Source organism: Cyprinus carpio, chromosome A24, assembly GCF_018340385.1.
Source record: "Cyprinus carpio isolate SPL01 chromosome A24, ASM1834038v1, whole genome shotgun sequence".
Taxonomy (NCBI): Eukaryota; Metazoa; Chordata; class Actinopteri; order Cypriniformes; family Cyprinidae; genus Cyprinus; species Cyprinus carpio.
In genome coordinates this window covers 5,803,963-5,876,051 of record NC_056595.1, presented here as the reverse complement: position 1 = coordinate 5,876,051, position 72,089 = coordinate 5,803,963, and the positions used below count along the sequence as shown (strand labels likewise).

Here is a 72,089-nt window from a genome sequence, read left to right as displayed (position 1 = left end):
AGTCTGAAATACATATATATATATATATATATATATATTTTTTTTCTTCCCCTCCTCTCATTTCGTTTTATTATTATTATTATTATTATTATTTCTTTCTTCTCATTTCAAAACCGGATTATAATATTATCAAACCTGGATCATCTCGAAGAATATATCGACGCGCACTACAGCACATTCTGCAGCACCATGAACAAGGACAAACCAGATCAAAACAAAAAAAGTAAAGGTAACCCGACTCCAAAAACTCCAAGAGGCCTCGTCCCGATTCACCTTTTAGCCCAAGCACAACACCATCCACATCACCAAAACCACCGTGCTGCACTGAGGTAAGCGACATCTTGCTCTCAATCGAAAATAAACTTACCGGACTTGATACCAGGATTGCACTAATAGAAGTCATACACAAGGAATTTCAGGAATTGCGGCACAGCTTAGAATTCAGCCAAGAACAGATAGACACTCTCACTAAAGAAAATAACTTCTTAAAGGACTCCGTCCATGCACTGACCATTCAACTCACTTCCGTTGTCGCCGAAAATAAAACCATGAAAGAAAACATGTTGGACTTACAATCGCGCAGTATTAGGGACAATTTAGTTTTCACAGGCATCCCGGAACAAACTCCAGACGCCCCCGAAAAATCAGTCAAGTACTTCATGATAAAACAACTGAAATTACCAGCGGAAACAGTACAGAACATCACACTTTCACCGTGTTCACCGTATCAGATCCAAAAACAACAACAACCGACCACGAGCAATCATCGCAAAATTCGAACACTATAAACATAAAGAACTGGTTCAGAGACAAGGCAGACAACTCAAAGGCACAAACTATGGACTCAATGAACAATATCCTAGGGACATTCTCGAACGCCGGAAACAACTCTTCCCAATCCGAAAACACAGAAAAATAAATGAAGGAAGAACCGGAAAAGCAGTCATTACAGTGGACAAATTATACATAGATGGACAACTATATCGCGATAAGGACATTACCCCCTGGCTTTTCTGAACACTTCACTTCCATTCCTAAGTTAATAACTGCCATAATCATAAATTGACTAAACACTCATTTTCTGAACTAAACACAAATTTTTTTTTTTTTTTCTCTCTCCTCCCCTCCTTTAATCTATTAGATGGTTCCTCTTTTGCACCTAGGTCTCGTGTCCCCCTTCCTATGTTCCATCATATGTTTGTATCTAATGGTTTTTGTTTTGTTGTTGCTGTTCTGCTGTGTATATTCTGTCAATTGTGTTTATGTATTTTTGTTAGTCTACCAACAACATTGCATCACTATGCACACACACATAAACACTTCTACACCCACTTAAATACATGCACTCACATGTATACATATATAGTACTAACAGGCCCATACATTAATATACATTTATGTCTATTTTTCTCTAAAACATGTCATCTATCACTTTTGTAACCTGGAATGTTCGTGGATTTGGTTCTCAGACAAAGAAGGTCAAAGTTTTTAATCATTTAAATAAACTACAAGCCGACATATGTCTCCTACAAGAAACACATCTATCCGAATCAGATTATAACAAAATTAAATTATCAAATTACAGTCATTTATTCTCAGCTCACTACAACTCAAAACAAAGAGGAGTATGCATTCTAATAAATAAAAAAATCTCTTTTGTTCATAATACCACCATTACAGACCCTGAAGGACGTTTCATTATCATAAACATCTCCATTAATAATAGCCCAGTCACAACTGGCAGCTTGTATGGCCCAAACACAGATGACCCATCCCTTTTCCAGACCTTTTTCTCCTCAATTTCAAATTTTTCTAATTGTCCAGTCATAATTGCAGGTGATTTCAATACAGTTCTAGATCCAACAATAGATAGATGTAATAGTTTAGGCAATAAACGCATTTGGAAATCTGCAGAAACCATAAAACAGTTCATGAGTGATTTTGGTCTTGGCGATAGTTGGCGTCTATAGCATCCTAACAGTAAGGAATACACATTTTTCTCACCGGTACACCACTCATATTCCCGCATTGACTTCTTTCTTACCAGTAATTCTATTATATCAAATATTTCTAAATCAAAGATCCATCCAATAGCCATTAGTGATCATGCTCCGGTAACATTACAATGGAACACAACTAGTCAACATAAACCCACTACCAGATGGCGATTTAACACATCTCTTCTGAAAGACCATGATTTTGACAGTTATCTCAAAAGAGAATGGGCATGCTTTCTGGAGTTGAATGACTCCCCAGAAACATCTCCATCTCTTCTGTGGGAAACCAGGGAAAACAGTATTAAGAGGAAAAATAATTTCATTCTCAGTTTACAAAAAAAAGAAAAGAAAAAGATCAACAAGCAGAATTGGAACAAAAGATCAAATTACTAGAAGACATTAACATAAATAACCCAACAGAAGAAACACAGAATTCATTAAGGAAATATAAACTCAAATTGAACGAATTAATCAATAAACATACACAATTCCTAATTCTTAGGCTAAGACAAGAAAACTTCCATCATAGTAAACAAATCTAGTAAATATTTGGCAAATCAAATCAAACAAAATAAAGAAAAAGCTACAATACCAGTGATTATAGACACAGCAGGGAAATCCACCAACTCACCAGAAGAAATAAATCAGACCTTTGAAAAATTTTACAGTAAATTATATTCCTCTGAAAAAGACCCAGATCAGAAAGACATTGATTCATTTCTCAATAATATCAACCTACCACAACTCAGTAAACATCAAATAAATACTCTTGAATCTCCCTTATCAGAACATGAAACTTTTTAATGCCCTCAAACTTATGCCAAACAATAAAGCACCAGGCCCCGATGGATTCCCTGCTGAATTCTACAAACATTTTTGGTCCATTTATCGCCACTTTTCATCCATATGATTACTGAATCAAAACAAAAATCAAAACTCCCCAGATAATATGAACAGAGCCACTATTTTCGTCACTCCTTCTTAAACCAAATAAAGACCCAACATCACCGTCAAGTTATCGTCCGATTTCCCTAATCAATGTAGACATTAAAATCATTGCCAAAGTACTAGCACATAGAATAGAAAAAGTCACACCATCTATAATCCATCCAGATCAAACCGGTTTCATCAAAGGTAGACTTTCATCCAATAACACACGCAGAAACCTTTTAACCTAATGCATTATTCATCAACTCAAAAAACCAAAAACCATCATAGTTACTCTCGATGCAGAAAAAGCTTTTGATAGGGTCAATTGGAAATTCCTGTTTTCCACATTAGAGAGGTTTGGTTTTGGGGAGTCATTCATTAATTGGATCAAAATTCTGTATACATCACCTCCAGCCACTGTCATCACCAATGGACTAACATCACATATCTTCACACTACAACGGGGGACTAGACAAGGATGCCCACTCTCCCCTTCATTATTTACCATTTTCATTGAGCCATTAGCAGCAGCCATCCGACAAAAACAGCTACATTAAAGGAATTCAAACACTAAACATGCACCACAAAATTAGTCTTTACGCTGATGATATATTACTATATTTACAAGACCCCCCATCATCATTACAAGAAACAATTAAACTCATTGATTCATTCTCAAATATCTCTGAATACTCCATCAACTGGAGTAAATCGGCCATACTTTCATTACATTCCAACAGCATGGATGTGACATCCCAAACCACCACCTATTCCTTTGTGCACCAACTATATCACATACTTAGGCATTAATGTTTCCCCCAGGCTGTCTGAGCTTTTTGGACTTAACTTTTCTCCATTACTTAAAACAATAAATGATGACCTTCATCGCTGGATGAATTTACCACTATCCATTATGGGCAGAATATCAGTAATTAAAATGACTATACTCCCTAAATTAAACTATTTATTTACAATGATTCCAGCATTACCCACCCTCACCTGGTTTAAATCGCTAGATTCAATCATCACTAAATTCTACTGGAAAAAATAAGACCCCAAGAATTCAATTATCTACACTACAGAAACCAAAAAACACAAGGAGGACTTGAAGCTCCACATTTATACCACTACTTTTTGGGGCCAATCAGCTCCAAAATATATATAAATGGATTCATCATAACCCCACAGAAAGCCACATGGCTAGATGTGGAACAGTCAGTTTGTAAGAACATTAACATTTCAGATTTACCCTTCTATAATCAGACAATCAAAAAGCATAACTGTTTTAAAACACCAACAATAGCCGCAGCTCTGACAGCCTGGTGGAAATTTCATCAAATCACAAACACACCTCTTGCACCATCTAAATACACCCCGATTTGGAATAACCCAGATTTCATAGTTAAACAATCAAGAAGCCACTCAACTTGCGCACATGGGTAGATAAGGGCATCACACAACTTCAACACATCCTCCTTAATAATAACTTGGCACCATTTTCCCACTTGGTCCAGAAATACGGCATTGGGAGTAATTGTTTTTTTTGGAATACTTACAAATCAAATCATCTATTCAATCAAAAATCGACACTCAGACAATTAATCTAGACCTTCCCCCTCCAATCTCAGAGTTAATTAATATAACCTCCCCCAAAAAAACTACTCTCCAAAATATATAAAATAATATCCAAATCAGACAATACATTAAGCTTACCCAGTGCTAAATGGGAATCGGACTTATCCCTTGCTCCCAATGCCGCTTTCTGGACACAAATCTGTAAAAATATCACCTTCATGACAAAAAACGCCAACTTACAACTTATACAGTATAAAGTACTTCATAGATCTCACCTTACTGGGCAGAAATTATTTAAAATGGGTTTTTACTGCAGAAACCATGCTCACATTGCACACAAAACACTCCAGACACCTATTTACAACGCTATTGGGATTGCACCTCAGTTAAAAAATTCTGGGAAATGTTACTAACTCACTATCCAAATTTATGGGATTTCACATCCCGCTGTCCCCCTCCCTTTGTATATTAGGTGACATATCCATAATCAATCTAAACAGTACAAAACAGTCAATTACTCCTAGTAGCTCTAACTATCGCCAAGAAAACTATCACCTCATGAACTGGAAATCAAGGAACACCATACACATTACAACTTGGAAAAAAAATTTATTAATAGAGTACATATCCATGGAAAACTTGTCTACCTCCACTCAAAAAAGTATACTAGAACCTACACCCTTCTTGGTTATCTCTCCTTATCTCCTAACAGTCATGAATCCACTGCCCTTCTTTGTCTGGAGCCATCTTCAATTATACACCATCAATATTCACACATGATTGGGGGGAGCAGGTTCAGCAAGAGGTCACGCAACCAAGAGGTATATATATACATATTATATATCTATAATATATATATATATATATATATATATAAATATATATATATATATATATAAATCAAATATATAAAAAATCATAAGTTATATTGAAATTTTCTCTGTCTCTCGCTCTCTCTCTCTCTCTCTCTATCTCTCTCTCGCTCCCTCGCTCTCTCTCTCTTGCTGCTTCTGGACCGGGCTGGCTGTAGCATACTGGTCCCTACCATGTATGGTTTTGATTAGCTGTGGGTGGGTGTGTTGTGGGGCCGGGGGGGTCCTTGGGCTTTGCGCCCTCCAGCTTGTACTTTTTAACCTGGGATCTCTCGTCTCCGGCTGGATCAGCACTTGCCTCGCTGTTTTAATACATCACATGTTAGATGAAGTTTGCACACACAGTCATTTGGACCATAAAACAAGCCAAAAAAAAAAAAACACATAGGGTAAGTGTGGTGTGGGCGTGGCAGCTTGGGCTTGTACTGGGCGGCTCCATGGTTACACGCCATACTTTTTTAAAATGCATCACCACTAGTTGACAAACATATCATGAGTATAACAATGAAAACAAGCCATATTTATTCAAAAAAAAAAAAAAAACACATAGGGTAAGTGTGGTGTGGGCGTGGCACTTGGGCCTTTGTACTGGGCTGTCTCCATGTTCACACCGCCATACTTTTTTTTAAATGCATTACACACTAGTTGACAAACATATCATGAGTAGAACAATGGCATGACAGTAGCTGGGATGTCGTGGGACGGATGGGAATGAGTTTGGATTTGGTGACCCGGGGCCCGAAGCACCTCACCTTGATAACCCCTTTGCAACTTGATGCTGGCGGGGGTCTATCATATGCCATGGCCATGAGGATGTCAGAGGCAGCTTTACAATTGTATCTTATCATTATTATTAGTTATTATTATTATTATATTATTATTATTATTATTGCAACTACTACTATTATCATTACTTTCAATGGCTGTGTCAATATTTATTATTATTATTATTATTATTATTATTATTATTATTAAAAATAAACTACTACTACTATTATTTGTCCTTTTCCTGATCTTTTAACCTCCCCCTCATTCTGGAAGAAAATATTTGTTAATATATGTTTATCATTACTACGACTGCTAATACTATTATTACCATTTGTCTTTTCTTATTAATTGTATTCATCATTATTATTATTATTATTATTATTATTATATTATTATTATCATCATTAGTACTATGGCTATTGTTATGTGTGTATATATATGTATGTGTGTTTATAAGTTTTTTTTTTTTTTTCCTCTCTGGTTAAGTCTGTTGTACTTCCCTACAGCCCCCCTTTATTCACTATATTTCTACTCCCTCATCCAGTTACCACTACACCACACGCACACTACCTACACACACAACACACAAATCGTACTGATATGTATGATAAGCTAATGCAAACATCCCTACATATGTTTCGTGTTATGGGTCGAAACCCCTAACGCTAAGTTTTAAACTTCGTGTTACCTTGTGCTGCACCATTTCTGCTGTTCCTTGAATATTATTGCTTATTGAATAGATGTGTGCTATTGTTTTTAAGATCAGACCATGTCTCTAAAAAAATCTCATATACATAACACTGAAGGATGACCCATATGGTACCAAGCCCTGAATTATCAGAATGGTGGTCGGTACCTTTGAAAGAATGAGGCTTCCACCCAAATATGAAAATTACTGAACATTCTCTCAACGTCAGGCAGTCCTAACTGATTGTTTGATGAGTTTGTTTGTGCCTTGATGTTGGTTTGTACATCGTAACAGATTTTGGAGAAATGGAGCAGTGCATCACTGTGCTCTCCAGTGGAGTCCTTCTGCAGTGAATGGGTGCCAGCAGAATGAGAGTCGCATCTTATCCAACAAACATCACAACTGTAATCCCAAGTAATTTCCACCATAACCCCAGTTAAGCAATTATCATCATATCAATTGAAATTATCTGTGTTGTGAATAACAGTTTTAACTTTAACCATTGGCTGAATTACAAGTCCTCTCTCCATTGCTTTGTCTGGTGATGGACTGACAGGTCCATACATACGTCTTGAGGTGCCATAAAAATATTGTCACAGCTAAATGACAATACCATGAATTACAGCCATTCTGAAGTCTTCTCCTCTCACTCAGTTGTTTGGCCTGCCACATCCTCTCTTTTCCCCCTCTTATCGTCAATCAGAGTAATTGTAATTTGTTGGTCTTGGTTGTGCAATTTTGACGAGGTGCCCTTTGTTGGTCCTGTTTTTTTCTATTCTGGTTGACAGTTTGTCAGATATATCAGAGTTATAGAGAAAGCTTGTATTTTCACAAGAAGGATGAACCACTTCAATGGTACACTAAGCCCCCAAAAAGGACTAATGTCCTTTAATACTTATTATGTTGCATTTTCTCTTTTTTCAGGCCTTGGCAACTATATGGGACCGGTGGCTGGTAAATCTGCAAAAAGTATGAAGATGTTTTATTCAGTTATAAATGTCTTGAAGCGTTTCATACGCACGAAGCTATAATCAGATAGGTTCAGAAGAATATTAGAATACTTTAAGTCTTGCACAGATGTGGTAGGTGACACTTTTTGTTATCATTTTGGAGCTTGACAGCTCCGTCCCATTCTTGGGTTTTTTTTAATCAGGAAAAGAGAAGTTAGACATGGTAATGTAATCTCTTATTCTTGTTTCGCTGAAAAAAGAAATATAAGAAAGGAAAAAAAAAGGTAATGACATGGAGGCCATTATATGAGACAACATTTAAATTTCTTCTGGGATGAATTGGTCCCCCTGCAAACTGTTCCTGTCGTACCTGGTACCAACCACAGATATTACTTGCTACGGAGCCCCTAAAGGGTACCTGGTGGGTGAAAAAAAAGCAAAGTGAGTGAAAAAAAATTCAGGGTGGGAGAAAAAACATTTCAATTTCTTGCGCACAAACTTTGTGCATTCCCTCGTACGAAACTTTGTGTTCCCTCGAAAAACATTTTGCGTCTCTTACAAAACTTTTTGCGGTGTCTCGCAAAACCAGTTGAGTTCGGACAAACACTTCCTGTTACTTTATAGATGTGTTCTTCATTACAGCTCCATACATTTACAATAGAGCGGTTTCATAGAGTTTTGTTTTGAAACTGGGACGAAATAGTCAGGTGCATGCTTATCAAGGCAATGTTTTTGGGACATTCTAAAACGTGAAGGATGTACTGTAAACCACTGGATGAACTAAATTCAGTACATGCCTCATTACTAATGCATACAGACAAGCAGATAGCCCAGAATATTGAACGTAACCCGTGGTAAATTGAATTGCACTTTACGCTTGGCTATCCCTCATAGAAAGAAACGCTTATTAATGGACGAGGACAGTAGGAGAAAAAGGCTGAATCCGGGGTATACACTTTATGATAGAATCGTACATGAAAGCAGGTAAGCCCTCAAAGCATACAGAAATGTTTTCCCCCTCCCATAAAGAAAACGCGGCTTAATGAAGATGTAAAAAACCATAGAACTTGATTAAAATACATTCTGTGTACCTGAAAGCATGTGAGCCCATATGAGCTGAATGAATAAGCCGTTTTCTTCCCCAAAGAAAACCCGCGCTTAACGTGGCTTAATATAAAAGACAGTGATATAAAAGCCCAAATTTTATATTTTATTAAAGAATATACTACTAGGCATCAATACAGTAATTCCATTACGCCAATGGTTCTCAAATCTGTTACAAATGATGAACCCCTAGTGCATGTCAGCCTACTATTCTTCTTAGTTTCCCCCAATTAGACCGCAGTCACACCTTTTCCATGAAGGGGAAATATTTTTGGCCCCCTAAATTGATTTACAGGTGAATTTTTACTGTTATAATATAGAGGCAAAGTTTTTTTCTAGCCTTATATTAATTTTATTTCATGTTTATTATGTCATATTCTTGAAATTTCAGATAAGTGTAACTTATTAATATAGATAATATAAAGCAATAAATGATGGCAAAACTTATTTCTTATTCAAAACTAAAATCGCCAGTAGGTGCGGCAATTCACTATCTAATGAGCAAGGCAAAGCATTCATTCATTCATTCTATCCGTGTCCCGTCATTCATTCATGTCAGGAATGAAGCAAATGTTGTATGTTCTGCTTGGGGTTATGACTGACTCTCCGAATCATTCAAAGCTGTAGATTCATTCACTTACAAATCACTGCTGTTGCTTGGAGACGCACACCAGTTCTGTTGCGGATTTCGTTGGAACATGATTTCCTTTCCTTGTAAAATATAACAAACATATTAGCAATATTGTGTTTATAATGTAGGCTACATTAAAATTTAAATGTGCACTTACTATTGCCTTTATTGTTGAACTGTTATATAACCTCAATGTCACATCTGCAGTTCTTTTGGATATTCTGGGAAATTGCATTCCTCGTATTTTCAGAAGCGAAATAATACAGTAACAGTGCTCGGTTTATAAAAATTTCTAATAACCTCTTATATGATTGAATCGTCAAACTGCTCGAATTATGCCCTACTGTAACTGATGGAGTATTTTATGTTTTTTAAAGCGATTTCATGCCGGGAACCTCATGCACACATATTCATTGCAGACCGTCCCGTTCATTATTAAATAGATCATAGAATCCACCAATACAGATAAAATGTTACACAGTCAATTTAAATAATCTGTATTAGTAGTCTGTGCCGTACAGCGTGAGCCTCGGTCTACTCCAGTGTGGCACATTTTTGTTTTCCCGATTGCTATTGCAACGTACAAACCCAGTTAATGTTAATAAATAATGCTTTAGCTTCACATACATTGCGAATATGGAGACATTTGGATTTGTGCTGAATGATAGTGGTACGTGAGCCTATACTTTCAGTTTCGCTTTAAATTAGGTTTTGGCTTGTTTTATAGCTATTCTGGGCTTGTCTGCTTTCCGTGCCATATAGCTACACATTTATTATTGTAATAAACTGTGTACCATATTTTTTGGTTTTAGTATCCTATAATACCCCAAATTAGGTCCTTTGTCCATTAGCCCTCCCTTACGCATTTTCTATCATATTTATAACGTTGTAAATTGGGGAGGAAACGTTGCATTATGGCTATCTGCTTTACTGATAGTAATGCTATTAATAAGTCATTAATATTACAATTGTTTATTTCTTTAGCGGCTTATAGTATTTATTATGGCCTTATATCACATTGGGCCTCCAGTGTCACTGGTTATAGTACATTAAGACCACATTTAAGCCATTTTAGAATGTCCCAAAACTGTGCCTTAATCTATAAACAAAGCTGACTGTATTTGAACTTGAGTGCAAAGTTTCTAGAGGGGACACAAAAGTTTTGTGAGATAATGCAAATAAATAAATAAATTCACTTCCACCCCTAATTTTTTCCACCCACTCTGAAAATTTTTTTCCACTACCATGACCCTTTAGGGGCTCCGTACTCTTCTCTCTTTGAAATTGACTTTTATTTTTCCCTTATTCAAGGTAGCTATATTAAACACACAGTAAAAGAACTTATTCAAAGGCTTTGGTCTCCATGTATCAGACACAAGCAGTCTGGAATCCATTAGATGTGGAGCTCTGCACTGGAGAGCTTTATATGTGTTCTCATTAGAGTCAGTCAAGGAAATGCTTCAAGGTCTACAGTCACTTGCTTGCAGAAATAGATTCTCCTGTTAATGGCACTTGAGGTCCTTTTTTTTTCAAATGCAGAAATTATATAGAGAGAAATCCCTGTAGGGTGTAATTTCAGTGTAATGTCTTTGTAATATTAAATATAGTAATGCGGAGAAAATATTTAAATGGTAACACAGAAGAAGTCTTGGGGTTTTTCTCATTTATTTATTTATTCTATGTTTTTGGAAGAAGTCTCTTATGATTACCCGAAGACCTGCATTTATTTGATTAAAAATCACAGTGAAACCAATATGTACTGTTTTTAGAAATAATATTGGTAAAATATATTTTTACACTTTAAACATATTGTTTTCTATTTGAATATAATTTAATATCTACTTTATCTCTGATGATGGCAAAGCAAATTTTTTAGCAGGCCATGACTCAAGTCTTCATTGTCACAGGATCCCTCAAAAAATCATTCGAATTTGCCAGTATGCCTCAACACTTTTAAGAAAAAAAAAAAAAAAAAAAAGTACTTGTAAGTTCTTTTAACTCCAAACCAACAATACAATATGTCATTTGAATTATGGGGAAAACACTGGTGAAAATCGATATGGAAAATTCCTTCATATTATATATAAATATAAAGTACATTGGATCCTCTTTTTACAGACTTTTTAAGGGTGAAAAAGAAACAGTTAATCTTATCATGTTGAAGACATTTGTTCTGCCTATAATATTTTTGGGGAAATCTTGACATTTTTTTTTTTTTTTTTTTTTTAGTACATTCAAAAGGACAGCATTATATTATATTATATTATATTATATTTATATATATATTATATTATATTATAGTTAGTATTAAACAATAAATATAAATAATAATAATGCAGCTTTTAAACAGCAAAACAAGTTGAGTGAGAAGTTGCATTGAGTGAGATAAAAGCTAATAATAAATAATTATTTGGGACATGAACTAAATCACCATGATCATGTTTCCCAAAAAGGATTTGGACATGATCCAATAAGAAGATGTTGTTCTTCAGAAGAAATAAAATCAGACAATCTATATAGTAAGGAGTTCACATAATCGATGGCACAAATTTGCTTATTTGATCAAAACAGTGCAAAATATGAAATACGTCCTTAGTTACATCATGTTTTCTTTGTTTTACATTTTATCCAGATCCTTAAATGACCTTTTGACTCCACTGTCCACTACTGAACATGAAAACATCAAAAAAGTAGTGTCGACATTAGTGCAGTTTGATAATTTTTTTTTTTTTTGGTGTTTGGATCCTGGCATGAGAAAATACAAGCCCTTACTCAAAACCCATTACACTTTGCTAGAAATTATTATAAAGAGACATAATTTGGTGTGGTTAAATGAAACTGGCAAGGCAGGCGTGAGTGGCCATCTTAATAGGGGTTAGGGATCTCCCTGTGGGTGTAGAAAAGCTAATCTGGACATGCAGCATCCCATTTCCTTCAGGACTGTGGCATGCAGTCAGCCGCCTCAAAGAGACAACAGCTGCCAAAAGCATAAATGGATAATATTAGCATGCAAACGTTATTCAATTGGACACAAATTACTTTTCACAATTACTATGATTCATATGGCACAGAGCCCAACATAAACCATTCCAATGACCAATAAACAACAAACACAATCATTCCTTCAGGAACAATTTGCTGATAAATGAAAATGATGTTCTGTATTCATTTTCATGTTATTCCAAACACATTTTTTTCTTAGAAGTCAAATACAACACTTTGATGCCAATGAATGCAAAATAAGTGTAATTAATCGTAATGAGTAATTGTAAAAATTACTCACTCACACATCACTTTTTGCCCTGAAAAATTGCCATGTAAATGAATCATTTTATAGTCATTGATTGTGTAAAATGAGGATAAAAAATCAATGAATAGACATTGCAAAAATGCAACTTTATAAAGAAATATTTTGACACAGCATTGCATAAACAATGATAATTGTATTATTATTATTTTTTTGTTTCATGAAATGGTAAAAAAATTAAAAAATGAATTGATAGTCTAAATATGATACTAAAACTGACATTAGGTGGTGGCAAGTCACTGTTTTAATGATTGAGTCATTCAGTGATTCATTCATCCGATTCATTCAAACTGTCATGAGTCTGGGCCCTCTGCGTTTCTCCCTCTCACCACCAGATGTAGCCATCTCCCGTCCACCCTTCTCCGTTCCCCAAACTCCACACCCATCACTTATTACACCCTTAGCTTGGTCCTCATTATCATGGACTACTTATACACCACACTCCCAACACTCTGCCTGGCTGAATTGTAATTGTAATTGTAGTTTACTAATTACTTACATAATAATAATAATAATAATAATTATAAATGTATAGCCTGAATGCACTATAAGTCGCTCTGGATAAAAACGTCTGCTAAATGCATAAATGTAAATGTAGTTTGTTGTATGTAGGATGATGCAAGCATGTTGGTTGCCAAATTAGTATCCCTCACCTGATCCTGTTTTGATCCTCATCGGTCGGCGATGGAGAAGACCTGCCTCATGGTCGTCTTCTGGGGAGGCCTGTCTGAGCCCTTCACCCCCCCCGCCCTGATGACATACTTGGCCCCAGAAGAGTTTGCTGGGAGGACTACATTAACCTGCTCTGCATTTAGAGCAGCTTAGGCCTTCAGGGTGGAGTTAGCTGCGGAGCCCGCTCACAGTTCTCCTGAAGTGGCACAATCCAAGGGGAGTCATCTGCCACACCCCAGTACCTCCACCCGTTCCCGGAGCATTCCGGGCTGATACACAGCGTTCAGGAACCCTCCGCTGTTGTCTGTGCGAGCGGCGTGGTCTGCTCGCAAATCTTCTGAGGCGGTGGTGCCAGCTGATGTTCCCTCCAAGGCGGCAGAGCACGCTTCAGTCCTTCCCGAAGCAGCGGAGCCCACTAGTACTCTCTCTTTTGTAGATTACTGGGGGCGAGTGTCAGTTTATCTTCGGGGTTTCATCCCCAAAGCAATGGACAAAGTGAGAGAGCAAACCAGGATTTGGAGAGAGTGTTTGTGACGTTTGGTTTCCAAGTATCCTTCCTCTTGAATTCAACAACCCTCGATGGTGGAGTACGCCCACAATTCGTTACCAGTGTCATCCACGGGCCTTTCTCCATTTGAATGTAGTTTAGGTTACCAGCCACCTATTTCTCCCAGTCTGAAATCCGAAGTCGCAGTCCCCTCCGCTCAGACCTTCATCCAGAGGTGCCGTCACACCTGGAGAAGAGCCCGTGAGACTCTGCTCCAGGTAGAGGCGCGCACCAAGGCCAAGGCCGATCGCCGCCGGACAAAGCCTCCCGTATACGTCGTTGGTCAAAAAGTGTGGCTTTCTACTAAGAAACATTCCGCTCCGATCCGTATCTAACAAGTTGGCTCCTAAATTTATTGGCCCTTTCACTGTCACCAAAATCATTAGTCCCGGTGACAGGCCCGCCTCAAACTCCCTCCTGCGTACAGGAGAATTCATCCTGCCATCCATGTGTCAAAAATAAAACCTGTGTTTCATTCACATATTAACCCACCGGTCCCGGTTCCTCCCCCGCCACGTCTCGTAGATGGGGAACCCACTTTTTTTTATCGGTTAACCGTATTCTGGATTCGAGAAGAAGGGGACGCGGATTCCAATGCTTGGTGGACTGGGAGGGTTACGGTCCGGAGGAAAGAGGTTGGGTTCCTGCTAGGGACATTCTGGATCACTCCCTGATCGATGATTACAATCGACAGGTAAGTCCGGTGAGGAACGCCAGGAGGCGTTCCTAGGGGAGGGGGTACTGTCACGGTTCATGAATTCGCTGTCTCTCTCTCTCGGCTTGTTTAGTGTGCAGGTGTGTGGCTGTGGGCGTGGTCTCTGATCAGCGCCTGATTAACAGCACCACCTGCTTCTCGTTGTATGTGTGTATTTAAGTTCAGTAACTGGTGTCTCATGTTGTCAGATCGTTGTGGTTCTTCCCTGTGTTCCGTTCTGTTCCCCTGGCTGTGTTTGGATCGTGGATTCCCCCTTGTTCTTCGTCGTATCGTCCTGTACTCAGCACCGGAATCACGAGCACCTACACTGGGATTTACAGCACCGGATCACCGAGGATCTTCACTGGTTGTCCACCGAGCTCCCTGCATCACCCACCATCAGAGCTTGAGATCGTCACCCCTCCCCTCCTGTGTTTGGACGCCATTGTTGTCTTTGTCTGACCTTCTGCATATCTGTCAATAAATCGCTTTGCATTTGCATCCTGCCTAGGCGTCGTGATACTTTCACCATATTTGAAAAATAATAGAAGTAATCATGCAATAGCATTTAAATATGTGCTCAAGTAAAGTACCAAAATAAATCTAAACTATAATACATTTTGGTTGTACATTTATACATTTGATAATACATTTTATAGTCCCCTTGTTACACATCACATTTAGTAATAATGGTAAATTATGAATAATTACATGCAACTAATCTTAAACCAAACCCTGATTGTAACCATAACCCTAACCCTAGTCCAGTGCAGTACGTGTTGTTAATTAATATTACACGGTATAATTGTAACTAAATGTATAATTACACTGTAACAATGAAAAAAATAATGCAGTGGGGTTTATATAAAATCCCTCTCTTCCTGTCATTATAGGCCCAATGACTTCAAGACTTGAGCAGAAAAAAAGCACACCTAACTACAGTACTCCCCTCCACAAGCATTCCCCCATCAGAAAACAAGACGAGAGGAATAAGACATAAGAGAAGCAGACGATTAATGAAGATTTTAATGCTGTCATTTAGAATATGCCAAGTTCATTGTTCATCCTCAGTCTCCAACAATAAAAGCTTAAATGAAGCGTGCTTACTGGGGCTAAGCATTCGTTCAGAGTAATTGGTGCTGTATTTTGGGAGTGCTTTGAACCAGCTGACCTGAACACTCAGCCCTTGTTAGAGAGGCTAGCGGAAGGGAAGTGAGCAATGCACCTTAAGCTGTGAGAATGAGCTTACATCACGTCTAAACTGCTGAATTCTAAAGGACTCTGAATGGGAAACATTTAAATTTTTATTAAAGAAAGTGAAGATAATGTGGAATTATTCTGCTTCGAATGGTGAACTGGATGGGAGTATTTATTTTATGAAAGAAAAGAAGAAAATTCGCCTTACATTCATCTTTGAGCACTTTTACACCACACGGCACTTTTCCATTATAACAACCTACATATTTCTAACAAGTTTCAGCTTTTTTAAAAGTTGGTTATATGAAGGTCACATTAAAACTTTTTATCTATCTATCTATCTATCTATCTATCTATCTATCTATCTATCTATCTATCTATCTATCTATCTATCTATCTATCTATCTATTCTATCTTATCCTATCTACCATCCATCCATACCCACTAGGTGACAGCACATCCATCCATCCATCCATCTATGATAAATAAAATATTGTGTTTACACATTCTTATGCAACATAGAAGTACGCCTACATAAAAATCGAAGGGTAAAATCATTTTTTATTCATGTACCACTAGGTGACAGCACATACAAACATTTTCCTTCATCAGTACTGTAGAAGAATTTGCTATGGTTGGCATCCCAAAACCTTGTTGCTGTAATTATGTCTCTGTCGTTCATGATCATGTCAACATAAAATTTAATTATAGCGGAATCACTGTCTGTATATAATAAACAAACACATTCTCATTACTTGCATTCAAAAGGTATTTTTTTTTCTTCCCTGAAGGAACATTTGTTGTGGACTTATTAAAAGTATATTAGTATATGCTACTGTTATTCCTTTGTGTAATTTCAAGCAAAATACATATTAGTCTAAATATGCTTTGTGGGTTTAACCGAGTTATACAGGAACAAAATATGCGTGTTGCTTGTTATATCATTGATAATTCAGTGCAGGTTCTTCTCCTTTTCCCCTGTTTCAGCAGATGATTGTGTGTTTTTGGGAACTAATCCAGATCAGCCACTCGCTCTCCAAGCTTTGGCCCACAGTCGTCCTTTAGGAATATGGCCACATGCTTTTACAGACATCATTTGTGAGGAAATGGATTTCAGGGGACGACTCAGAAGTGCCACTCGGTCAGGCGGTTTGCCAACAGAAGCTCTCATTTCTTCCCATCATGGAAAACGAGGACAGTGCAGCGCGTAACTGGAGGCTGGAGCGGGCGCCATGACAACGCCCTCAAACCAATAACGTAAAGCGACGAAGGACGTCGTAAATACTGACTGCTCGGTGTTGGAAAGAGTCGGTCGCTGTGGATCATTGTTAGTGCTGGAGATCAGCAGCAGTGTGTGGAGACCGCACTCGATCAGACCGCTGCTCTCGGGATAGAAACGAGAGTCCCGCTCCAGAAGTCTTGCACATAGAAACGACCGATTCATATAAGAGATTGAGAATTAGAGGCTTGGCCACTGTTTATGTCTCTGGCTAGGTTGCTAACTGGCTGGTGTCCTAATGGAAAGAGCATCTGAGTTGGTCTGATGTGAGCCGCTGAGCGTCTGGATACAATGTTTCTCGTGTTTGTTTTCGTCGGAGCGTCTCTCGCGCTACAGAGTAACAGCAGCGCGAGCGCGAGCGCGATGATTCAAAGTAACCGATCCAGAGATTCGCTCCTTCAGGACTGACTGAAGAAACTCTCTCAGGTTTGTTGGCAGGTTTTTTTTTCTCCACCGTCTTGTTAAAGCGTCTTTCTTCCAGTCAGTTCACGTTTCTTAGTTGGCGTGAATGTAAATGTAAACACCTAAACTCTGTTTCTCACAACATTTACAACAAACCATCATTACGTCGAAAAAAACCACATACATGTATAAAAAAAATAATCAATAACTTCATTAATTATTAATTAATTAATCAGTATCTCTATTCTGAATACACGACGTTTAGAACAGTTCAATGTCATTAAAACATGTCTACAGCCAATAATTGTTAACTTCTTAATCACGAACGCCTGAAAAGTCACACACGTTGCTAAATATATGTTTTTTTCTTTTCTTTTTACAAAGAATGAAAACCCGTTTCATGATATGTCACTGTCAAGTCTAATTGAAAAGACAAGTTATAACACATACAGACTGATGTATCATGTCTTGCTCTCATCTTGTGTTCTGAAACGGCGCAGCTCAGGAGATCATGAAGTAGGTTTCAGATTTCTTGGCACTGATCTGACACTTGAAATAACATGATAGGATTCAGCTGCTGACCCCAGAGCAGTCTGAAAGATTTCTGGATTATAATGTGATTTACTAAGCATTAACACCCTTACACTTATTGATCAAGCCGGGACTTTTCAGATGTTTGGCTAACTGTGTGTTTATCCTGATAAAAGGCACGAGACTTTAAAGATTTTAGGTTAAATACATGAAGTTGCTTATTTCTTTCACCTACTTTTCTTCTTTTTTCCATCTCTAGCTAGTTTTACTTGCCCCAGGTTTCCCTTTAAAGAGCAGCCTTGCAAATAATATTACATTAATAAACAAATGTGTCAAACAAACTACATTTACATTTAGTCATTTAGTAGACGCTTTTATCCAAAGCGACTTACAAATGAGAAATGAGAAACTACAGAATAAAAATGCTGTTTAGCATGTTATATCATAGTTCATCTGGTTCATATTAGTAATTTATTAACTATTCAATTGCTATTCTTTTTTTAATAACACCATATGGGTTTATTTTAACAAAAAATAATACCTTACAAATGTTACTGTTTGCCTATTTGCCACCTCTGTCTGCAAAGTTCTGCTGTAATCTGATCATTCATTAATCACACTCACTGATGCAGAGTGTAAGTGAGAAAGCCACCCCTGTGTGATAAACCATAGCTCAAACTCACTATCAAGTGCTGACATTTTATTAAACATTTTTTATTAAGTTTTCATGCACCCTCTTAATGAAGTTAAGACATCATGTTGGCGGCCGACTGAAAAAGCGTCTGGCTGCATATAGTAATTGTGAAAACAAGGCGAACATTGTGTTGGATTCCACTGAAGCATTTGTTCGATTGTCTCTAGACAATACATTAATTTGCATAAAGAACTTTCTTACATTGGGATTTGTGTTTATTCTCTGGGAGTCATTTCAAAATATCCAGATCGAAAGCTTTTAGAGAAGCGTCGTAACCGCATCATTGAGTTTAAGATTCAGGTGTCAACTTTGAATGGGAATGCGGTTGATCAGTAATTTAGAGTGTTTTTATTTGTTAGTGTGTGAAAGAAAATTTGTTTCCATTCATCATTGTCTGTGCGGGTTGCTGGACCGAGGCGGCTCAGTTGTGGATGACTGTTTTTGTGATCAAACATTATTGAGTCCTGCAGTCGATAACCTTGGCAACTGCAGTTCTTCACCCAAGCGCCTCCAGCTCGGTATGTGCAAAGCTAATGACAAGGCCATTGTGAAATGCTTAATGTAATGGGAATGAAGTTAACAAAATCCACTCAGTACAGTCCCAAACTTAGACTCAATGTGTTAAGAATTAGGGGCAGGTATGTGTTTGTCATGTAATGGATTAAAAAAGGTGATATTTGTTTCCTTTTTAGTCAGAGGAACTATCATTTCAGATAAATAGACATTGTTATCGAGTACATTCCAAATATTTAGAGTTGGGATCAAATTAAAATATTCTGAATGCATGTTATTGATCTTGCTGTGAAGGATTCATCCATGATCTTGGCTGCAAGCTCTCGTGAAATCCTTAAATCCTCCACAATCCCACAATCAACCGCATCATCCACACCATCCGCCATTTTTAAATGCAATGCCAGCATCTCAAAAATCAAAACAACAAAAAACTAATAAAAAACAAGAATCAATAAAACAAAAACAAACTATCTTTTTCAGTAATTTGTTACTAAAGTAAAAAAATAAAATAAAAAAAATCTGTTCTTCATTAAGTGAACACAAGAATTGTATGTTTTTTTTTTATTATTTTGTTTATATGTACAGATAATTAATAGAAATGATTACCTACCTATCTTTTTACTAAAATATTTTAAATATGAAAAATGCTCCAAAGCAACCATGGTCAAGAGTTATGTGAATCACTGAATTTAAAATTTAAAATGGTTCTATTGAAATGAACATTGTGAACCGGTTAATGGACTTAAATCAGTGACACTCTAAATCAGTCTTCAAACATCTGTTTTAACACTAACGTGTTGCTTGTCTCAAAAAAAGAGGAAATATTGTGACACTAGTGTTAAAGAAACTCATTCAACATGGACTGGCATTTGCAAAGTTTTGCATAATCCAGTGTTTCTTTTTTGAGAATGAAGTAGCGATGGGTGGTTTGACCAAAAATCTGTATCACATTTTTTATAGGATTGTGGCAGTTTATAGTTTTTTTTTTTCTTGCTGTGCCTTTAAATTGATCAGAATGCATGAAAGAGTTGTAGAACCACTGCATTTTAATCACTATCCAAACAAAGATGCTGCATGAGCAGTTTTTGATTTAAATTAGATTGTATAGTATCACAATTTAAAGCAAAAACATAATCTGACTTTAAATTTATGAAACTATACTTCATAAAACATATCTGCATAAAACAAAAACAGTGGACATGCTGAATGAGGACCTACCTAGTGGAAGTTTGTCATCGGAGACAGGACAACAGAGTGACACATGAGCAGTGAATGAGCTTCATCTGAGCAGTGTTGGCTACTTTTTGATGTGTGTATGTGAGGCAATTTTGTTGCTAGATTTAGCAACTTTTCAGATTACCCTAGCAACTTTTTTCTTTCACAAGCACCTAGCAACAAATTTATCTTTATTATTATTATTATTATTATTATTATTATTATTATTTATTAACTTAAATTAAACCAACTTTTGGTAAGTGACTCGATAAATAGACACACATTTTCTTCTAAATTACACAAAAAGAGGAAACCAAAGATGCCTAGAAGTACATGCAGCATGTAAATTAAGTTAACTGCTATTTGCAAATGTTCAATGATAATTAGGTGTGCTCAGCTTGAAGTGGCGCTGCACAGACCGGATTTTTTTTTCTTTTTTGTAAAAAAAAAAGAGTGCATTCCATACCTTAATGGGCTCAGGTGGTTGCAGAGGAAGGATTTAAAAATTAAGAGGGATTTGTAATGTCAGCCACAAAAGTTTCAAATGATTACATTTTAAATCTGAAGAGATTTTGTTTGGAATAAAATAAAACGAACAAACAAACAAAACACAACAAAACAAATAAAATAAATAAATAAAGAAAAAAATAAGTTATTTATACATACTTAAATCAATAAATAAAATAAATGCAATCATTCAAAATGGAGCATATATCAGAAGCAAAATCCAATGCTGGCTCATTATCCCTTCTCTGTACTCAGAGTTTGTCGTCTGAGCCAGTTTGCTCATTTGTGCTGACTGTTCTGTGATACTGTGCAACCTTTCTTTTGGCAGATTCTGTGCTGCTTTTTATTGGTAAGTGGCATTCGGTGGCCCTCAGGCCTGGGTTTCCTACTTCACTTCACTGCCTGAACGGTGGGTGAAAGGGAGGAGATACTTTATGAGTAATGGTGTGGTAAGTCAAAACAGAGGCCTGTGGGCAGGATGGGGTTGTTGGAAATGAAAACATTTCATCAGTTGAAGTTAGAGTAAATTTGTCTGTTCGTGAATGGGGTGATCTGGTTTTCTGCATCATTGTTTCTCTAACTGTATTTGTCTTGTATACCTCCATAGCCCTATCAGTCAGGCACAAAACAAATATAAAAGAAGATATATGCACAGAGTTCCATCGTTTTGTCATCTTACCTATGTAAGTCAATGTAAGCCACCATGTGTAACTAATTTTACTTTATTAAAATTTGTTGGATTTCAGTGCGGAATCAATGGAAAAAAATAAATAAAAAATGTAGGGCTGAGAAGCTGGACATGACTTTGTCCAACGAGAGACAAGGGGAATGTAAAAAGTGTCTGTTATTGAAATAACATGCAACGATTAAGAAAGTAAACAGGGTCAGGTTTGATGTTACATTAAACTATATGTCTTAACTACAAGAAGTGATGATTTTATTGATTTTTTTTTTATTATTTATATATATATACTAAATTTGTAACTTCTGTTTTATGGGTTTAACAAAACAAGATAAATCTCCCTATGGAACTGCAGAAGAACCCCTTGGGAAACACATACCCACAGTTTGGGATTATTATTATTATTATTATTATTATTCTAGTGTTTTAAAGGCTTTTAGTGGTCTTCAGCTTGAAATATGAGAAGCTGATCATTTACCGGAGTGACAAACCATTTGGAAGGTTTGTAAGGATGTTTGGGAAAAGTAAAACCTAATTCTGCTGTCATTTTCAGTTTGCGTGAGTCTTGATCCAAATCATACCCCCACAGGCTTATCCTACTGAAGTCTGAAATGAGCCCTGTAAATGTCAAAGTGAAAGAATCAGCAGGAACCTTTGCAAAATGCTTTCGTTTACCCCACCAAACCTTTCAACATGTCATTCATTTAAAAGAGGCCCCTGCGTCCTGAAATATTATGATTGAGTTTCCGTGACTGTGGGTGGACATGGACCTGACTGCTGGAGCGAGAACTCCTTAATCTGGTGCAGTGTGAAGCAGGCAGCGCGTGCAGTGAAGCTTGTTTGCTTTCGCTCTGCCAATCTGTACTCAAACCAACGGCAGTGCATCACATGAAGAAAAATGTGCAGTTTATCTTTGTCTCTGCTCAGTGAGTGAAAAACCGGGGATGTCATTCTGTTAAATGGCACGCAGAGATCATATCATGTTCAGTTGTTTTATGATCGTTCAGTAAATCTCATTCTCTGTAATAGGCAGTATGCACGCACTTCTTATCAAGATCTGTGTTAGCCCTTCCTTTTGCTGCATTCGAAATGAGTTATTTCCCAGGTGTTCAAACCTTAATTGCTATTATATTATATTATATTGTACTAAATCAGTCTTTTCCCACAGTTAGGTTTTGTCTTCATTGTAGCCTGCAAGTTATATCCAACCAATGTTCTAAAAAAAAAAAAAAAAAAAAACATATTTTACTTCATAAAAATGACTCTGCTTTTTAGGACCATTAAGATGTTTCACATTGGCAGTAGAACCCTTGCATTGATTAGTTTCACATTAACTTTTAATAAGACTCGAGAACCGCAGTGAGAATTTGTTGTGAAAATGTTATTGTCAGTTGTCAAAAAGCAACTCTTAATTGTCCTTAAATATTCCAAATATAATTTATTTGTCTTTTTTTTGAGGTGAAATATGACCAGGACATGGTATAGTGAGATTTGCCATTTAACACCACTGCCTGATAAGGGCATTGCAGGACTGATATGAGTTATAATTTCTGGTGTCAATTCTCTCTTCCACCCCTCAGCAACTTGGATCTCACTTGGTCAATTAAAATGCACAGAAATTTGTCAACATGCTCGCTAATCATACTGTGACTCATCTACTAATAAGCACAGCTCTTGAAAGCCATCACTTTTAATAGGCATGGCGTAATGAGCTTTAATTGAAATTGGTCCATTTGAATGGTAAGCGGCCATATGAAAAAATTGGTGCTACGGGTCTGATTGTCTGCATGGAATCTGTACTTGGCTGGTAATAGCCTGTTTTACCATAGTCTTAAACTGACTCAGAGTATAAGGACAGCACCACGTGTAGGTGTCTGCTTCATATGCCTCATTTGCATGACTGTTGATGTGCTTCATCAGTATCAGTGACACCCCTGCATGAGATACATTCACATGGTGCTCTGTACAGTGCTGTTTCACCTCCCCACATTACCTTGGTAACACCAGGCTTTTTCAGAGGAATCTTCAAAGAGAGATTAAAACTTACCAGGGCAACTCTGATCAAAGGTTAAACTATGCTTGGCACGACACTTCTGGTAATACACAGTGGAGCACATCCATTTGAAAGTAGAAAGAGTCTCACTTGATTTGCAGGTGATGGAAACAATCACAGATCATTTGCTTTTATTGCTGATGAGCAGTATGGTAAACTGTTTCTGTGACATACCTTGTTTTAGAGGTGCCATATATTTCTTAATGTTTGTTCACTTTTTAAAACACTCACTTTTTTTTTTCTTTTTAATCCTTAGTTGTTAGGAGCTATTTTGAGGAAAATATGAGCCAGCACAGTCTGGTACAGAGTGTCTCGCCATTTATTGGTCTGGCAGAAATCCATCTCGTTACAGTTCAGAAAGCAGTGCATTCGCTCAAATGACCTGAACATTTCCAATTTGTTAAACATTTCAAAACAACACACAATCTTGGTTTTGCTTAGAGGTTTATACCATGGGAAAGCAGAAATTTCAGGTTGGGAGAAATGGAAAGTAACTGTTTAAATAGTGTGAAGTTGTCAGTAACAGGAAATTGGCATGTTCTTTGTCCCATGCTGTAGCCCTGGTAAAATGCAACTTAATATAATATGTTTGTTCTTTTTGTGTTCTTCTTTGCAGGCCAGCTTTTATGTGCATCGGCACTGTGCACTCCAGAGCAATGCCTATGAGAATGTCTTAGCCCAGCAAGCACTTGCAAGGGGGGACTCTGCTAGTTTTTCCCCCTTTGGGAACTCTAGTTGATGAGTCAACACTAGTGATGGAGATCCATTAAGTCCTGTCCCTGACACTATTCATTGCCCTTTCCCCCTTTACCCTTTACCCCTGCCTTGCCTGGCTAGTGCACAAACATGCTGCGCTTCCTCCCACTCAAGCTTGGCCGTTTGTACCGGTGTCTGAAGCTTCTTTTTGTCATTGGCCTGTTTGTCATCTTGCTGATGAACACGCACAACCTCTTCGCCTCTTTCCAAAAGAATGAACTCACCGACCGAAGGTTCATCAACCTCAACAAGTGCCCAGCCTGCTTTGGCACCAGCTGGTGTCGCAAGTTTATGAATGGACAGATATCTTTCGAGACATGGGGTCGTCTTCGCTTCCTGGATGTCTTCAATGTGAAAAACGTTTTCTTTGCCCAGTACGGGGAGCCTCGTGAGGGTACACGGAGGATTGTACTCAAGCGTTTGGGTTCCAACCAAGAGCTTACTGATATTGACCAGAAGATCTGCAAGCGGGCAACGGGCCGAACTCGTTGCGATCTTATCCAGGCCATGTACAAGACTGAGTTTGCCCGACTTAATGGGGACGTCAGACTCCTAACCCCAGACGTTGTGGAAGGCTGGTCAGATCTTGTTCATTGTCCGTCCCAAAGACTGCTGGACAGAATAGTCAGGAGGTATGCTGAGACAAAGGACTCTGGAAGCTTCCTCCTGAAGAACCTTAAGGACACAGAAAGGATGCAGCTGTTGATGACCTTGGCTTTCAACCCAGAGCCCTTAGTGCTTCAGGTAGGCTTTTTTCATGTTGTCTACTAACCCATCTCTCTCTGACAGACTCCCTAGGTCTGTAATATATCGCCTGTGTTGTAAAAGCCAGATCATAACGTATGCTCTTGAATTGCCCTTGATAATTCCGCCATCGGAATAGAACCTGTCAGTTCGGTGGGCTGCAAATAGGCTAAAAAATGTTGCTGTAAATTATAGGGTGTGCTACTTTCCCTGCCTCTCTGTTTCCATCCCTGCCTGCGTAAATTGTAAGCCACAATTATCGAGTTTGAAGTCCTGCCCCTGTTATCTTGAAGGACCTCAGTTGGGAAGTGTTTAATTGCAGCCTTTTAGGCCAAAGCTGGTGGATTTGGCTTGCCTTAATGCATATTTTAAAGAATTTTGAATTAATTAAAAACTTAATGGTCATTACGATTTTATTTCTTAATCGCAAAAGCTGCCTTGCAGAATAGGCTGGTTTCCTATCAGCACAGTTATAATGTATCTGAAAGTCACTGTACTGTTTTGGCCTTCATATATGCTTTTTTTTTCTCTTCTCTCCTCCTGACATACCATTTTACTTACTATCTTGACATAGCAATGATAATAAGGGCCACTATCTGACCAATTTTCAATACTGATTTACAATTGGACGATCGATTTCAATTTCACTTGTCATTGACCGCAGCTGGTAAATGCCCAGAACAACAAAAGAACACAAGCCCTTTGAAGACATTCTGTGTCTTGCTGACCTCTAATCTATCACAAGGTCCTGACACCCTCTGGCATTTGCTAAACAAAGGCGAGATCAACCCAATCTATAAAATCTGATTAGTTGTGTGTGGTTCCTGTCATTTGGTGGCCTCCTCCTTTGTCTGTATTTGTTTCTCACTCTCTGCTTCTGCTTCTTCTGCAGTGCCTCTCTTTCTGCCATCCAGATAATTCCATCATGTTTGTAATGCCATAACATCATCAGTTCAAAGCACTCTGTGATTTATTATCCAGTCCTCCGGTCCACTTCCAGGACCTCTTCTCCTTCCGTCTATCTGTGATTCCGCCCATCATTATTCTGTTTGAGCTGTTTCTGCATGTTTTCCAGTGCTCATAAATAGTTCATTCTGTGCTGAACTTGTGAACCATTGGCATGGGAAATCCCTTCCCCCTGGGAGTACTCTGGATAACCTGAACTCTCCAAGCACCAGAGGAGCTTCTGGTAGATCCTGAAGGGTGGTTTAGTGCCTTTGGCTATTCCTTAAACAAGAAACACTGTAATATTTCAGGAATAGAATGAAATGAATGGTTGCGCACCAGTTCATTAAGAATTGATGGCATCTATGCTGAGTGTACACCAAGCCGGAGACCATTCTCTTTTGTTTTAGAAGGCTAGACTTTCATTTCTTTCAAGTACAACCTTGTAGTTTTAGCATCCACTGTGGTCTGTGGTGGAACAGCGATGGCAACAGATCACAATTAACATATATTTAATCATTCATCTATATACAAGTTTGAGGAAGCTACTTTAAAGTAGTTTGACCAACCAGAGTTTAAAAGTAGTTAAACTACAGGAAATCTATTCCTTAAAAAAAGATATTTGGTTAAAAAGCTACTAACGAAAAAGGAACTACCACTCTGAATTATGTGAGCAATATTTATGTGAGCAATATTTCAGTGTATTTACCTGACACAAGAAGATTTTAGTTAGTGTGCCAGCATTAAACAAAGATATGTTCACTACATACAATGAATAAAATTAGAAGGGGACTCTCTGGGACTTCACTACACTACATACTGTATGATAAAAAAGATAGTTTATGAGAGTGTTTGATTATTACCTCACTTGGTTGTAAAATTTGTTTAAATGCAATTTATAAACAAACAGCAATGTGAATTTTTGTTGGGCTACACTGCTAATTCTATGCAAAAGTTGCGTGGTAATAGGAAAGCTACACTACACCAATAGTTTAAGCAAATGAGCTACTGCCATGTTTCTGGCAAATTTAGTTACATATCTACACTGTTCATGTATAATTGTATTTACTGTATTCTAAGGTACTTTAAATAATACCACAAAATTAGCATCCTTCCTTGTCCAAAATACCACATTACCGCTCTAGTGTCCATCTTATTTTTAACCTTATTTTTGGGCGCAGCCATTTGTAAATTTAATGTGTCTGGCTTCTGGTCTCATTCGCTTCCAGCTATTTTTAGCTGTACAAAACAGCTCGTTTTGCTGCTTGATATTGCAAACTGTTGTGACTTGCTTTATTATTTTAATGTATTATAATAATTAGGAACACGCTGGTTTGTAGTGCAAACAGTTTTACCCTTTCAACCCTCTACATTGCGAGTAAATGACTTAAATATGTGACTAAATCTTTACTCTGGGTGACTAAATGATGTCTAATATTAGCCAATGGCTAATAAATTCTCAGATTTTACTCACCAGTGTGTGAGTTGGAGGCTAAGTATAAGTTTAGCACAGATATATTTTCACTCTCTGAACACTGACTGAACGTTTCACTCTCCGTCAAGTGATCTGTGCTATTTTTCAGTTCATCACAATGAATGCGCAGCGCACCTGTATTTGACGTATCATAAACTCAAGTGTAAAGGCGCACGACTTGCCGTCGCTTTGTCTCACACACACACAGAGAGAGAGAAAGAGAATTGACATGCTACATGTAAACGATGATCTTTGTTGTATTTTCCTGTCAAAATAACGGCGTTCCTTTGGAATTCTTCAGCTTTTAAGAACTGCCGGGTTTTCCAGTAGTGACAGAACTAATGCACAGATGGCAATCTCATTGGCTGGCGCTCATATTATCATCCCTGTTTTGATTTCAGCAAATCAGTTCGAGCGAACGCACAAAAACTGATTAATATTCATGAATCCAGCAGCTCATTAAAGGGATAGTTCACCCAAAAATGAAAATTTGATGTTTATCAACTGACTTTGTTTCTTCAGTAGAACACAAACTGAGATTTTGAACTCAAACCGTTGCAGTCTTTCAGTCTTATAATGGATGTGAATGGGAATCATGGCTAAAACATACAATAAAACAAACAAAAAAAAAACATACACAAACAAAACCAAATTAAACCCTGTGGCTCGTGACGATACACTGATGTGTAAAGACACAAAACGATCCATCTGTACAAGAAACTGAACAGTATTTTTTATTTTTTTTACATCAGATGCACTGCAATGCCTGAACTGTTAGAACTCTCCTTAATTGCCTGCAGTAACGCGTCTTCTTCTTCTTGCTTTACGGCGGATCACAGACTTATAAGTGCATAACCGCCACATATCTCTCAAATGGACCATTGACACTCTATCTACAATCTCAATTGGGAGTGTCAGTAGGGCCTTTCACACCGCAGGAACCTTTTCATAATACCAGAACTAATTGTGGAGCTACCCATTTTGGACGTTTTTAGTACCGGACTGCCTTTTTTGAGAACCAAATTAGCTCCTACTCCGGAGCAGGGTCTAACCAGCACAACTGGTACTACCAGTGATGTATGTATGCATTGATTGTCCAAACGCGTTTGAAAACGCCCTCGCCTGCCATTATTTAAAAAGCAGTGTAACATACTGTAAACATTGTGGCAACTTATTTCGCAAGCATGATGAACAGCGTTACATATACGGATGCTGAAGTGCAGGCACTTGTAGCAAATGTAGCACTGCCAGTTGTTTTTTTTTCGTGTATGTTTTAGTCATGATTCTTATTCACATCCATTATAAGACTGACAGATTACAATGGTTTGAGTTAAAATTCTCAGTGTTCTACTGAAGAAACAAAGTCACCTACATCTTGGATGCCCTTGGGGTTAGCAGATAAATATCAAATTTTCATTTTTGGGTGAATTATCCTTTTAATCCTTAGTAATCCTTACTGCGTTTTTTATTGTTCTAAATAGTAGAATTTGTATCATTATTATCTTATCAGTATTTTTGTTTTTTTGTTGTTTTTTAACAATTTTTTTTTTTCTTTTACAGAAACACTGAATGACCAAAAAAGCACCACTACCAGTCCAGTTAAAATGTTCAGTTAAAATGACTAATATGCATTCAAACAGGGTTATCAAGTTTTAATTCTAATTACTAAAGTTCTATCATTAAATAATACTTGATTATCATATTATAAAGCTTGACTGACTGATGTTAAGAGAATATATCTATCTATCTATCTATCTATCTATCTATATATATATCTATATATATATATATATATATATATATATATATATATATATATATATATATATATATATATAGATATCTATATCTATATCTAAAAAATGTAATAACCAATGGCAATTCAATTGCCAAGGTGTCCGTAGAGGCTTGCCTTTACTGCACTTTGTTATTCTTCTTGTTATTTCCCTACAGTGGCTAATGAACCAGAAGTCTCGCACATTCACAGAAAACGGCTTATTTCCGCATTGAAAAATAAGTTGGATGTGTCATTTTAAAATACAAATATTATAGGGTTTTTTTTTTACTTCTTTCCTAAAAAAAACTTCTTTCCTTACATTGTGCTTTTTTGTACTGTAATTAAGCCATCCATAATCTAAGCCTCATTTTCTAAGAATTAATTCAAGCAGAACTTGTTTTTCCCTCACAAAACTTTTCACTCTCACTTCTTTTAGTTTGTATTTTTGTAAAATGCCATGACGCCATTTACCACTGCTTCAGTTTCCAATCTACTGTGAGGTTTCTGGCAGGAAAGCAGCCCTTCCTCTCAGCTATGTGAGAAACCGGCCTGTTTTTGTCAGTGGAAACCAATCCTCAGCACTGTTGTAAGGTTGGCCCACTACAGGCCCCCTTTTTTTGTCTGCTGAAATCATGGTGCTGCAAGTCACGTGGAAAGCAATTTGTCCCAAAGGAATAAATATTTTTAGAAATTAATACAATGGCCAGAAATAATGAATCACGTGCGGTATAAAAGGCCTTTGTTTTAAAAGTCCCACAGTCCTGCCATGAAATGCTGAAGCCAACCATTGTATTCCTTTTACCCTACATAAACCATAAAATTTTCCTCTGACAACCAGCAAGATTTGAACCTTTAATACAGCATTATGCTTTGTTCTCTGCTGATTTCTCGAGTAGGTTGAGGAGATTATGTGACCCACATTCTTTGCAGAGACTGTTATTAATTCACGCTTTCATGAGCCGACGTTCACTGCATTTTATCTTCTGTCTGTGAAACTGTGATGCATGAGGTCATTGCTCGATAGATGTAGAGGCTGGTTTAGGTGACCTTGCTCAAATTTAGCCAGGAGCATGGTACTTTGTTAACAGCCCCCGCGTTAGCATAGGCTCTGCTTGCTCAGCCAGCTTGACAACAGGACATGACAGGCCTGTGGGGTTAATGCAGTCAAGGGTGCAGTGCTTGCCTCCAGATTGGTTGCTTGTCGAGACGTTCCTCCTTGCACCTGACATAGTTTGTGAGTTCAGCTGGAGAAAAAATGGCAAAACGGTACTTCTGAAAGCTCCCCCTGGATTGTGGAGTCAAATGAGGTCAGGATTTTGGTAAAGTAAGAGAGAATTAAATAAAAACAGATCAGCTTAACATTGTGATGTCTGTCAGCCATCGGCGATAGACGATGGCATCGTATATCGGCCCAACCTTAATTAACACGTGTGCTGGTTTATGGGATGAGTCAGTTTTCATAAGCACACAGTTTTGTACTTAAATAGTTTCTGAACACTTTTTTTTTTGCTTCTAAATCTTTATTATTTAAGTTTTGTAGTTGTTTTGGTTCAAGGATGATGCCTTTGACGAAATTGAACGGGAAAGCACAGTTCTTTTTCTACTCTGGTGGTCACTGGTGCCTCCCACACTTTTGCAGTCCTGTCAGCTAATAAAACTCACACCTTCCAAATGAATATGTAGTCTTAGTTTTTCTTGAAGCAGATGTTTTCTCACCACCTCAGCCGTTTTGCAAGGTTCTCTTACAGGTGTTTCATAACTTGAGCTATTCACAATTTAGAGGTAAAATTAAGGTGTAGCCTACTTCATAACTAGTGTTAGGTTTGGGTATGGTGGGACCCCCCCCCCAAAGAAAAAGGGAACCCTTAACCGGGAAAAAAAAAAAAAAAAAAAAAAAAAAAAAAAATTTAAATTGTTATTTTTTGAATGTCATTCATTTTAGCCACATGAAACCAAATCACATTATATATAAATTGGATAAGTATGTTTTTTAATTGAACTGAAATATGCTTAATTTTATTATGCCATTTCCCCTATGTCTCTGTGCTGTCTTGGATGAACTTATTAACTTATATTGCCAAATATCATCAAAAATTAATAACACATAAAGTAAAAAAAACAATACATATATATATATATATATAAAAACTTATTCAGATCTAAAGTACAGTTTTATTTATCTTTGTACTATAAATAAATAAATATATATATATATATGTACATGCAAAAAAAAACCTTATTCATGCAATAAAATGAAGTTTAAGTTAATTAAAATTATCACACTTCTCGAACAAATTCTTCTCATTATCTTTGTATTATAAATAAATAAATAATTAGCTATATGTGATGCAGCTGCTAAATACTAGTAACAATTTTAGTACAATGAATACTAGTACAATATTAAATAATAATATTACTAGTGATAAATACTAGTATAATTTCAGTTGATTCAATTGATTTTTTTTCCCATTATATTGACATTAATAATCAATATTATTACAGTGCCATATGAAAATGTAGTTAGAAATATCTTTGTGAGAAAAAAAAAAAAAGTAAATAAATGCTGTTTTATATATTAAAAGTATAATTCACCCAAAAATGAAAATTCTGTAATTCTCACACTTGTTCCAAGCCTGTATGAGTTTGTTCACTTTGTTCACTCACTTGTTTGTTCTGGACACAAAATATATCTGAAAATGTTGGAAACCAAGCAGTTGACGGTAACCATTGTCTTCCATAGTATTTTTATGTATTTTTTTCTCTCCATATGGAAGTCAGTGACTACCACCAAATTCCTTTTAAAGATGATTTGTTTACTTTGTTTTCAATGGGGTAGATGCCTAATGTTTAAAGATCTGAGCTGGTAACACAAAGAATGTAAGTTTTCTTTTAAATCTCAAATCAAAATGATCTGCACACATTGTGTCCGTCCTATATATTTGTTCATGTCATAAATGAACAACCAAACCCTGGTTGCCTGTGCTTGTTCAAAAATAGACCCGTGGACTGAGTATACAGTAGAAAAACCTTCAGCAGGTTATCTCCCCTTCTCTTCACTCGTCCTTGTCCTCAGCTGGTGGATTGGTGGTCTGTAGTCTGGGATGGGATGCAGAGAGGGAGATTTTGGGGGAAGGGAGAAAAGACTGCCCAGCTGTAGAATAAGCACTGCACCCCGCAGGGACGAGATCTCTCTGTAGACTGACTCTGTTTTAAAATTTAATAGCCAAGCAAAATGTCAGACGGGGACTGGTCTGCTTCCACGCCTGCGTGGCGGACCGCAGGTCAACGATGGGGTTTGAGGGAAAAGGGCAGTCAATTAATGTGAAGAACAAAACAACTTGTGTTTAGTCCTTCTCAACAGCCCTTTAAATTGGCTTATCAGACTCTGTAATATGTTTCACAACCGGTGAGAGGATATTTTCGTCCACAATGCATTTTTTTATTAAATTTTTTTTTTTTTTGCATTTTTTTGTAGCAATTCTTCACTCACCCTTCATCTGTATACTCAATGCTTGTCCTGACACGTTTGTTGCAGATCCCAGGGATTGACTGTGAAAATGTGGAGAATTTCACCACACCCTGGCAGAGCATTTTACATGAGAAAGGCGGTTAGTGACGATTACACGTGAAACACTGGGAGGTTAATTGCTGTTGTCTGTAGTGAGACCGTTTAAGCTGTAGTTTAGGGTTGCACTTAACATCTATTTTGGTAAACACAAACATCTTGATGCCAAGGCAACAAGATCCCTAATTCTAAAACTAAAACCCCCGCCCAATACCAGACTTTAACACTCTTAAAGCCATATTTGGCTCAAAAACAATGGTGTCGAAACTTCAATCCCTTGACATTTATCTTATATTATCTTATATTATTTTCTTATCTTATCTTTTTGTTTTTTCTTATCTTATCTTATCTTTCTTAGCCTTATTTGGCTCAAAAATCAATCTTGTCGAAACTTATCAATCTTCAAATAATCAGTCTTTTCCCTGCAGACTATTTGGCTCAGGCAATGTATTTTGGGATTGGCGGTTTTAAATTTTAAAAAAACGAATATGGAAGTTGCGGCTGTGGCCAAAACGAACAAATAAGTAACTTGCTGCGAGTGGTGACTTTAAAGGGTTATGCGATCTAATTTATTAAATTGATCAAGCATGGGGAAAACAAATGGAAAAATAAAATTACTCAATTTTCACATCGCATGTTGCCCCAAAAAAAAGGAAAATATCCGTTATGATTTTTTTTCCTTAATTTTATTTAGTCAAGTTAGTTTGCATCAAATACAGTGTGATTTTCAGTTATGCAGATTTGCAGACACTAGAATTTTCATGCACTTGAACTTACCCACATGCCAACAAACCAGTAAACTTTTTGACAGAGTTACCTACCAAAGCTGTTCTATTTCTAGATTTGAGTCCTTGTGCAGATTTGCAGACACTAATTTACAGAGTTACCTATGTATTTTAGACATTTTCTTATGTAAGTCTTATGTTAAACCTCAAATGACAAGAGAATTTATAGAAATGTTAATATTTAGTCTGTCCATGAGCTCATTCTCTCAAATTGCTTGGGTATGCTAAACTTATATGGACTGATCACTGCTGTGCTGTATCATTGTTAGGGTTGTTTAATGGGTAAGAAGGTGCTGGCTGACAGAACAGCAGCATTACAAGACAATCAGACAAGCCAACAAGAAGTTTGTGACGGAAATTTTACTTGGTGAAGAAATTAATTCTGTGACTGATTCAGTACAGGACAAGACAAGACTAACAAGAACATCTGCTTGATGTTCATGCCATGCTGTTAAACATCAGCACATATGGCATTTTACCTATATTTGCATTTCATGTGGAATAATTAAAAGGCATGTTAGTCACATGTCATAGGGCCATCTCGATCTTCGGTACACACTCTCTAACCGTATCTGACTAATGTTAAGATACCAGCGTCTCTCATTAGAGCCAGTGTAGGTGCTGTTGATTCTACATCTAGCTGCCCAGCTATTCTCCTTGTTTATTAAAACACAAAATATCGTAATTGGAGTTCCACAGGAACTGTAGATCTGAGTGTCGACTGAGTGTCGATTCTCAATGAAACTATATTTAAAATACTTGTGTTCTGTTAATACTATCATGCAGATTATAATGAAATAATTTAAATATATTATTGACAAAATCAAATCCCAACTTAATGGTTTTGTACGTATATTTAGAAAATGTAATTGCATTTAAAAATAAATTTCTTAGTCTATACTGCCATTTATCCTTTAAGAAGAAAGTCAACCAGGCTCAAAAATAAGGATCATTTTTAAATGTAGGGAAACTTCTTGCATTTATATCTCGTTGCATGTTTTAATCCATCTACAGTTCCTGTTCTCATAAAGATATAATTTATTTCATTACATGTAGGATTTCAATAAAATATATTACATTTTTAACCTTCAAAATTAATATTTTAGACCAAATTATTACGCTCCCTTTCTCTGTTGCACTCACTCATTTTATGAAGTCTTTTTGATGTTTAATACAGGCTTGCTTACTGTGAGGATAAACCTATTTTGCAAAATGGAAATACACTTGTGAATTTACAGATAAGATAATATGAACATAAACGTTATGCACTATGGAAAAACAACCCTGAAGCAAATTTAACGACACATACTGTCCAATTAAAATAAGAATAATAATAATTGGGTACAGAAACAAAATAATAATATTATGAATCATGTTAGTTGGCTTCAATTTAGCTCCATTTCAGCAGCTCAATACTATAATCACAAAACATTTTCCTAAAATAATGTTTGTATTGGTGCAGAATGAGAGAGACACTTACAGCCTAGCACATTTCACACTGCTAGTTTCACTTCTGCTTTAAATAAAGTTGTGCATGCCAGATGTTTAAAATAAATGCTGTTTATAGTGAATGCCCCTATCATTTTAGTTTGTTTTATATTTAGGTTTTATTTTTAAAACAAATGCATGCGCATATGGAGCAAACAGCAATCAAGATCATGCAACAGAAGTGTGCGCTCTCGGACTCTCTCTCTCTCACTCTCCTTACCATCAAATAACTATAGTAACTTGTGCATCATTTTACTTACTTGCTTTTGACATATCTGACCGAACTACAAACTTTCCAGTGATGTCTGTGAGATATTAATTCGACAAGCTCATGCATCTGTGCAGCCACGCGCTCAATCCACTCAGTGCGCTCTGCTTATCAGCTCACGCACATCCGCTATACAGGCGTGAATATTGAATGTTTAACACTATATCAATTACTTACATGTACTTCATAGACATCCTTAATCTCTAATAACTCCATTCTATTTTCTGTTGTTCTGTTTTCAGTGTTTTTTTTTTTCTGGACGCAGATCTGTTCACAAGCTGTTTGGTATCGGCTTTTGTTATCAGAGCATTTTTACGATAATGAGTGTGAGTACAGGTGCGCAGAATCGGGCCCAGTATCGGTATCGGTGCATCCCTATTACAAACACAAGCACATAACAGACATGCTCTCATGTGAGATGCTGTTTGGAAGGCCATGACATTGTAAAAACTGCAAGTTTACTCTTTCCATCCGCTCCTCTGGAGGAAAGCCATTTGTCTGAGGCTGTTTCATTTTCAGCAGGGTGAGATTCTCTAGAGATCTGCTGGGCACATGGTTTCGGTCTCGTTCTCTATTCCTTATGTTGTTGTTTTTTTTTTTTTTTCATCCATCTGGTTTACCATTTACATGATTTATTACATATGACATTTCATCCAAAATAAACTATTCACATAAATCACAAATACTTAATAACTTACATTGCTATTACGTCAAATAAGCAAAGCGTTTGTCAGCTGTCCACGGGCTAAAACATACTGAAATAATAAAATTTTTTACTACATTTTTACTTTTTTAAAGTTAGTATTTTTAAGATATACACTATTCCACAATGTATCACATTCTTAAACACTATTATGTGTATTTATTTATTTATTCATTCATTTATTTATTTTTTAATATAATTTATTCCTTTGAAGCAAAGCTGTATTTTCAGCACCATTGCGCCAGTCTTCAGTGTCACATGATCCTTCAGAAATCATTCTAATATGATTTGCTGCTCAAGAAACGTTTCTTATTATTATCATCAGCACTGAAAACAGTTGTGCTGCTTAGTATTTTTGTGAAAATAGTGATCCTTTTTTTTTTTTTTCAGGTTGAATTGAAAATTTAAATTAAAAAAGCATTTGTTTGAAAAAGAAATGTTTGGCTATAAATCTTTGGTTAAAAAGAATCCTTGCTAAATAAATAAACTCTCTTTCACGCTGGCCCTAGTTCGGTCAGCCATCTTTGTTGAGTCCCAGACTGCATGAACTACGTAAAAGCAGCTATAGATGCGATGCCGAACAGCCTCCGGGCCTCCTTATGCAGGTCTTTCTTTGCTAAAGGCCACCCTTAACCCTCATTAACAGAGCAAGACTTCAACAAAGCACAACACAAAAGCGATTGGCCTGCTGTTCTTCCATTCAAATCCCTCTCTTTGAGGTTTGCGAGGTGTATTCACCCCCTCTCCATGGATTTCTCCCCCTTCTTTCTGGAGAGTAGCCCCTGATCAAACCCACACAGGAAGTGTGCTGGGAGTGAGCAGTGCTGTGAAGCTGCTGATTGACTCAGTCCTCTTATAGAGTATTGAGTGCCTTACTCGCAGACTTCATACCCGCTTCCGCTTTGCCTCACGCTAATTACTAATATCAGAATGAGCTAATATTGTTGTTATTGCACCCTCCATTTTATAGTGTTTGGAACAAATTGGATTTGTAGAAATTGTTGGCACGGTTTAGCACTTATTAGAGGGAGTGTGTGTTTTGGATTTGTTGGCCTAACTGGAGCGTGGCCTGATAGTTTGAGTCTTATCTCATCTGTCCCTTCTTAGAGGCTGTGGCTAAAGAGTCAAAGGCTTAATGCAACATCAAAGCTGTCTAGCTTCTGCGTGTACACCACTGATAGAAAGACAGATGGAGAGGAAGACAAGGACGGGGGTTGTCACAAAATAACTGATGAGGGATGATCACATTGTTACTGTGAACAGTAGTGGGCTACATTGTTGTCATGACCTCATTACGTTGAGTCAGTGACAAATAATTATGAATATTTAGCATTTTTGCAATTTTATGAAGAAAAAAACATTCTCTACAAAAAATGGGCAAATAAATCAGCCAATTAATCAGAATTTTTTATATATAACTATAAAGGAATATATATGTACATTCCATCTATTCAGGGTCCAAGGAGTATATCAACATTTGCATGATGGTTACATTATATGACTATTTTTGGAATCATTAAATGTAACGTTTTCAAAACCAAAATAAATACAAAGATGAAAGATCTTGGACACTGTTATTTGAGATTGACTCGATGCCACCTTGGAGATCCTGCTTTCACCCCAAACTTCAGTATTAGCATACTGGGCACAATATGCATATTGCAAAAGTAGTGTTAAATACAGTAGTATGGCGACATGCCACTCTGGCGAAATATTGTGTTCTCCCTTTCTGCATTACCAGTTTAAGAGTGTGTAACAAAAAGCTCTCGGTCTGAACAGAAGCTGTTTTATTCTGCGTCCTTTTACTGATTGTATATTTATAAATAATATGTGTATGATGAAATATTAATGAGACTCTGCATTAAACTTTAACCAGATTCTGAGGCAGATTAAACTAGACTATTAAATTTCTCTGACTGTGAAATAAGAGAGAATCAGATTGCAGTTGTACACCTTTTTGCCTTGCGCTGCACTGTCTGTCAATATCAGTGAAGCTCTCATGAGTCATTTGAGTAGCTTGGAAAAATGAAGCAGGTGAAATTATTTCTGAATATCAGCCGGAAGTTCCCAGAACAAAACAAGACGAGGGTTTTGTACATTTCGAATATGAATCATTAAAATAGACTGGCACTCTGAATAAACCAGATTGTGTAGTCAGGCAGTGAATGTATTTGGTTTTTCCTTCTATTTAGCTCTAATTTGTGCCTTTTATATCTAATTGGCTCTACACTTCCATGCTGTGGTAGATGGAATAGACAGAGAAGCTGTAATGACACGTGCCCACTCAAGGCACTGAGAGACCATCCCAGTTGCTGGGGTACAGCTGCTTTGCTTGCCTCATTTGTGTGTATCTGAAGAGGCTAGCAAAGTAAAGTCACAACTGACAGATGCCTCCCCAGCATCCACAAATTTCCTGCCTCTATGTGAGTCAGACAAAACAAGCATCATATTAAAATAATAACCTGCTGTTTCGCATGCAATTGATGTCGTGTTTTCCCCCCTCTTCAAGTAGCCCTCCTAAAAGACTGTTAGCTTTCATCTCAAAACATTTCAATTCGACGTCTGGACACCAAAAGCACCGCTGTCAGCATTCAAACCAATCACAATTCCCCATAGTCCAATTTACTGTTATTCTATGAAGGTATTTGAAGTTCACATAGAGTAGTCAACTTAGTTTGGCCGAAGAAACGTTTTTATTTGAACTTGATGTTTGGTGAAGTTGTACGCTGGGAATTTTGAAAGTTACGCAGTAGGGTCTTTTAACTTTTATTGCACATAAACTCCAAATCATTCCCTTGTGTGTACTTCTCAGAGTTTCCCGTCAGACGAAGGCTGGCCATTTGCAAAGTACCTGGGTGCATGCGGGCGGATGGTGGCGGTGAACTACGTGGGCGAGGAGCTGTGGAGTTTCTTCAATGCTCCCTGGGAAAAGAGAGTAGACCTGGCCAAGCAATTGATGGACATTGCGGAGCAGCTTACTAACAACGACTTCGACTTTGCTCTCTATCTGCTGGACGTTAGCTTCGATAACTTCGCCGTGGGCCCGCGGGACGGGAAGGTCATTGTTGTTGATGCAGAGAATGTTGTGGTGGCCGACAAGAGGTTGATCAAACAGAGTAAGTAAATAGATTGCATCTTCCCTACATTGAACCTCAATCTGTACACACAGTGTTTCTTGATTTAATGTAGTGACAACTGAATCCTACACACAAATTTGCTTCCCAAAAATGTACACAATCCACATAATGTGAGTATAAAAAAATAACATTTGAATTGATGTTGTTAAAGGAATCGTTCACCCGTAAATGTAAATTCTGTAATCATTTACACAGTGCTGGGTAGATTACTGATTACAAATCGCATGATGGAAATATTATTTTGTAATTTAATTTGTTGGATTATATTAGGTTATGTGTTCTGACTACTTTTTACTTTTAGATTACTTTTGACCTAAAATATATTCATTTTTTTTTTGTGATCATGAACATCATTATGCCACGGTTTCCCAAACTCATGAATGAACTACGGGGGGTTTGTGAGTTGATAAAAAGCAGGAAGACTTTTCGAATATATATATATATATATATATATATATACACACACACACATATATACACACACACACACACATACACACACACATATATACACACACACACACACATATACACACTGACCAAAAAAATTTTATCATAACAACTATTAATAATTTTTTACAACAATATCTTCTATGCTCATCAAGGCTGCATTTATATCAAAAAAAAAACAGAAAAAAAAAATAATATTAAAAAATATTATTATGATGTAAAATAATGTTTTGCTTATTTTAATATACATTAAAATCTAATTTATTCCTGTGATGCAAAGCTGAATTTTCAGCATCATTACTCCAGTCTTCAGTGTCACATGATCCTTCAGAAATCATTCTAATATGCTGATTTATTATTAGAATTATCAATATTGGCAACAGTTGTACTTTGGAAATTCAGTTTTGCATCACAGAAGTAAATTATATAAATAAAAACCAAAAAAAAAAAAAAAATTAAAATTATATAAAAATATATATATATATTATATATATATCAATTGGGCATTGCAAATCTTTTTTTTTTTTTTTTTTTTTTTTTTTTTTAAATACAAAGAATCTTTTTGGAATTTTTGTGCATATAAACGCCTTGATAGATGCCTTTAGAACTCAAGGATGCAGAAAGTGCTGTAACACACCCAGCACATCAGCATCGAGTGCGTCACCAGTGCACAGAGACATTTTGTGTTGTACCTTTTGTGTTTTGTGACCAGAATCTCAGGGGAGATACCCAACATCAGATAGAACACTATTCAGAGAACAAGGTTTGTTCCTGAAAGCCTTAGATAGAATATGTGTCTGTGTGCGGGCGGGTGCACAAGAGACTCACACGTGAGGACAGAGTGACGCCAGTTGTGTCTCTCTTTAATGGCGACTTGTCACGGTGCCAAAAGCCTCACAGAAGCAGCTCTGTCATTGAAGTGGGAGCGAGCCCTCGAGGGGAGGGTGTCCCCTTTTACCAGTCAAACAGCTCCGCTAGGATGAATTTAAATTGTTTTAGCTCAGCTTTGAAGGAGTACTAAAGCTAAACACTGTTTTTACAAGCAATGTTGAGGATGTTGGGTTTCATTCACAAATAATTACCTTTAAGTTTTGTAATTATGTGAGTCAAAAACTAAATGAGTCTCACGCTAAATGTCCACTGGATTTACAACAGGTTGGTACACAGGTTAATATCTTACCCTTGTATTGATGTTAATGAATTTGGATTATTCTGGACTATGGATGAGTACCATAATGCACACCCAGGTGATCTCCATGTAAGGGCTTCTTGCACAACAACTTCTGTACAGCCGTTCTTCATATAGAGATCTTTTAATACAAACGCTAGTGCCATTCTCAAAAGCAGTTGATTTTTTATTAATTAACCTCATTATTATTATTTGTTTAAATTTTAAGGAGAATCTATACCAGATCAAGATAGAATGCTTTTCATCATTTTTTTTAATTAATTAACCTCATTATTATTATTTGTTTAAACCCAGAAACTGTAATTAAGTGACCCTACTGGTACATATTGTAGGGTCATATAGTTTTCTCAATTTCTAATAAATAATGATAATGATGATGTATTTATGTTATATTTGTTTGTTTGTCTTAGTTTCAGTTTGGTTTATTTAGTTAAATTTCAACCATCCATCCAACATTTATATTTATTTATCTGTCCATCCAGCCATCCATCCATCATCTATCCACATTATTATTTCACTCCAGTTTATTTATCCATCCATCCATCCCATTTATATTTATCCATCCATCCATTCTGTTTATATTTATCCATCCACCCATCCATCCCGTTCATATATATCCATCCATTTACATTTGGTTTATTTATTTACATTTTTTGTTGGTTCTTATGTTTTATATAAATTTATTACACTGCTCTATGGAATACTTGATTCTGATTGGTCAATTGCAACATTCTGAGGTCTGTTAGCCCTCGATAACAGCCTATAAAAGCTGATAACACAGGCTCATCCGGGTTTTTCTTGGTGGTCGTTTAGCTAATAAAATATGAGAAGTCAATTCGATATAATGTGTACAATTTAATTACATCCTGGTATCGCGGACTCGCTCTCACATTCCATACAATTGCAGCTGCTTCCATTTTGCAGCGATTGTTTTGTACACTGTAATGGATTATAAGGTAACTACAAGCTGGTAAGATTTTAAAACAGTTTTGGATTAAATATATTTTAGCATTTGCTTCGCATCGGGTTCCTGATCACCTTGTCGGGGGTTATTCTTGCAATATCAACCAGCTCGATGTACATCATCCCTTATTTAGGCAAGGCGAGTTTATTTAATATAGCACATTTCGTACACAATGGTAATTCAAAGTGCTTTACATAAAAGAAAGTAAAATAATCATGAAGAAAAATAATAAAAAAACAAAGAAAATACACGCAATTTTAAAACTATGAAAATTATTTAAAAATTGACTTATTTAAAATGAATTTAAAACAGTTAAAATAGAAAATGATTTTACATAAAATACAGTGAATACGTAAGTTACAGTGCAATCAGTTCGGACATCGCACAGTGCTCATTCAATAAATGCACAGCTAAACCAGATGAGTTTTGAGTCTAGATTTAAATGTGACTAATGTTTTAGCACATCTGATCTCATCTGGAAGCTGGTTCCAACTGCGGGCGGCATAGTAACTAAAGGCGGACTCCCCTTGTTTTGTGTGAACCCTTGGTATTTCTAACTGACTCAATCCTAATTTTCTGAGTGCTCTGTTAGGTTTATATTCAGTGAGCATATCTGCAATGTATTTTGGTCCTAGGCCATTGAGTGATTTATAAACAAGTAAAAGTACTTTAAAAACAATCCTAAATGTAACTGGAAGCCAGTGTAAGGACCTGAGGACTGGTGTGATATGCTCAGATTTTCTGGTTCTAGTCAGAATCCTGGCAGCAGCGGTTCTGGATGAGCTGCAGCTGTCTAATGGTCTTCTTGTGAAGGCCGGTGAGGAGACCATTACAATAGTCCACCCTGCTGGTGATAAAGGCATGAACAAGTTTCTCCAAGTCTCGACTGGAAACAAAACATCTTATTCTTGCAATGTTTTTAAGATGATAGTATGCTGATTTAGTTACTGCTTTGACATGACTACTGAAACTAAGGTCTGTCTCCAGAACCACACCAAGATTCCTGACTTGATTTTTAGTTGTTTGACCCCTAGAGTCAAGGTATGCATTCACCTTGAAAACTTCATCTTTGTTTCCAAATGCAATGACTTCAGTTTTTTCCTTGTTTAACTGAAGAAAGTTCTGGCACATCCAACTATTAATTTCATTAATACATTTGCAGAGGGAGAAACTCTGATTTAGAATCAGTTTCATTGTAAACTGATTGATGAATCATGATTTGGTGCAAATTTGTGTATATGTATGGTTGGTTAGTGAATAGCAGACATTGTAATCAGATTTGACAGGAAGTTTTGCAGTACATCAAGAAATTGACGTAGTAACACATTTCAACAACTGTGCAAATAGATTGAGACCAAAAAAGACTCTCTGTTATGAACAATTGATGGTACAAAAGGCCAGTCAATTAGGCTTCAAGTTCACCAGTGCAGTATTTAAAGAGCACAAAGCGACATTGATCCGCAGCTCCATAATGAAGTTATCTGCAGTGCTTTGGAGAGAGCCCAGCACAAGTCTTGGATACAGAATGTTTGTCTAGACCAGCGACACAGGGAAAGCCACAGCCTAAAATGAATTTCGATCTGGAGCATGTCTCTGCTCCACTGACGCTAGCAATCACATTTGTTTCCTTAGCCTGCTAAAGATGATCAAGTAGCTTCCTTCCACTCTTGCAATGGGCGGATGTCTTACTTGTAATACAGCACAGATTAGGATGACGTGTTTATAAAGATACTAAAGAGAAGGAAGGGATTCAGACGATGACAACCTGAATTCAGACTTGAATAGAATATAGACGCCTATGAAAAGTTTTGTATACTAATATGTCGCCCACAATACAATAATATTACAATCTGTTGTAATTAGTATACAGCTATTGATAACTAATGTATTGCATTCCCTTATAATGGCATTGGCAACTGATTTGTGTAGGTTTATTTATAACTGTTCTATTGTTGAATAAGATGAGTGACATAGGTCATGTTCAGTATTACTTTCTCAAACTTCCTCTGAATGCAAGTTGTTCTCTCTTTTTAAATAATGTTCAATGTTAAATGAATCTCAAATTTTTTCAACAGTGTATCTGTCAATGTAATTTCTGATTTATTTATTTTATTTTCATTTTCTTTGTCCATTGATCCTTTCTCGAATTTCTCAAAGTGTCATCCAGTGTTGTAACTACCAAGACTTGCCTTCTGCCAAAGAAAAAACAAAACAAAAAACATAACTGGACACGTTTGGCCATTGCAAGAATTACTTTCAGTACTAGGGAGCGCTATAAAATTCACCCAAAGCACTACATCCTCAGCATCCAGAGGATATATATTCTACAATAAATTTAATAATTACGGTCATTTCCCATTTCGATGTGCTTTGCCTCTAATTATTGCCGCTTGTGGCTATATTTGCGTATAGTGTTAATTTGTGTTGCTGCACACCTCCTTACCAGGCTTCCATTGTAAGGCTGTTAATGCAAAGAAGGGAGAAAAAAAGAAAGAAAAAAGCTGAGCTAATTAACCGCATGCTACAGATACTGTATATACATGGAGTTTAATGCATACTTTACCGAGAATAAGCCTTTAAGAACTTGGTCTTTCATGATCATTACACCTATATAAACATTCAAAAAGTCACAGAAAACACTTAACATACAGATACCTCAAATATATTCATGTTGCAGCAAAGACGTATGTGACAGGTCTGTGCATTAGAGGGAAGACAGGGCCTGATCACACATCAGTCATACAGACGTCTACCAGAGTAAATGACGTCTCTTCACCTTGATTCTCAGCATCTGCAGATCTGTGTTGAGCGATGATTGAGTTTGGGCAATGGTCTGGGGCCTGAGGCAGAGCCTGATGCCAGAAACACAGAATGAGTCATTGGAGTCGAGGAAGGACAAGGGCCAGAGTGCATCGAGTTTCTCAAACATGATTAGGGGTTGGCATCTCCTGGGCTCTTCCACTCTAATCAATTTGATCATTATTGCATCTCCAAAGAGTTTCCCATCATAGAGATGGTTATTTATTTGCACTGGTTGCAAGGTCCTTGAAAAATAAGTGTGAAGATGAAGGTTGTATGGATCGGTGTTCTGGGTAGAGAAACAGGTCAATTTGTGTCCCTTTATTAAGGAAGGAACACGCTGTACTTCAGAAATGTCTGCCGGATTGCTTCTGTGCTGTTTCTAAGTAACAAATTGCTCCTTAGGTCCACTGAGTGATATTTTCACTGTGTTCAAACTGAATGAGCATGACCAAATATGATTTATAAAAAGCAGATATTGTTTTCAATCTTAAAATGAAAATGGCCTTTTTTTCATAAATGTTTAAAATTGTACTTTAAAAACATAGTTTAAAATATCTCCAAATAATAACAAAATCTCTACATAAAAAAAAAATTAAACAAAAAAAAAAAAAAAAAAAACCTTCAACATCAAAAAACGTCAAACTTCAACATCATTTTTATATCAGATTCAATTTAGTTTAAAATGTCAAATTGTGTAGCTTATTTTCCTTAACATCTTAATTATTTTCAAAAAGCTTTTAAAATATAAGAGTTTTCATGAAGCAAGAAAAAGATATCATAGTATAAAAGAAGCAAGAAAAAGATATCATACTATAAAATAATACTAAGTTTTTATAGTTTTTCTGAATTGCTAAAACACATTTCTTGAAACCATCACTCATTTTCTTAAAACCTTAAACACAAATCCAAATACTCAAACTAAATTCACAAAACCTCTGACTCTTCCATCAAAATCAAACAATCACCGCAAAACCATTTCACTTGTACTCAAAATTAAACCGTGCTCTCAGATCACACACACATGAGTCAATAAAATAAACACTACGGAGCATGCATTAGACACTACATAGAAAACTGGAGAACACAGCATCCAGAACATTACAGAAAAAAGTATATTGTATTGAGTAAACGATTTTGCAATTCTGTAAAAAGTATAGTAATTGCAACTGAATAAGGTGAATATATGGTATAGGCCTATTGTATGTTCTTCAAGAATAGTATTGTGCTGAATATTGAATAGAATAATGTTTGCATACTGTATATTCAGCACTTGGATACTGCAAAAATTCTGCAGTCCAACTGCAAAGGCCAAAAAGGTCAAATAAAACTCTAAATGAATAGCATGTTACAGTACACTCAAATACTGTAAGTTGTGCAATTGTAAAATCAGGGTCAGTGAGAAATTCATTCTGTTTCAGCATCATGTCTTTGTGCTTGAGTCCGGCTTGAGGACTTTGTCAAAATCACAAGTAATGTTGTCTTTGTTTGCTAGACAAAGAGAAAAAACCCTCTGGTCTGACAGATCCAGCCTTGATAACACTCTCTAAACCTTACTTTTCCTCTCCTCATCTTCTTCCTCCACTTCTTACATGTACTCTTCCTCCTCTCCTTCTCAGATTGTTTCCATCTATTGTTCGTATCATCATTCAGTCACCTGTGCCACTTGTGCACTCTCAACTGGCTCATATATTGTACAGTTGGTTTGATCACATCATTAGAAACAAGTGTGAACAATTTTGAATCGTTGTGTGTAAACGATGACAACTGTGCTTTAGTTGTTTAACTTTTTCCACTTGTGTTTAGCATTTTGCAGCACAAATGCATCACAATGTGAACACACAAAAAGTGTTCAAGTGAATGAGAATGTGTTTAGAGTTTTGCAAAAAGAGTGCATACGATTTGCAAATAGAGCCTAACTGCCTGAACGTGTTTAAGGTTTAGCAGAAAGAGTGCTTTATTTGACAAATTGGTTTAAGCTAGTGAGAATTTGGTTCAGAGATTGGGGTTTAGTGTTTTAGCAATTCTGAAAACCTGTAAGAAATTTATAATAATAATATTAATAGTATATTATTTCCTCAACTAAGAAATCAGGGGCCTGTTTCATAAAACAAGTTTACCAAATAAGCCAGGTTTATTTCATTTAGTCTGACTTATTGTCAGTTGATTTGGTTCAAAATAAGTCAGACTAACTGAAATAAGCCTGGCTTATTTGGTAAACTTGTTTAATGGAACAGGCCCCAGGACAGTTGTATCACCCTGACATAAAAAAAAAAAAAAAAAAAAAAAAAAAAACATCAAAATGACACTAATTTACCAACTGAAAATATGTTTATCCAAGAAGAGGTGTATCAAGTCATTGTATGAATTAATTGCATTTTTTTGTATTCTTTTTATAATAAATGTGTTTATAAGCATCACATCATTTGACTCAACTGCTGTTTGAAACTTGTCGTAGTCTTTACAAAAACGTATAAAACATGAAAGAGCAAATTCAGTTTGCCTGTTGTTCATTTTAACTACTGCCTATTAACTGCTATTAACTATTGTTTCTGTCATCTTCCTGTAGATAAGCCTGAGAACTACGATGTCTGGTACGAGAGCAAGTTTGAGGAGTGTGACAAGGAGGCCTGTCTTTCCTTCTCTAAAGACATGTTGTGCTCGCGGGTCACAGTGGACCACAACTATTACGCCATATGTCAAAATCTACTTTCACGATATGCTGTGTGGCGGGGCAGCTCCGGCGGACTTCTTCACGACCCCCCGCCACACATAGCCAAAGACGGCCAGCTCGAAGTGTTGTTGGACGAATGCGCCAACCCTAAAAAGCGATATGGCCGCTTCCAGGCAGCTAAAGAACTGCGCGAGTATTTAACCCAGCTAAGCAGTACCGCTAGGTAATGACCGCCCATCCCTGTCAATGCTTAACATTCACCCATCAATGTCCGATAGGGCTGTGCAATTAATCGCATGTGATTGTCATGCAAATCTCAACAGAAAAGACATTACTGACAATATTAGCAAAACAATCACATGATTAAATACACATACCACCAATCACAAAAACCCCATAACTGACCAAAACCTCACGACAATCACATGCTACAAAATCAAAACCCATAATGTCCAATGACATCTTCAGGTTTTGAGGATCCCGGTTTGAAGGTCTGACGAAGCTTCGGTCTTCTGTGACTTTATCTCAAACCAATCGTCATTCACTACAATCTGTTCTGTGTACATTTTGTTTCGCTTACGTTAAAGTTTAAATTATTGAAATGTCTTGAGTTCATTGCTTTTATTCAATGCTTTATTTTGCAATAAAGGCAGCGGTTACGTCACCATTGTCAAAATCCTCCGGTTTCTCACTGGAGGCTTACTTGAAAAATGGCGACACTCTGAAAGGCAGCTGGGAATGTTAGTCCACGAGCATTAACTCTGTCCAAAACTTTACAGCGAACGCCTTCTGCCTAATTGATTCACTTACATTCCAAGAAGAATGAGTTTGGCGTAAAGCATAATTTTGAGATGGTTCAGAGGATGTGGAAATCTCTACAGAATTAGAGCAGATTGGAGAGGGGAAATGAGTTGGAATTGCTTTGCATATACCAAAGAGTCTGGTTTTATGTAACTCAAACCTCTGAACTAAAAGCGCAGAGCCTAAAAACTGAGCCTAGTCAAACCACCCCAGAGCAGATTCATGAATGCGGTTAGACTTGTTACGAAGGTTTGTATTTGTATTAATCAAGCCATGTCCAGAGAGACGGCCACAATGAATCCAAATTATGTGGCGCTATTAAATCAGAGCGATGTCCAGGTCTCTAATTAGTCATTAACTATACATAATGTACCAGCACATGGCGTGATGCGGCACTATCAAACTCCTTGATGTGTGAACGTGTATTCGCACATGCAGGCTGAAATGGAACTTTCTATCTTTAAAATCCATCTTAACATTTCAATTTCACAGCTCTGCAATTGAATGAATCAAAATTGAATTAAACGTCTTCAACACTTAAGATCATTTAACTTTGAGCAATCAGCCTGCTGTTTTTTCCCCCTCCCTGGTTTGATTTTGCACTTGGTGGACCAATGAATTAGATCAGTATGCTAATGAGTATGCATTAGATAATGAAGTACGCTAGCGCTTGACTGACAGCATCACTCCATTGAGCCTGGATTTTGAAAGCTAGCTAATCACTTTTCAACATGATGTTTCTGCCAGTGCAAATGAATGAAATGAATTAAGATTTTAATCTTTGTATTTCCATGTTTGGGTTCTGGCCAGTCAGAGTCAAAGCAATAAGTGTCCATCAACCATTTTTACTGAAGATCCCCTCTGCTCTTGTCAAAACTAAACCGGTGTCCGGATGGCGTCTCTTTAGGTGTTGGCACGTGAGAGATTTTTTGCGTCCATAAATAACTGTCTGCTTTTGTACTGTACTTCTATTTCAGTTGAGTATTATATCAGCTGTGTCTGATTTTACTGTGCCTTTCATTCAGAGGTTGTATTTACAACTTTTTAGTCTGTTTAAATATCAATGAATAAATGAAAATATATATATATATACTTCTGGTGTCTGTTGTCTATATTATTTTTGATGTCGCTGCATTGAATGTCACTGATTTAGAATTTGTACAGAGGACATGAAGTTTAGGCATTTGGACATTCTTGATCACAGTTATTTGTTATTGCTTATAGTCCATAACAACAGTGCAACTACTGTTAATAGAGAGGTTCTGGCATTTTCCTGGACTTATTAAGGTAACACAATCTACTAACTAATGTACAGTTACTAAATATTGCCACTAATGACCTGTTACAATATAAGGAAAATCAACGTTGAGTGAAATAAATTAATCTCGGAACATACACTTACCTAAAGGATTATTAGGAACAACTGTTAAATTTCTCATTAATGCAATTATCTAATCAACCAATCACATGGCAGTTGCCTCAATGCATTTAGGGGTGTGGTCCTGGTCAAGACAATCTCCTGAACTCCAAACTGAATGTCAGAATTGGGAAAGAAAGGTGATTTAAGCAATTTTGAGCGTGGCATGGTTGTTGGTGCCAGACGGGCCGGTCTGAGTATTTCACAATCTCCTCAGTTACTGGGATTTTCATGCACAACCATTTTTCTAGGGTTTACAAAGAATGGTGTGAAAAGGGAAAAACATCCAGTATGCAGCAGTCCTGTGGGCGAAAATTGCCCTTGTTGATGCTAGAGGTCAGAGGAGAATGGCTGACTGATTCAAGCTGATAGGAGAGCAACTTTGACTGAAATAACCACTCGTTACAACCGAGGTATGCAGCAAAGCATTTGTGAAGCCACAACAACGCACAACCTTGAGGCGGATGGGGCTACAACAGCAGAAGACCCCACCGGGTACCACTCATCTCCACTACAAATAGGAAAAAGAGATTGCTACAATTTGCACGAGCTCACCAAAATTGGACAGTTGAAGACTGGAAAAATGTTGCCTGGTCTGATGAGTCTCAATTTCTGTTGAGACATTCAGACGGTAGAGTCAGAATTTGGCGTAAACAGAATGAGAAACATGGATCCATCATGCCTTGTTACCACTGTGCAGGCTGGTGGTGGTGGTGTAATGGTGTGGGGGATGTTTTCTTGGCACCACTTTTAGGCCCCTTAGTGCCAATTGGGCATCGTTTAAAATGCCACGCGCCTACCTGAGCATTGTTTCTGACCATTTTAAATCCTCATGTCCATCCCTTTATGACCACCATGTACCCATCCTCTGATGGCTACTTCCAGCAGGATAATGCAACCATTTCACAAAGCTCGAATCATTTCAAATTGGTTTCTTGAACATGACAATGAGTTCACTGTACTAAAAAGGCCCCCACAGTCACCAGATCTCAACCCAATAGAGCATCTTTGGGATTTAAGCCGATGGTGGAACGGGAGCTTCGTGCCCTGGATGTGCATCCCACAAATCTTCATCAACTGCAAGATGCTATCCTATCAATATGGGCAAGTCTGGCAACATTTCTAAGAATGCTTTCAGCACCTTGTTGAATCAATGCCACGTAGAATTAAGGCAGTTCTGAAGGTGAAAGGGGGTCAAACACAGTATGGTGTTCCTAATAATCCTTTATTACAGACAAATTCATATTTACAAACACATTCATATGGGGAATGAGGGACATGGAAGCTGTTCCAAAACATAGTGAGCTGGCTTGTTGTGTTTCTACACTGCTTTTCTTAGAAAACGGACTAGAGGTATGTTCTTCACTGAATACAATATATAAACCCTGAACTATATCATTTCAAATGCAGCAAAGTCATTGTTTAAAGCAGCATAATTTTGCTGCCCATCGTTTGGGTTGCTGTTGCACCTTAGGAACACTCCTGTGAGTAAATGTTGTCTGGGAAGGTAGTAGGCAAAGAACAGTGTGTGTAAAGTGTAGTATGTCTGAATTCACAGTACTCATAAAAGAATAGGTGAAAAGTACCTGAACAGATTTAGATATGTGCATACAATGGACACTTTACTAGAGATGGTCTTATTTTTTGGGAGATGCCAAGGTCTGCACCTCTACCACTGGAGTAAGCAACTTGGTCAAAATTGGATCACATTTGCCCTGATAACCAATCACATTGCAGCTCTGACATAATTTAATTTCTTATTACAGTTTTTTTTTTTTTTTTTTTTTTTTTTTTCTCCAATTGCTTAAGCACAATTTTGAAAACAGGGCCCGGTTTTTCAAACCCCTTCACACAATTAACACTACACCAAAGTAGCACAACACCACAGATGATTTGCAAAATGGAACACTTTTGTCAACACTATACAATGTCTTATAAAAAAACTTATTTTGTGGTCATAACATAAACACAACTATCATATGCTCTGATTCTGTTTGAATCAGTTAAACACTCCTGTGCTCAACCTAAAACACTTTTAGCATTTACACAAAGTGTAAATAAAAATAAATTCACCAACACCACATGACACCAATTGTGCAGACTAATGAAAAGATTTCTTTCAGTCAATACTGAACATTTCAACAACAAAAAATTCCAGTTTTCATACATTATTACTGGACGTACCATTGTACTGTAAGCTTACAGTAATACTGTAACAAATTACATATCCAGTTCAGTACTGAATAAAATAAATAAACAAATAAAAACCTAAACATCTCTCCACCTAGCTGGATCTGGCCACAGGGCCTCGTCAACATCACAGGCTATATTTTCATTTGCAAGGCAATGTGGGAAGAATCTTTTGGAGTGACGAATCCACCCTTGTATGGATGCTGCTTCAATATGATCACATGCTTCCTCCATAGCTTGAATAAAGGACATCTGGACATAGGGCCGGAGATCATAAACCTTCCACTGCCATGCTGAGAACTCCTCCTCGATTGGGTTTAGGAAGGGGTAGTATGGTGGAAGGTATTGAACTGTAAATTGTGGGTGTTGATGAAACCAGTTTTGGACCAGAGCAGAACGATGGAAAGCTACATTGACCCAGATGACAATGTATTGCATCTGGTCCCTTTGGTTTGCTGCTGTGATAATATTGTGTAATCTGTCTAAAAATGTAAGAATGAGGTCAGTGTTGTAAGGACCCAAGTTGGCATGGCGGTGGAGGACCCCATTCTGTGTAATGGCAGAACAAAGGGTAATGTTACCCCCACGTTGCCCTGGTACATTGACAATAGCCCTGTGGCCAATGATGTTTCTTCCCCCTCTCACTGTTGTCAGGTTAAATCCAGCCTCATCAATGTATATAAACCCATGTGGGACTTCATCCGCATCCATTTGCAAAACTCTCTGAAGTACAGCAAAATATCACATTGTGTAGATCAATATACTGTAGGTTTGCTATACAGTAAAAAAACATGTACAGTAAAAAGGCTGTGTGAGCAGTACACAATACTACAGTGAGTGAACAATACGTACCACCACATATTCACACCGCAGGACTTTCACCCTGTCTGAGTTTCTTTCAAATGGCACTTTATACAGTTGTTTCATAAGAACTTGATGTTTTTAAGGATGCAGGCTATTGTTGACAGAGACCTGTTGGACATTATTGAAAATTAGATGATCATTGACAATAAAGGCTTGAATTTCTCTAAGTCTGATTGCATTATAAATAAATAAAATTTATGCATTTAGCAGACGCTTTTATCCAAAGCGACTTACAGTGCATCCAGGCTATCAATTTTTACCTATCATGTGTTCCCGGGGATTCGAACCCCCAGCCTTGCTCTACCACTTGAGCTACAGGAGCACTATTATTGGCCAGAACAAGGTTTATGATCTCTCTTGCTCCTGTGTGAATATGGGGCCCCTCCCTCCTTGGTGTTCTTGACGTTCAATCCTACGTTGGCCAAACAAAACACATGTAGCTTACTTTAAAATGATAGACGAATAGATACCAAAACTGTTCATATAGTAAATGCAGTAAGCTATGGATTTTCTGTTGACAGAAGATACGTTTCTCACCTGTGCTCTTGACGAAATGTCCGAACTATTGATGCCATCGTGTACCTGCTTAGGCTTTACTCTCAGTCCAGCCTCCATAAGCGTTAATCCGTGGTTTATTACATGGTTCACAATTTGTTACACAGATTTGGTTGTCTTCTTCTTTGTGCATGTCGCTACCCTTCCTCCAGGTCTTCCTCTCCCTCTCCCTCTCCCTCTCCCTCTCCCTCGTTCTCTCCGGATTCCCCCTCTCATCCGCACTCTCCCTCTTCCTCTGACACCGTCCATTTTTGTTGAAGACAGGTGAACTTACCTGTTGCCTTCTTATAGTGCTTAAACCTGACTGGTGTGTCTACAATTAAGCACCAGTGTGTGTGCACACCTGGTGGCTGTGTTTAACCAATTGGTTTATGTGTGTGTTCATTTGAAAGCCTTTGCCTAGAAATTGTAAGGAAATTACACCATGATACATTTCTGTGTCAAATGCATTCAAGTGTGTGTAATGTTTTGCAAAAAGTGTGAAGCTGACAATGTGCTTACAGCAAATCTAGGCCAGTGTTTTGCTCCTTGAGTGTAAGGTCTTTTTAATTGTGGGAAAGTTTTAATTTTAGTGTGTAAGCAATTGAAAAAAAAAAATTAATTAATTTTCTAAATTTTGATTTCATGCTAACATTAAGGCTGATTTTAAGCCCGATTTGCATGCTTCGATTGATGAAACTTAGCAACCACAAACATGCCACGAAAGTAGAGTACTGAGAAAAAACATTGTCCAAATTTTTTTATTTATATCTTGTTTTTCACTCTACAACAGAACGCGTGCCAGGAGAGCCAGCTGACAATGTTGATTGTTGTTTTCTTATCTAATCACATTTATCTAATTGTGAGTCTCAGTGGAATCTCGTGGCACTGTGAAATCATTCTTACAATCAAAATCAGTTATTTAGAAAATCCTCTAGTGTGCAGGTCTTATATGATGCAGTGAATCGATGCAACTGACACTGGTAGGTTACATGACAAAAACCACATGGCGAATGTAGTACATCTGGATTAAATTCATACTGCATACATTCATATACTGTAGAACATACTTTTAAGTAAGTACTTTTTCAAAAGAAGTACTTACTCATGATGTTATGCGATTTCGGACACAACCTGTCCACATCAGTGTCTTCTCAAATCTCCACGTCAGTGACTATACAGTGTTTACAGAGCTCTGATGACTGATGATCCGAAAATAAGTTTATAATGAAAAAGAACAGCTCAACATCAGTTCATGAATAAAATATATAATTGTTCAAATAAAATATGTTGTTTAAATTCTTACTTGAGTTATTATTTTGAAACAAATGTAAAATGCTTTAAAACACCAAACTGCTGAGATTTATACTTGCATTTTTTTTTTTTTTTTTTCAGTTAAAATATTTCCTTCCCAGATTTACATCCAAATGCTGTTTTTCTATCTGGACAGCTGTGTTGGGGATGAGAAACTCTAGCTAATGTGAAGCATATACGGACTGAAATGAGTCCCTGTGCTGCAGCTAAGAGAGTCTGACAGCTATTAGGATCAGCTTCATTACTACGGCAGCAGCTCCTCTCATAGTATCACCATTAATATCACCATTTCAGAAGTTATGTACTGTATATGTTCAAAGATGTTTCACTGGCTAAAAGAATTACTTGATCCCTTGAGCCAAAACAAATTTCAGACTCACTGAATATAGGATGTGCTGGGAGGAACTGCTAAGTGGCTAAATTATGTGTTTGTGTGTGAGAGAGGAAAGAGAGAGAAATGTAGATGTGCTGCAACCGTCTCCACGTCTGCCAGTCTATAATTATGCCTCTCTGTTTTGACAAACACATTGTTGTCGGTATTGATCATAAAACAGACACTCAAACACACATTGTCTTCTTAAAGTGCTTTATGGAGCAGAATAATTCCAATAGTGTGAGCTTACGGGGGAGCACTGCAGGAAATGAATCTGACTCCAGGGGCCCGTACCATCCTCATTTGTTGAAATAAACACGAGCTTGAACTGACTCCAGCCCGAGTGCTTTTATCGATAGAGAACAGGAGGAGAGGAAGCTTAAAAACTCCTGCTGTCTCCCATGAGTCAAATGAATATGCTATCTCAGAGAATCATTCAGACAGCTTCTTATGTCTAATGCTATTCCTTGAAAATGATCTGTGATAGTTGATCACTTTTTTTTAAAAAAATCTCAAGTTCTCACACTAAACTGTCTGATTCAATGCAGATGCAAATACAATGCAGATGCTGTCTTGAATTAAAATACTGCATTCTCGTGTAGGAAGCTTTTCAACAGTAAAGCCCCGTTTCTGATATGGAAGCTCATATCTTATTGGCTGGCTTTATGCAACCTGTAGTACAATTCCACAGTTACAGTTTTGGTGTGACAAACAGGGCCGGGTTTACCTCGTATTATGCCATAGGCAAAATACATTTTTGGTCCCCCCTTTGCATATTAATATATTACGATGACATTCATCCCTTGTTTTCAGTCATTGAAGATTCAATGTAGTTCAAACTCATTTGAGAACGTATAAAGACCATTTAATTAAGTAAGGAATATTGACTGGCATCGTATCCGCATTACCACATCGGATATGCATTATTTTTCTAATAATTCTATGGCCTGGACCTCAAGACATTGTTCAGATATTTTATGGTATTGTACTGTATGTGTGTGCCTAGGGATAAAGAAAATGTGCTTTCCGTAGACTTAAAAGGTGAAAAACATGTAAATAGTTAATTTTTTCCTATTATTTATTATTTTTATTTGCTCAGTGTCATTTGGGGTTTTGGTGTTTTTGCTGTTGTAGGTTGCCCATAGTATAGAAATTATAAATATTTGTCTTCATTGTAATTGGGCCCCCCTGGACGTATGAACATAAGCATGCCTAGAATGACTATGCATAAATCCAGCCCTGGTGACAAAGTATGGTAGGGTTGAAAATATTGGTCTTTTGGAGGGCTTATTTTTCCAAGTCAAAATAGATGTGGTTTATGTTAATGAATATCGGTTGTACCTAAATTGAGATCTTTGAAATTTTGTAAACGAAGCACTGAAAGTTTTTGTATTATTGCACTTAAAGGGATAGTTCACCCAAAAATGAAATTTTGATGTTTATCTGTTTACCCCCAGGGCATCCAATATGTAGGTGACTTTGTTTCTTCAGTAGAACACAAAGAAAGATTTTTAACTCAAACCATTGCAGTTTATCAGTCTTATAATGGCAGTCAATGGGCTCCACGGCTTCGAGAGTAAAAAAAAAAAAAAAACATACACAGACAAAACTAAATGAAACCCTGTGGCTCGTGACGATACATTGAGGTCTTTAGAAATGAAAAGATGGGTCTGTGCAAGAAACTGAACAGTATTTATATATTTTTTTACATCTGAGATGTAGATGAGTTTTTTTGTTCATCAGACCAGATTTGGAGAAATTTAGCATTTCATCACTTGCTTAACAATGGATCCTCTGCAGTGAATGGGTGTCCAAACAGCTGATAAAAGCATAACAATAATCAACAAGTATTCCACACAAATGCAGCCCATCAATTAATGTGTTATAAAATAAAAAGCTGTGTGTTTGTAATAAACAAATCCATCACTTCAAACCAAAATAAATATGTCTTAATGATTTCTATTTTTTTATTAGGAAGTGTTATTATGGATTTGGCTAGAAGTGGTGGTTTAACGTTAAAATGTCTTAATGATGGATTTTTCCTCACAAACACAGGTTTTTACTTCACAAGACATTAATTGGTCAACTGCAGATTACTTGCGGATAATTGTGATGTTTTAATCACCTGTTTGGCCTGACAGGATTCATTCTAATGGCACCCATTCACTGCAGAGGATCCATTGGTGAGCAGTGATGTAAATTTCTCCAAATTTGTTCTGATGAAGAAACAAACTTATTTCTACATCTTGGATGGCCTGAGGGTGAGTACATTTCCAGCAAATTGTAATTTTGGGGTGAGCTATTATTTTAATGAATAAATTATTATTCTTTATTCTTTATTCTTTATTCAGTTAGTCATAAATGTCACACACACACACACACACACACACACACACACACACACACACACACACACAGTACACATAGTTTCTTAATAGGTTTAAAGTGAAACATAAAATAAATACAACTTTTGTAAAACCACACAGATCAAGGGTCTTTTTTGTTAATGGAAGTAGAGTGTGCTTGCAGGTGCAGCAGGTTTAATTTATGTTACACATGGCAAACCTTGAGCAGATTTATGTCAAATGGCCCAGACTGAGAGGTTCTAATGCAGTGCAAAGAATCTTTGGAGTGAAATGTCCATGAGCCGAACCATATGAAAATATTCATTCCAAAGGGCCCTTTGAAGTATTTATTTCTTGACTTTGATTTAAAACAACCCTACAACATAGCTGTCATGATTGTTCTCCCTTCAGAGTGCCCTGTGTATGCGTCATTTATGCTATTAAGAATGCACTTGAAATCCATGAGCACAACTGTCCCTCCTGCTTTGTTTTCTAAGTTATGTGCATAATATAAGAAGTTTAATAAAGAAATAAATACAGTTCTGATTACAAAGTCGAAACACATCTTCACAATTCTCTTGAGTGTTTTTAGCAGCTAGGTCACGGAATGACACTGTTGTTCAATTATTTGTATTTGTTGTTTCCATGCTGGCATATTATTGTGTTATCAACTGCTTCAAATGAAGCTCCCCAAACCACACATCCACATGTCAAAGTGAGCTGTTCTTGGCTAAAATAATTTCCAAAGTGGACCAGACTTTATGGCTAAAGTCAAAAGTCTGGTTCTGTGTTGTTGGCCACATGATTTGCACGTCTGTAAAAGTTGCTTGTCATTTGATCCCAGCCCAGGGCAACTCAAATCCACCACCTCTGAATCATGCCTTTCTCGCTTATCGGTAGAAGCACTTTAAATAAGAAACATGCTGGGAAGGTTCTGGGATATGTTATCTTCATCTGAACATAACTCCAGCTTTGCCTGTCAGAAAGCAGGGCTTGTGTTAAGGCCCAGATATCTCATTTAGACCAGAAAGTGAGAAACCTCCCTGGCTTCCATTACGGAACCAGAACGGAATGAAAAATGAACAGCGACAAAAGGAAATGTTCCCAGATCACCGTTGCTCTGCTAACTTGATAAAAAGTCTATTTAGTGCTTGTCAGGTTGAGCCAGAGAAAGAGAGAGAGAGCGTGTGCACAAGAGAAGAAGCCTTTTTGGAGAAGTCTGGGTGTATTTGTTGGGAAATAACTTTGGCCAGCGTATTCAGGAAAGGTTGTGCTGTTTGTCAGGGCTGATCGGGAGAATTTACTCTGAGGTTCTAGTCTAAATCCATCTCCAGAGTATGTGGCAGTGCATATAAGGTCTCCCTTACTGACAGAGGGTATGCAGTTGTTTGATGGGGTGACATTCGGGTGGTAAATTGGTTTGCTTGTATAAATGATCTTCCATGTTGAAAGGTTAGGGTCAAACAAAGCATGAAGGCTGTATTTAATGGTCATCTTCAAAGTGAAGTTGATGATGACATCCCATGTTAGATTCAAACCTCTGACTGAATACAAATGCTAAAAGCAAAGTATCAAAGCTCTGTCCCCAGTGAGCTGCTCACCAAAGCAACTCCTTTTTGGATCTGCTTCAGGACACTTCCAAAAAGTCAGGTTCCATCCTTCCATATCAATCAGGTTCCATTTGAGGGGCAGATCAGTAGGGTTTGAAACAGATCTCAGGACTGATCAAATTTCCATCCACTATTAGTTTGAATGAAGAACCCATTGTAAAGAACTTTCTATCATGTACACTGGGTGCTTCATCTCGTTAATGCTTACTTTTTAAGCTTGTTACCCTAGATACACCTCACTTTCCTCACCTCTGAGATGATTTTGTCCATCTCGTGTCCTAGATTTCCGGCTTCGGCTAGCAGTCAGGGAGATGTCTGGAGCTTACCCAGCAGGGGTTCACAGGCCCTAGTACAATTCCATTACTCACCCGCACTGCAGCTTAAACCCACATTATCATCCACACAGGAGGGGTTTGGATAGACCAATGATTTGAGCCCCCCTTGCCCCCTTCCCCCATCTCCTGTTCTTTCGCTTATCTCCCCAGGCACATTAGCAGACACCCTGCTTCATTATAACAAGCATCGTTTATTCAGCGTGCGCTCTTATCTGAGTATTTACTCCCAGCCAAAAACAATGTACGATCCAATGCTCACACAGGAGGAAATGCACACTTATGTGAATAATTACAATGAAGGAAATGCAGGCAACCAAATCCTGTGTCAGAGCTTATCTATGCTAGATATGTTCACAAAGGGTTTCATTACCTGCACTTTCCAGTCGGTGAGGTGTGATGTATTTACAGGTTGTGGAAAAGTACAGAGGAATGGACATTGTAAGGAGCAACACACAACAGGAAAATAATATCATAGAGATGACTCCAGCAGAACCTCAGGACTGTGTGTAATAAGTCTAATAAAATATAAGATAATTTTAACCTTTAGGTTAGTTCAGATTGTAAAATATGTTTTTACTTTATGGTAACACCTAATTTTACAGTGATTCAATGAATAAGGTAAGGTTTATAAGGCAACATCAAAAATAACTGGCCCAATTTCTAAATATCCCAAATGCCACCCTCAGCCCTTGTGTTTTCGCCTCAGAGTTCTCACTTTGATGATGAAAACCCTGCATAGACCGTCTGCTACTAGTCTGCTGTGAAGTCTGTATCAATGTGTGCTACTGAAATGAGATTCCCAGACATGGACTAGTGAAGAAAGTGGCTGCATCTGAAATCGCATACTCTCTTGAGTTGGTACTTATTTTGAATAAGTAAAATCTGAGTAGTAGCAATAAAAAAAAAAACTACCAATATCATATAAATTTCTTCACTACCAATGACAATCCTACATTTGCCCATACTGTCATTATCATGTGAGAGTTGAGTTGGTTCAGTGCCTTTCACAAATCTTCCCCCAGGGCCTCATGGGATAGTAAAGTGTCCATCGTGTGAACACCAGAATCTCACCGGAAGTAGTAGGTCATCCAGGTACCTCGTGTCCGCACTTAAGTGACAAAAGAAGTATATCCGAATTCACAATATATGAGTACAGTACATCTTTTGTCACATACTGTTTTCCACCTACTATATTTTCAAGTAAAGTGCTTCATGCAATACTGGTTGTGTAAAAAACTGTTTGTCAGTAATGCAAGAAAACCTTTCATTTGGGAAAATCCATTAACATCAATTGTCTATTGTGTAGCATTCACCATGTGCAGCCCATCCAAGGCCCCTTTTCACACTCCACATGGCTTCCATCCTCACACCCCTCCTGAGCTATATTTACACTGATGTGACCCCAAATGGTATGCCTGCCAGAGGGACACTAGATGCTTTTCACATCTGCCTAGCACCCCTTTTGGTGTTCTCCTAGGAGACTTGCACCAAGGTAATTTTGTCCACCCATTAGTGGTGCATAGTGAAAAAATGCAATCAAGGTTGCCCTTAAAATGTCTTCAGCACCTCCAAAAGTGTTCGATTAAGAGCTCTGGTTTTGGTGTTTGCTTGCGCCACAAGAGGAAACTTGTTTTGCTGCTGTCAACTCAGATGTGTGATACTTTTTGAGAGTTGAACAAAACATTGTGAATGTCCAAGTTTTAGCCTGCAGATCTCTCTGAGAGACCAGAAGACTACACTTTGACTCTTGAGAACAAGAGTTATAACGGTGTGAAGTCGGAGGTCTCAAATTGCTCCATAAATGCATCTTGCTTGACTATGCAGGGATTGAGCTTCCACTTCATTCTGTGCTTTTGTAGCCTGGAAGTCTGATGGGCAGATTGTAGAAGGCATGGCACATTCTCTCAACTTTTGTCACCTTCCATCGCAAGGATGATTTTAAAGGATCAGTGCCACACTAATACCACAAAGGGATTCTCTGGCAGCAGAAAGGCGGATGAAAATGTGAAACTGCTACACCACTCCTGGTTGCCAACAAAGCAGAGCTTGAATTCCTCAATGCATATTAAGAGGAAACTGTTGTCTGAGTGGCTCCTACGTTGCAAGGGGGACATAAATTTGTTGAGACTGTTCTGTGTGATGTGCTGCCAAGCCTTGCAGATCTTCCTGCTCTTTTTGAGTCCATTTGAGAAAATATTTTTAGCTTCAAGTAGAGCCGAATTGTGATGTCACACTTTAACCCTTGTGCACTCCTCATTTGGGAGTCACACTCATGGTCTTTGCAGTCAAAAGTGACCGGACACCTGAAATTTTACTTCTTTTTTTTCTTCAGTAAAATCAATCTAATATATTTTTGTTCAATAATATATTTTTTTATATTGTATCTTGAAAAAATTTGATGGTAATAATTAATATTTATGCTATATTTTTTATAAATTTTTCCCATTGAAAATAGTATTTTTTTTTCTTTTTTTTTTTACAATTTACAATTATTTTTCAATCAATGCAGTATCTCTGATTAAAATAGAGACTAGGGGCCCTATCATATACCCGGCATAATGCGACACAAGGCGCAGCGCAAGTGTGTTTGCTAGTTTCAGTCCGGCGCCGTTCGCATTTTCCCGTCCAGCGCCACATTGTTTAATTAGCAAATGCATTTGCACCCATTTGTGCGCCCATGGGCGTGCTGGTCTAAAAAAAGAGGTGTGTTCAGGTGCATTGCTATTTTAAGGAGCTGAAAATAGACTGCACCGTAGACCAACTCAAACCTGGTCTAAAGTCTGGCGCAATGTTTTTTCTTTGTTATTTAAAGAGCGTGTTAGTGTAGGCGAGTCCACAACGCGCGTACACGCTGCTTATTAAACACAGGGACGCACAGCAGCACACAAACATGCCAAATATTAAATATTAAAGAATTGCAATGCATAAGAATTTTTTGTAGGCTAATTAAACATAAAAATGCCTACATGTCATAATGGATAGTCATCGCATGTATCAGAATTAGGCTATCTATTCGCTCGCACACGAGCAGCTCCATTTTATCTCGGAGACGCGTTCAGTCTTTCCGCTTGCCAAATTCCGCCGTGTAAATAGCAAATCCGTCATGGCACGAGCGCAGCTGGCTCTTAAAGGGAATGGAAGATGTGACTCTGATTGGTTTATTGCACATTACGCCCAAAAAAAACCCATTACTCATTAAGAGAATAGGGACAACATGTTTAGACCATGCGCCCGGGTGCGCCAACCGTTTTTCCGTCGTTAAAATAGCAAAAGTGGATTTGGACACGCCCTGAGTGCACCTGCGCCATGGGCTTTACACTTTGCGTTCAGATCGTTAAAATAGGGCCCTAGGCCTTTAAAATCCTTAAAAAAAAAAAAAAAAAAAAAAAAAAAAACAGATTAGCACCTCCTGGTGAGAGCAAAGAAAGAAAACATGTTATTTCATGGTGTAACCACTAGACGCCTGTTAAGGAATCTATAGAGAGGCTTTTGAATCCCCTAGTTGTTTTTATACATAATTATTTACTTTTATTAGGTTGTGGAATTAAATGTATATTAAGGCATTCTCAAAGAGGTCAAGGTTTATATTTTTTTGTTCTTTTAAATGTTTGTTCTTTTAACAATCCAAGATGGCGCCGAGCATGGCGGCCGTGTTGCGAGCTCCGAGAAAACTTTGCAGTTTTTCGTTTGTTTTACTTGTTTTTTTGTTGTTCTACGTGTTGGATGTTGTTTGTATAACTGTCTACGACAGACACACGCTTAAACATTATGTCGCGGAGCGCAAAACCGGACTTTGAGTTCTTGAACGCTGGCGCTTGGTTTACAGACACCGCATCAGAGCCCTTTGTCTGGGCTGCACGGGCGCGACCCAGGAATGCTCGGCGTCCTTGTCAGAACGTCGTCCCCCCCGACCTCCTCTCCCATCTATTTGCTGGCTAACGTTTTCACTGGACAACAAACTTTGCGAACTGCGGGCACGTATCTCATACCAACGAGAAACAAGGGACTGCTGCATTATTTGCCTCACAGAAACCTGGATGTCTGCAGTGGTTCCAGACTCAGCCATCGATCTATGTGCATATTGCATACTCAGACAGAACGAGTACACTGTGTGTACTGACTATATGTATGTGCATATTGCACATTTTCACCTGTTGAAGTCTGTATGGTTATATGTTAACTGTTTCTGCAATTTCTGGAGCACGCTCCCAAGAATTTCACTCACCAAGGCACATGTGCTGTGGTGATGTGACAATAAAAGTGACTTGACTTGACTTGACTTGTTGATTTGAAGTGTCAGTTTTTGAACTATTATTACTGCAGTCAAACATGAATACAGAAAGCATTTTGTTATACAAAACATTAAAATTCTATAAAAAAAATTAACAAAATGTAACTGTTATAAAAATAAACAGGAGTGCTTTATCAGAGCTTAATCCTTCTGGGCCTGATCTGATTTTAACCTCTTTCCGTTTTTTGCCTCTTTTTGGCTATATGGTTATAGCCATATCAATTTATTTGAGTGTGTATAATTGTGTGTGTGTGTCTGTTAGTGTGTATAAGTGAGTGTGTGTGAGAGGATGTGTCTGTTTTGCACTCCTGATGTTTTAGAGTGTAACCCCTTCCTTGTTGTCCACTTTTTATTTTTATTTTTTATATTTACTAAATTGTAGTTGAATTATTGCTTTTATTTACAGGCACACCAGTTCATAGGGGTGTGTGTGTGTACAAGTGTGTGTGTGAGTGGGTGTGTTGATTTAGCACTGTTTTAGAGTTTCACCCCTTCAATGCTGTGCAATTTTTTTCCACATCGTGGGGGATTTGTAGATTGTACATACAAACATGTTCTGTATTTTCAAATTTTTTCCCATTTCCCATTCATTTCATAATGGTCGGTCATTTTTGACCAAAGACCATGAGTGTGACTATTTTTTTACGACCACTTAGCTTTTTCGAATCATGCATTTTTGTGTTTTCACATACCAAGTGCCATAAAAGTCACCAAGTTTCATAACATTCCGATGAAGCTACGATTTTTAAATATTCAAAATGTAAAATTCTTTGGTCAAGAGTGACCGAAGACCGCACAAGGGTTAAGCTTTTGGAGATAATCTCTCATCTCTCTGGGTTCTTGCTACAATTGGATTTTCATGATTCAAAATATGCTGAAAAATCTTTAGCTAACAGTAGTTAAACCTGCAATTCATTGTTACACGTGTAAGAGTACATAAATGGACACAAAGGATTAGATCAGGATCTTAGGAACAAAAGGATTACAGGCAGTGAATGTGGGTCACACACTGTCATGAGTGAAACCAACCACTCACTGGATTACCTTAATCCTCCACTGAAGGTCAGTGTGAACAGGGGTCAATACAAGGGTTGGACAGGGTTATGGCAGTCCATCTGCTTGTTCAGGAATGCAATACAGGGAGGCAGCTTTAAGCACCAGAGCATGCAGATAAATGTTACCCTAAGGGCTGGTTCTTGCTGATCGTAACCCAGTGTTTTTGAAGGGTTAATTTACACAATCGTGTATTTTGTCCCTCAATGCAAAGATGAGAGAAGGACAAATTGACTATGGGGAAAATTTTGATCTTGTAGATGCAAATATAGATATAGACAGTCTGGGTCTTGTTACTTTTTGTCTTTGTTTTTGGATTTCCAGAAATCCTCTATATAATTTCACTATTTCTTTCATCCTTCCATGCTCTAGTCTGTAGTCCTCCAAAAAATCTTTTTGGACTTGCTTACTGAATCTTAATGTTTATGATTTATTGCATGCAACTTAATTGTTTTATTATTATAACATATGTGAAACTACATAATATGCAACAACCATGCCACATTGGAAATACACAAGATTTGCGGTATGCCACTGACTTACAGTATAATGCATACTGCAAAACTGATGTGTGTCTTATGGTAGTATGCTATTTCAAACATGGCAAGTCCCTGAGGTGCATTTTCTTCTCTGATTACAATGCTTCAAGTTTACTCAGCCATTTTCACATATTTACACCACAGAGAAAATGCAGGTTCTATTGTTCTAACAGCAACTCTACTATCTGAGTCAAAGACTGGAAAGGAAATAGACCTTAACCTCCACTTAGCCTGATTGTATCATTTGGGTGGTGCTCACTTGACCCATATTCTTAAGACAAGCATCCTCTTACATGGCGGGTCAAAGAAAGAGCTGTGGTCTGTGTTAAGTCTGTGAAAAAGAACTCCATTACAGTATGGCCATACTTTGATGAAGTGCCATTCAGAAAGGTCCTGGTATCAGTTCAACCTTTCATATAGTCATGATAATTACCCCTAACAGCACTAATGGTTGGCACAAAAGAAATGAGTCAAAAGCGTAGGAATGCAAAAAGATTATCATTATTCTCTGATCAAAATAAGATCAGTATGCTTGCTTTTGTAAACCATGCCCGGAAGGTAAAAGTATGTAAAAGAGGATGTTTAGTGTGCCAATTAAACAGGTAGGTGTTCCATTGTAGTCATATTCTTGTACTTAATATTTAGTATGTTGCCATTAAAGGTGACAGATCTGTCAGACTAAGCTTGCAAATAGGTTTGGTATAATAACAATAATAATAATAATAATAATAATAATAATAATAATAATAATAATAATAATAATAATAATAATAATAAACATTCTAGTCCATACCAATCTGGGTAAATAACTTTAATTGTGTTAAAAATTATTTTCTGATGTTTAAACCTGTTGCATTTTGTCAAGGAGGCATCAGGATACATTATTATTAACCATTTACATTACAAATACAATGTAATCATTAATTTTTGAGTAATAGTTTGAGTGATTGATGCACTGGACCCTGTTTACACCTGCATTTAGAGTTGCACTTCATATCAACACCATCACACTCTCACCATCTGGCTGTTCAGGAGCGTGGTAGAGAGTGTGAACTTTACACTTTAGAGTTGCTGCTAGAACTATGTCCAGAGAGGTTCTTGAAGGGTTTACTTTTAACAGTCATCTGTCCAACAGCTGGAACAGTGGTCCCAGACAGAAAATAACCTTAATATGTATATGTACAATTCACTGCAGTTTTCAGCTGAAATAAACAGCAAAACAACAACTTTTATTCCTTTTCACACAAAGTATGATTACAGGTACAGATTATTGATTAACAAAGACTGTTTCTTGCACAATACTGTGTTATGACAATAGTGTGTTATTTCATTATATAGAGAAAAAACAACAACAACAAAAACATGCCAATCAAATTGGAGAAAGCACATCTAATTGCATTTTTTTGTTATAATTGCTAATAAATTATTATTATTATTATTATTATTAATAATAATAATAATAATAAAAAAAATAAAAAAAATAATAATAATAATAACAACAATGGTTGTGGTCGTTTTTTCTTTGCTTTCAAAATGTTTAACCACGGAGAATTAATTATTTTTTTGGTGGGAAAACTCTGTAATCATGAGCAGCTCATGTGAAAACCACAGCGTTTCACTCTGAAGCATGAAGCGCACCAGATTACATATTTATATAATTACAACACAGTCTTTGAGATTTGATAATCATGATAAACCACATTACATTCTCAGCCATTGTTAGAATTAATATAAAAGAAGTTACTGGGCGACTGTTCTTACTTGCATTTGGAACTTGTTGGGTGATAATCGAATGTAAACTTGCTCGGTAGCTCACCTGGTACAGGCTGTGATGCAGAGCTCTGGGGTACGAGTTCTATGAAACGCAATAAAAAAGTTCAGCGACTGTTAACTCTATCGATTAGGTTTAGGTAGAGTTTAGTGTAGGTGCTATTAAAAAAAAAACACACACACACACAAAAAAATGACCATTAACCTTTTAGATTGTTGTTTGAAACTGAAACTGTCTCAACATGTACAACAACCAGTGTAATAAAATTCATTTTCATCTGTTTGGATAAAAATGAATGAGACTTTAGCGCCACTCCCCGGACATTTTACGTTGAAAGTTCCAAGAAATTTGCAAAAAGTGATACAATATATTTGGCACAGCCATGGTTTTCCAATGAGCCTGAGCTGTTTTTTTTTTTTTTTTTTTTGTACAATTAATTACACTTAATAACACGATAAATCAACAAGCTCAGATTCAGCTTTTGTGAGAATAGATGGATGCATCACTTCAATTTAAAGTCGTATTCATGTGAGTCTTACTCTGTGTGAATGGGTCTTATTTTTCCTGTTTATTTGAGTCTCATAACGGCAACACTGGAATGTTTTGCCTGGCTGTTAGTGTGAAGTAAGAGTTGAGGACAATTTCAAACAGTTTTCTACAGTTCTCTCGCTTAGGGTAGTTTCAGAGAAGCCTATAGAGTACGAGCAGTATCCTTCCTACACACTTTCACAAATGCACACACGAGCAGTACTTCCTCCAAACCGCTCCCTCCACAAATCCCAATTCACACTACTCCCTTCTCTCCTCATCCATCTCCTCAACTACAAATATGTAATGTGCAGAGTGATAACACATCCAGGAAATCAATATTTAAAACAAATGTCAGCAACATGTTGAGGCCCCCTGTCCAGTTCTCATTCCTGACACTGCCCCTCTGAGTGACTATTGAGTCCTCACAGCTGCGGATTTAATCATTTCAGTCCTCTTGTGGCCACTGGGCTTGTCAAAAAAAAAAAAAAAAAAAAAAAAAAAAAAGCACTGACAAAGGAAGGAAATTATGCTCATGCAGAGGTGAGGCAACTCTGGTATAATCATCACCAAATTATGCAGCGACAAACTCTAAATATAGCTCAGGCACAAAGCATTTATTTCTATTAGTGTGGTAGTGTCAGTTCGGTGGCTCTATAAATACACTCCACTCTCCATATCTATATATCCGTCTACCTATTCTTTGTTTTTGAATCATAACATGCAAAAATACATGGTGCTACCCTATATTTTTATGATGCACCTTCATAATACCTTTTTTTTTTTTTTTTTGTCATTAACATTTTTTAAACATGTAGCACAGTAGTTGTATGTATTCTGTGAAGTACTTCAGAGTAACCATGGTGTACAACTATTGTGACCATCTGATACCATCACTGTACCACGGTATTTTAAGAATTCATCAGGATCTGCATCTGGGCCCAGGGAACTATGCAAAAATGTTCAGAATTTGATTTAAAACCGTCTTATTCACAATGTATGTTATATTTTGATTATTATATATATATATATATATATATATATATATATATATATATATATATTTTAGAAATCAACATATTAGAGTATTTTTTTAGAATATTTGAAGGACTAATTGACAGTGCTTCATGCATTAGAACTATGCAAAGAAATATTGCAGAAGTATATATATTTAACCTATTTTTTTTTTCTAAAGAATTTAAGTACTGTAATAATGATGATTTTAAAACTGCAGATTTTTTTTTTTTTTTTTTTTTTTTTTTTGCGGTACCTTTATTTGAAGCTGTCATCTGTGTCTTTTCTGCCTTGGACCTGTCCACCTCTGTTTCGGGAGGTGATATAGAACCCATAGCCCCTCAAGAGAGAAAGGGTTCTGTGGTTTTCAGGGTGACAGAAGAAAGAAAGGCATCTTTCTCACCCGCTATCACAAGGTCTTATCACACCCACATGACTCAGAAGTGACAGAGTGAGTGTCAGGAATGTCCAGAGTGCTAATGAATGAAATGTTACATAATCTTTATTTATTTATTTATTTATTTAACCTTTCATTCATATTTTATATCACATTAAAGCAGGAACAGGCATTTATGTTAATGTACATTAATGAAATCTCTTCAAAAAAATGTTGCCCTTTTTATTTCTAGTGCACAATGAGAGTCATATATGGATGTTTCTTTCATGTTAGACAGTTTTTATTTATTTTTTAATTAATTAAATATTTTAATTTTCTTATATGAAACTTTAGTTTATTTTTACTCTTTTCACATGCCTTTTATTTTACTTTTTACCCTTGTCCAAGACCTACACTCTCAGAAAAAAAAAGGTACAAAAGCTGTCACTGGGGCAGTACCTTTTCAAAAGGTACATTTTTGTAAATTTTAGGTACTAATATGTACACTTTAGGTACTAATATGTACACTTTAGATACTAATATGTAACTTTAAGGTACCAATATGAACTGTTTAGGTACAAAGGTGTGCCTTTTGAAAAGGTACCGCCCCAGTGACAACTTTTGTTCCTTATTTTCTGAGAGTGTACACTTTTAATCTTACAATGTGATAATCCATCATAAAAATAATTATTATTTTTATTTTTTTTTAACGATACATCTTAACAAAGTGAAATATACACAAACCATTTCAATATTTTGCATAAAAGACAACAGTGAAGAGCTTGAGATTAAATATGAGACATGCTGTTTAAACAGAACAAAGTAGAAATCAAGGTAAATATCACATATATTTCCACTAATTTACGACACATTATGCAAAGTGTGAAAATATGATCTAATTGTAAATATAAGGGATACATAAAATGATAGATATGAAATTACCTTTAGCTAAACAAAGGAGTCAGACAGTATTTTTTAGGTATAACATGAAAAATTAAAACAAACCCACTTTTCTTCCTCCAAAAAATTCTCTCCATAAGTGTATTTTTCAGCTCGTTTGCATTTAAGTGGTAAGTGACAAACCTCATTTTAAAATAAATTATTGAAAACAATTACTTTACATAATTCAAGACACATTAATTAAGCGATTCCTGGTATGTGAGATGAGAAGATCACATCACAGGGAAAAGTAGGAATAAAATTGTTGCCTGGGTCCATTTTTGACCCACATATGCGTTTTGGGAATAGCTGAAATTATTGCAGGCACTTCATTTTCGAAAGGTTCAGCCAGCGAGTATTGCATTAGACTTTCAAATAAACTTGAGCTCCTTTCTCATAAGAGATTGGCACAGCAATAAGGAAAGTGATTTCAAAGTGTTGCAGGACTGAATGGCCTGGGGTGTTGGTTAACCATACTGTTTTAATTAGCGCTATGTACTTCCAGACTGATATCAGAGAATGTAATTGGAGTCAGAACAAGTGTGTGCCATTTTTACATTTCTGGAGCACGATTGGTGAATTGCTCGGAAGTGGAGAATTATCTCAGCATTACGGCTTTAAACTGCTTTCAAAAAGGAGAAGTCATAAAATGCCAACAAGTTTAATAGAGAAATAAACTTTTCAAATCCTTCTCCCAGAAAGTTAATTACTGACACCACTATAACATGATGAAGAATGTCATGGCTTGTGCTATCAAGACAATTTCCTTAAATTAGTATTACTTGATTCCAAAAAAGTAGTTGAGGAAATGCGATTTGTACCTGAACAATGCTGCACCGCAACAATATTTACAAAATTCACTCATGTTTTCCAACATTAGTTCTTGATTGTTCCTGTCTAAAACCCGACCGCTTCTTGCTCTGAATGACACGGGACTGCCGAGAGAGACATAATCTCGCTCATTATGAGGAATGTAATTGGAGCAGTGTAGTTGTGAGGATGTTATCGGAAATAAACAGAGCGTCAGGCAGCCGCCCCCCTGCCTCAGAGCTCCTGGGGAGCTGTAATGAGACTAATAACATTAGCTGTCTGGGCAGGCTTCTCTCCACTCTTCCATTCTCTGTGGGGAGGCAATCATGTGGCCGCAGAAAACCGGGGGGGGGGGGGGGGGGGCGTTTCATCACAGCAGCGTTCCACACGTCTTGAAACGGAAGATCTCTGCAAGACCAAGAGTAATGAAATAGAAATAAATAACAAAACTGCTAGCATTTCTTTAAGAATTAATGATCCCTTACTGTTGTGCTGGTGTCATTATTAAAATATTAGGACTCATTGTCAAGAGCTTTTTAATAACTTTATTCAAAGTTGCTAATAGCTAAAACTCTAAATCTATTTATTAGTGATAAATGGAGTATGCATTTTATTGCTGAGGCATAAAATTGTTCGTACAACTACTGCGCATATTAAGAGAGCTTATTAGCGGCATTTGCTTAGGCAAGCATCACTGTTGCTCATATTAACAATCACAGACACTGAGGGGGGCAAGTCCACCAATAATCAAATATGGCTGAATTGTCCCTGCAATTATTTGATATCATTGATGCAGTTCTCCTGCACTCCATTTCATTCTTACAATGGTTGAACATTGTTACGATGGCCAGTGTCAAAATGTTTGAGATGTCCAATCGAATCAAAGAGAGTATGTTTACTGCTCACAGAAGCCTAATGTGAATTCAGTAACACTTGAGAATAGGGAACACTTATTCACTATTAACTATGATTTTTTTTTTTCCTTAATAAATTCCTAATTTGCTGCTTATTAATAGTTAGTAAGGTAGTTGTTAAGTTTAGGTATTAGGTTGGATTAGGGATGTAGAATAAGGTCATGTAGAATAAGGCATGAATATGTGCTTAATTAGTACTAATAAATGGCCAATATTCTAGTAATATGCATGCTAAGAAGCAACTAGTTAAGAGATCCTAAAATACTGTGAATTTGAAGGCAATGCTACAGTTTTTAACCACGACAGAGTGTTAAATATTTAACAGAAATGTAAGTAATATTCAGTGATTTTTTTGTCAAATTTCATCATTTTGAATTGAATAGCCTTTACGTATTCCTAATCAATTCAAAATTAAATTCAAAATAAAATAAAATATAACAAAGAAACTAAAACATACATGATAAAGAATAAAATTAAAAATTAATGATCATAAAATATTAGCAAATAGTTTAAATGCATAGCTTTACAATATGTTAGTTCTTTAC

The 72,089-nt window shown here is 37.0% G+C and overlaps 1 protein-coding gene across 2 annotated transcripts; it reads left to right on the top strand.

The window, feature by feature from the left end:
- The first annotated feature begins 17,214 nt into the window (after positions 1 to 17,214).
- Positions 17,215 to 47,835, top strand: LOC109059169 (divergent protein kinase domain 2A-like). Of its 2 annotated transcripts, XM_042714081.1 has the most exons (4): positions 17,216 to 17,637; positions 24,425 to 25,308; positions 39,126 to 39,429; positions 47,422 to 47,834. In XM_042714081.1, the coding sequence occupies exons 2-4, from the start codon at positions 24,655 to 24,657 to the stop codon at positions 47,751 to 47,753; spliced, it is 1,290 nt and encodes a 429-aa protein (XP_042570015.1). In that variant the 5' UTR covers positions 17,216 to 17,637; positions 24,425 to 24,654; the 3' UTR covers positions 47,754 to 47,834. The 2 variants fall into 2 exon arrangements, with proteins under 2 accessions (XP_042570016.1, XP_042570015.1); XM_042714082.1 differs by lacking the exon at positions 24,425 to 25,308 and having other exon boundaries at positions 17,215 to 17,637; positions 47,422 to 47,835.
- Positions 47,836 to 72,089: the final 24,254 nt, after the last annotated feature.

Bases quoted from the DNA above. Each gene is read 5' to 3' on its own strand.
- LOC109059169 (XM_042714081.1), top strand. From the start codon at position 24,655: ATGCTGCGCTTCCTCCCACTCAAGCTTGGCCGTTTGTACCGGTGTCTG. The intron at 25,309-39,125 runs GTAGGCTTTTTT...TGTACTTCTCAG, and splicing joins CAGAGCCCTTAGTGCTTCAG to AGTTTCCCGTCAGACGAAGG. The intron at 39,430-47,421 runs GTAAGTAAATAG...ATCTTCCTGTAG, and splicing joins CAAGAGGTTGATCAAACAGA to ATAAGCCTGAGAACTACGAT.